The following is a 64,417-nucleotide window of genomic DNA, read 5'->3' as shown; positions in this document are numbered from 1 at the left end:
ACAATCTTGAAGACTTATTTACAAAGTCATTACCAACATCAACATTCGAGAAAATGGAACATAAGATCATAATGCGTAGATTAAATGATCTTCAAAAGCGTCGAAATGAGGGGGAGTAAATATACACTGAACTTTTTCCCCTTAGCCGAGTTTTTGTCCTACTGGGTTTTTCTAGCAAGGATTTTAATGAGGCAGTTTTTATGGACATCCAAGGGAGAATGTTATAAATATGAATGTCCATAATAATGAAGAATTCTTGATTGTATTCAGAGTAGTTATCTGATTTCCTTAGGGCTTATTTTTCTGTATAAATATGAGTCTTACCCCTATTGAAATAAAATATACAAGAGTTTAACTCTACCTTTACATCTCTCTTTATTACTCTTCTGTCTATTTCTTTATACTTTATATTTCAGTATTTTTATTAGTTTTATAATATATTTATATATATGAAAAATAATATATATATATATATATGGAAGACTTCTCTATGGTTACTACCCACAGATGAGTACTAACAATTATGATGATGTGGCAACATAGTGACTTGGTATAGCAAGTCACCAACAGGTAAATATTTTTTATTAACATTAATTTCGAATTTAGTTATTATTTTTTTGCCATAATTAATGTTGTTTCCAACCAATAAGAGACACTAGCTATATTTACAAATTGACATGCATTTAAAAAATGAAAAGTTTACAATATTATATTTTCATAATAAATACACGTTTTTCATCAGGTAATCCTTCCAAAAATTTGAATAAATTAAAATTTAATTTTAGAAATATCAATTAACAACTATAAATATGGATCATTGATCTTAATCCAATGATTAATATTAAAGTAATCATCTATGGGTAGTAACCATTAAAAGTGCACCTATGTATATGTAAAAAAATTATTGAGTTGTAATTTATAAAAAGTTAATACTAAGAGTTTTAAAGAAAAATAATTACCAAAACAATTCAAACAAAAGTTATATATTTATGAAAGAGTAATGATACATGAACTCAAATAATCCACTCAAACATTACACGTCATTATTTTTTAAAGCAGGTTTCAGACCGAGCCTGCTCGAGTTTTTTTTTTCGAATTCTACCTCGAACATTCAACAACTCATAGTCAATTTTGAGTAAAGTTTTTAAACACTTGGAATTTTCATCCATATGTATACAGCTGGCATTCTACTAATAGCACATTTTCTATGTTTACTTTGCATTCGACCCAAGTAGATTTAAATTAATCGTTATGATATATTGGGTGCATGAGATTGCATTTGAAGTTGTAGTGAGTTGCATAAGGGTGAAATAACATATGAGTTTGTAAGTTGTCATGAGTTGTATGGGAACCTCTTTGGTAACATGAGCAAACTTCTTTGGCAACCTTGCAACATCTGCAACATTTATTATAACATTTGTAACCTAAAGTGCAACCTCATTGACAATATCTGCAATCTTTACTGTAACATTTGCAATCACTATTGCAACTGTTGCAACTATTGACAACATCTGCAACCTCTATTATAGCAATTTGTGGTGCAACCTCTACAACCATTGTTGCAGCATTTGCAACCTGATATGAAACCTCAAAATCCTCATAAACTTCAACAACCTACAACCTTATTTGACAACACCTAATAACAACAACTTAATTATTATTAAAAAAAGAAGTGTGAACAACTACTTATCCATATATGCCAAAGGTATGATCAAGTAATCTTCTTGATAGTAGCAAATAATTTTTAATAAAACCTTCCTTAAATAGAGAATTATGTGATGGCATAAAAGACTTATGTTATTGATAAAGAAAATATTTTTATCAAATTAAGTTTTTATCAAACCTTTGTTAAAAAAAGATTTATATACCATAATCTCACATGGTCAGACACTATTCCAATAAAATTAAATTAAATAAAAACTCTACACATAGCAGTGCATGACTTTTAGTGTAGAATCTCTCAATTATTTTGACCCATCAAATGAGCATATTCTCGTATGGGATTAGTATTGCATTTTGCCCATATATGTCCTCCTTTGCAATTACTTGTGAAGAAATATATAGATATATCTTCCACGTTTGTCTTCCTCTGTAATAACTAAAAGTGAAAAATAAAAAAAGATCAAATGACTTATTTTATGCGGTCAAGAAGTTAGAGCTGAATTAAGTAATAGAAAACTAATCTTGCAGTTTTGTTTAATCTAAATCTTCATTCTTCAAATGTCAAAATGAATTGTTCCGCACTTCATCTATGAGCAAGTTATAGTCAAAGCTTCTTTATCATAGAATAAAATGGATAAATAAATCAAATTGTAAGAGAAAGTTGTTGAATAAATTGAGGGTAGTCAAAACGACAATTGAGTCACAATATTTGAGAACGAAAGAGAGACTGAGAGAGTTGGCATGGTGGGTTAGTGTGAAAAAAGAGGAAAAAATCCGATCCTCTGAAAAAACTAATAAACAAAACATAAAACTGAAAATATAAAATTAAGTAGTATTAATGATAAAAATTCTTTATAAAAGTGATAAGTTTTTTTAGAGATAGTAAAAATAAAAATAAAATGCAAAATATAGTGACTGTGGTAAATTCCCTCAAAAAAAAGAGTGCTAAGGAGATTATATTTCACTCTCTTTTGCACTCTTTTATTAGTTTAATGATATGGGTCAATTTTTGTAATAATATTTATTTTAATAAAATAATTAGTCATAATATTATACTTTATTACAATTATACTACTATAATTATATATGTTTTGTTTCTACTATATATTATATGTATTTATATTTATATAACGCGAATGCTTATTTTTTTTATTTGTTTATCCTTATGTATATACTAGATATAAACAACGTATAATATGCACGTTTATTTAGTTTTATTTATAAAATTTATTAATTATTTTTATTAAATTTATATTAATGTCATATAAATTTGAAAATAAATATTTTATTTTAATTAAATAATTTATTTATTTTTGTTTAAGTTTATGTTTGTTGTAGTTTTTTAATTTGGCGGTGACAACAAGAGATTATATATTATATGTTTAATGTAATATGAAATATTATACGTGGATTTTAAATTTAAGTTTCTTCCTAGTTTTTTTAAAAAAAAAAAATAATTTGTTGTTAATTCACAGTAGATTATATTATATGTTTAATATGATATTATTCTAATAAGTGAGTTTAAATTTAATTAAAATTTTATTTAAGTTATAAAACGTATAGTTTTATTATTTTTAAATAATTATTATTAAAATATCTCAAAAATATCATATTTTAATTTATTTAATTATTTATTATTTAATAATAATTATCATTCTAAAATATCTAAAAAATATTCTATTTTAATTTGTTTAATTATTTATTATTTTTAAATAATTATCATTGTAAAATATCTAAAAAATATCATATTTTAATTTTTTTAATTATTTATTTTATTTTATTTTATTTTAAGAGTTTACAAACTACCCTTAAATATAAGAATATTCTGTTAAATATAAGAATATTTCGTTAAGGTTAACATTAAAAAAATAAAAAAACCGTTAAAACCAAAAATTTCTGTTATCTACACACTTATTATATAGAAGAGATATAGATAGATTTATATAAATAACTCCCGGACTTATTTATATTTTGTTATTTCTATATGTATACTTTGAGTTGTTGAGGCGTCAACCCATTTTTCTTTTTGTTATATGTTTAAAATTATATATATAATAATTAAGATCTATCCTGTAAAACTATCTATAATTTGAGATAAAATAAATAAAAACTAATAATATTGACTGTTTTTTCAACTCAGAAAATCATATAATGTTTTATTACTAGGGTAATAAATAAATTATAGATTAAAAAATTATGATAATTTTTTTAAATAGTTATTTTCAATTGACATTCCTCTTATATATAGAAATGTAAAATAATAATTTAAATAGTTTTCATAATCCTAATTTTGTCTCTATAAATAAAAAAGTGGGTTGAGTGAATTAATTATAATAACATTCTTGTAATAAAGTTAAAATATTACGACTAATTGTTTTATAAGAATATGCATACTTTAAAAATGAGACATATCATCAGATTAAAAAGAAAGTGCAAAAAGAGTGACGTAAAATTAAAAAGATATGTTTTTATAATGTTACAAAATAAGTGCAAGATAAAAATTGTTACAATTTGTTTAATGGAAAGCAATTCGTGTTGCAACATTAAAATGAGACACAAGGTTTTTACACACTTCGGTTACCTTACTCTACATAGGTTCACTTAGAAAAAAAATAAGGGCCTTGTAGCAAATTAGTCCCCAAATCAGACATTATTTTAATAAATGTCTCTCTTTAAAAAATAATCATTAAATGGCCCATTCCAACAAATTAATCCAGTGAAATTCCATATCTGCCCTTCCCTCCTTAACCTAGGGTAAGCCCTAACTTTTACCATTCATCTCGTCTCCTACCCTAAAGTTTGAATCTCTGCTCCAACGCTATTGAATCTCTGCTCAACGCTGTTGAATCTCTGCTCCAACCACCATCATTGCCGAAAACGAAGCTAGGCTCTCACGTAGCCATTGTCGAAGACTGAAGCTAAACCACTCACCTCCACCTTTGCTGAATTATCTAAGCTCTCTGTAAGTTCTCTCTCTCAATGTCTCTTTATCTCTTCATTTATCATTTTCTTTAGATTTTCTTTGTTGACCATTAGTTGAGCTATTTGGCATGTTCTTTGTCTTTTTCATGGTATGACTGAGTCATTGGCATGGCCATGGCTGGGGCTAAGGGGTACCAAATCATGACTCTAACCCTTTTTACTATTTCTCTTATTCTTCAAAAACAATCAAAACTAAACTATACCACCCATAAATGGCCTATATTGACTATAAATATGATGAAGTAAAATAAACTTGATCAGTAAAGCTCTTTACTGGTATGCGTTGGCTTGTAATTCCCTTGCATTACAAAATGCTTAATATTCCTCTCATTTTCTTATCTCTTTCCTTGGATGGATGCCACCTGTAAGAAACGAAAGATATGTTGTGTCTTGTTGATTGATTTGAGATATCTAGTTCACTATGAGAATTTGAGATACTGAGGATGATTTGCCATAGATTATGCAACGTTATAAAAACAGTAAAAAGTTTCTACCAAACCAAAAAAGGACTAAAAAGATTATACACAAGTTGATGTTATTAAAATATAAACATATCATATATAATATAGGCAATAATTAAATCCAACTTGCATAGAGTTGTAATTTATTATAATACATACATATAACGATGAAGAAAGTTCATATATGTCAACTGTTCAAAGCTAAAGAGTATGCCTAGACATACTATAATTTCAGATACCAGTAAAACTTGCGTACAAAATAAATAGTTATTCTTATACACAGTTAGCTTCTTTTACTGTTATTTTCTTTTCTTGTAATTAGCTTAGGTTAGTTAATTTGTTAGTTGTTAGGCTCTTACCTTTCTTGCTTCTGTTCCTTCATTTGTAATCAACAATTTCAGATCAATACAATTTCATTTTGTTCTTCCATTTTCCTACACAATACTTTGGTTTGTGTTAAGGTAAAATATTTGACCTTGCTTATGTTACATGCAATTCTAGTCTTTTTTTGTTTTTCATATATAATAAATATATTGATATTCCAAGTAAACAGATTTTGCTCTGGTTAAAACAGAGAGCACATATAACATAATAGTGTATCAAGGCAGTAACAATCATGGTCAATAAACAAATTAAGATAAAATTTTGCATCATAAACTTACCTTATTGCAGTCCTCTTTTCCTTCTAGTTTCTCACCTGAAATTAAACCTCAATTGAATGAAACAAAACAACAGAATATCTTAACACAAAGGCTATAGATGCCTCTTTCAGAAGGTCCAGGGATGTTGATATTGATGGTGTATCTAGCTCTAGTACTAGAGAATTCAACAAAAGTGGGCTGACTGAATATATTGAATATTGAAAGGAGCAACTATGCAATTGGGTAATCATTGATATCTTTGTTTATAGATTAGACTTTGGTTCCCTAGCATGTTTTTCAGTGGTTCTTTTCTGTGTAAGTGGTGTTAAATGGCTAAAAATTAAAAAACAAATATCACCGGGTTATGTAGTTTTGTTTTGATTAATTAGTTTATGGTATTATTCTTAACTTTCCTTCTTTGTCACTTGAGATTTTGTTTATTTGCTTTGTCAACTGAACAGTCTTTCTACACAATATTTTTTAGTTTTGTTGGTTGTTTGGTTTTTCTTAGTTTCACCTCCTTGTTGCTGAAACTTGAATCTATTTTGTCACCAGACGCATAGCTGCTCTTAAGTATACCTATTTTCTACTCTTCTTGTTTTTCTCTTTGGTTTGATTTACATGCCATTGTTTGCATTTTACTGGTTTTGTTTTTTTTATTAACTTATGGTATGACATATGTATTCTATACAGGAGTACAAGAAAATGGAATATATTACATCGGTAAATCAATGGAACAAAAAGAAGCTTCAGTTTCTAGGAAAGTTGGGAGTTATAGAATTAATAAAAACAAAATTAGGTGCTAGGTTGATGAGTATTTTTAAGAAAGGCTCTCTAGGACATTTATTAGACTTAAAGATTACACCCATGAATGCACTAGTACACCATATGGTGCTTAGGACTCTAGAGAGTGGAGATGATGTGTTATACCCAGATTTCGAGCTATAGTAAATATGACCTCGAAAGCTGAGTTCGAAATAAATGGTCTCGTGGGGTTAGGGCATGCTCTAGGGTTGTAAATCGAGCCTGCAAAGTACGATACATGACCTCGAGTATCGTGACCTCGAAATGATCTCGATCTCGAAAGGTAGCTCTGAGAGCACCCTTATCTTTAGGAACAACTTCGGAGCAGGGGTCTTAAGCTCGATGTACTATCTCGAAAGCCACATTAGCTCGGGAGATGTCACTGGCTCGGGCAATGATGGGAAACTTGGGAGGCAAGAGCCTTAGAGATACGCGATCGCCGCTTTGAATATCAACAAGTATTATAAACATGAGATGTAATCCTCATTTATTAATGTAAATCCCCAAGAATCGTGGGATATTATTTAATCAGTTATGCGTTTCCTGGTCTTCAGGGACGTTTCCTTTTTTATCTGATTATAGGCATTTAAAGCCATTTATTTTTATTCACAAAAGAGTAACTACCCAAAATATGTGGGATAGTATTCTGCATCCTTCTCTATAAATAGAGAAGCCATGCACCATTGTAAAGGACCGAAATTCTGATCCTTGAGAGAAAACTCTGGAGAATTCATACTAAAGAATTTTTCAGAGATAATCTTTAGATTAATAACAGAGACTCGTGGACTAGGCAGATTTAACTGCTGAACCACGTAAAAAATCGTGTGTTTGATTTGTTTGTTTCGTTTGGTCATTGTCATTCATTGTTTTTGTGCTCTTCTTTTATCTGTTGACGAAAAACGGCGTCAACAGTTTGGTGCTTTCATTGAGAGCCTCAAGCATTCATCCCTGAGAGATTCATGGCTACAAACAATCAGAACACCCCTGACGAAAGCTACCCAAGGCGTCCTGGAAAACAACCAATGGAGAACCCGGAGTCTGAGGAGAGAAGTGGGTCCTCCGATTCCCAGGGACCACCGCCTCCACCGAGGGATGAGGATATGTACTACAATCCTGAACGTTACGTTCCTATTGTAGAACTGGAAAACCGGCAGTTGAAACAGCTGTTGGCAGAAGCCAACAAACGGAATGAGGAGTTGACTAGGATAGCCGCGGAGGCGCAGGTGGCTCAGCCCCCGCCTTCGCGCGAAAACCAAGTCCCTCCTCCAAGGGACGTGCATGTTCCTCCCCGGAGGCCCCGTGGATGACCACGAAAAGATGCTGCCACGAGGAGGCCGACTCAACCTCCAGCACCAGCAGAGCCATCTGCTCCTCCTAGGCCCCAGAGGAGTACCCGAGCTCGGGTCCCGCCTAATCCACCTGCGGAAGCGCCTGCAGGAACTGAGAATAACTGAGCTTCTACCGAGGCTCGGACTCAGGTTCCTGGTAGCGCACCGAACGCGACTGACCCATCTTGGGCAAATTCTGGACCCTCTAGGCCGAGGCAAGGGAGGCAGCCACCATCGCCTATACGGTTCCCTCCATCTCCCATAAGATATCCTTCACCTCCCCGCAGAAACGCTCAACCTGTTCAGAATCAGGATCAAGGGCGTACGGGGGATAAACAAGGACACAGGGAGACTTTCCAGGAGCGGAGAGGCGCACAATCTGAGAGAAGTCAGACGTCCCGGTCTCGCACTGCGGAGACAAGGCGACATGGGAAGAACCCATCTCGAAACGACCGATCAATGAGTTTCACCAGTGACGAGTCCGGAGAGACCAGGTCCGTCAGTAAACGCGACCGAGGTCGTAAAAATACTGGAAGCCGCAAGACCCGTCCTGACCTGCGGAATCATCTGAATCAGAGCAGGGGGAAGGGAGATCAGACAAATCCGGACCTAAGGAATCATCTAAATGGGCGTAGAGATCCCTCACAGAGGCGCGAGCCTGGGATCATGATCAATGACTGTCAATTCCAGACACCACCTAAGGACCCAGTCCAAGAAAGGATTGATCAGCTCGAAAAAGCCTTAGGCTTTTAAAGAATGAACGAGGGAATGGTCGATACGAGGACTCTGATGAGGAGCTCGAGCCGTTTGCTCCCAATATTTCTAACACTCAGTTTCCTCAAGGGTTCCGAATTCCTCACGTCCCAGCATTTGAAAGAAAAACTGACCCATGCAGTCACCTGAGTACATTCAACACTATTATGAGAGCTAGTAACGTGGGTTACGAGCTCAGGTGTATGTTGTTTCCAACATCATTGGCTGGACCTGCTAAGAGTTGGTTCAAAAAGTACAAGAGGCACTCGATAACTTCATGGGATCAGTTGTCTAGAGACTTCAAGAAGCAGCTCCGAGCTATGATGGGAGTCAGACTAGAGGCATCCACTTTGACTAACGTCCGACAACAGCCGGGCGAAACACTGAAAAGCTATCTGACAAGATTTAATCTAGAGGTCGACCGAGCTCGAGATGTGGATGACAGTGGGCACCTGATGGCTATCCGAGCTGGTGTTTTACCCGGAAGTGCCCTTTGGGATGACATGCAAGGGAAACCGGTGAGGTCAATAACCGAGTTTAACATACGGGCGCAGAGATTTGTCAATGTAGAGGAGGCGAGGTCAACGCTGAAGGCGACCTCGTAGACCGAAACTACAACGATAAACATTAACTCCGCCTCAACCTCGGCTGACCAAGCAGCTCCACAGCCTACCTCGGAGAATCCCTCCAAGAGGAAAAAGAGCCAGGGAAATAACCCCGAGGCTGAAGGAGGAAAGAAAAAGAAAGGAGAAAGGTATTTCTCCGTATATAAAGTACACACCGAACTCAACGAGTCTCGGGAAAACATATACCTGGCTAATGAAAACCAGGTCCCCTTCAGGCGTCCGGACCCAATGAGAAATCAAAAGTCAAAAAGGGATTCCAGTAAGTATTGCCGGTTCCATAGAGACACCGGACACACCACTGATGAATGTCGACAGCTGAAGGACGAGATCGAGGGGTTGATCTCGAGAGGTTATTTCCGGCAGTATGTCAAAAACCAGAGTACTGGACAGACTACTGCGAGTCAGAGAGTAGCCACGCCTTCGACGGCACAAAATAATAACTCCCGATCTCAGGAAGAAGACAGGCCCCCGCCGATTGATGGAGAGGATGTAATAACCATCTCGGGAGGGCCTCATCTCGCGGGAGGGGGCAGAAATGCTCAAAAGCGATACGTTAACGAGTTGAAGACAGGGGACGGGTCTCCTTATGAACCCGAACCTAGGGCACCAAAAAGCCAAAGGGTTGAAACGCAACCGATAACATTCACTGAGGAGGACGTATCTCATGTTCAGTTCCATCATCATGACCCATTGGTTATTACCCTTCAGCTTGCCAACAAGAGAGTCCGCCGAGTTCTCATAGATAATGGGAGCTCGGTCAACATTCTTTATAAGGCGACCCTCGAGAAAATGGGACTCTCCCTTCGCGACCTGAAGGCATGTGCAACTACTTTGTACGGCTTTTCAGGAGAAGGGACTGCTTGTATGGGATCCATTGAACTCCCTGTGACCTTAGGAGACTATCCAGTCTCGGTGACCAAGATAATGGAGTTCGTGGTGGTAGATTTAACATCTGCCTACAATGTACTGCTCGGGAGACCCGCCCTGGTCGGGCTAGGGGCAGTGTCATCTGTGAGGCACCTGGCCCTTAAGTTCCCAACCCCAAGCGGGGTCGGGACTTTAAAAGGAGATCAATTGGCAGGAAGGGAGTGCTATAGCATTTCTTTGAGGGGAAAGAAACAAACGAGCGCTCAGGCACTCGTTATCATACAAAATAAAGATGGGACGGTTTTAGAAATTGATGAGGAGATCGATCCGAGGATCGAGGAAAAAGTTGACCTCCAACCTTTGGAGGAACTCGAAGAAGTTCAGCTCGAGGCAGCTGATCCCTCGAAGAAGGTGAAGGTCAGAAAACACCTCCAAGACGAGGAAAAATAGCAATTAATCTGCTTTCTGAAGAAAAACCAGGATGTCTTCGCATGGTCACACTCAGACATGGTGGGGAGAAGCCCGAATGTAGCGAGCCACGCATTGAATATAGACAAAAGCTTTCCCCCGAAGCAACAAAAGCGAAGACAGCTGGACGAAGACAGAAAGAAAGCACTAAAGGAGGAAGTTGACAGGCTGAAAGCAAACAATTTCATTAGGGACGCTTTTTACCCTGACTGGGTAGCCAATCCAGTGTTGGTCCCGAAGCCCAATGGGACGTGGAGAACCTGCATTGACTACTCAGACCTCAACAAGGCCTGCCCAAAAGACTGTTTTCCGCTGCCAAGAATTGACCAGCTCGTGGATGCCACGGCGGGGCATGGCCTGATGTCGTTCATGGATGCCTATTCTGGATATAACCAGATTCCCATGCATGCCCCCGACCAAGAACATACGAGCTTCATTACAGATAAAGGGCTATACTGTTATAATGTTATGCCATTCGGACTCAAGAATGCTGGAGCCACGTACCAGCGGCTCGTAAACATGATGTTTTCAGAGCAAATAGGGAACAACATGGAAGTTTATGTTGATGACATGCTTGTAAAGTCTCAACTTAACAAGAACCATGTTGATGATCTCGAAGAGTGCTTTGGCGTACTCAGGAAATACAACATGAAGCTAAATCCTCAGAAGTGCACTTTTGGGGTATCTTCGGGAAAATTTCTGGGCTTTATTGTCAACTCTCGAGGGATCGAGGCTAATCCCGACAAAATAAAGGCCCTGATTGATATGCCTTCACCTCGGAAGCATAAAGATGTCCAAAGCTTGACAGGCAGGATGGCCGCCTTGAGCAGATTCATCTCGAAGTCAACGGATCGAGGCCTTCCATTCTTCAACTTATTGAAAGGAAGTAAGAATTTTGAATGGACAGAGGAGTGCGAGCTGGCCTTTCAGGAGCTCAAAAAGCACTTAGCTGAACCGCCCATCCTATCGAAGCCTGAGACGGGAGAAGTATTGTTCTTATACCTCTCGACTACCGAACACGCGATAAGCGCGGTGCTTGTTCGAGAAGAAGAAAAATTGTAGAAACCCGTCTATTACATTAGCAAAAGATTACTGGGGGCAGAGTCAAGATATCCATTGATGGAAAAGCTTGCCCTCAGCCTAATCCACTCATCTCGCATGCTCCGCCCCTACTTTCAAGCACATCCCATCCATGTACTGACAGATCAACCACTTAGGCAAGTCCTGTCTAAACCAGAGGCGTCAGGTCGGCTCCTTAAATGGGCTGTTGAGCTCGGACAGTTTGAGATCACTTACCATCCAAGAACGACCATTAAGGCACAAGCCTTGGCAGACTTCATAGTGGAGTGCACTGGTATAGCCGACGACGAGGTAATAACCACGGCCCACGAGCTGTGGAAACTTTACGTCGACGGCTCGTCAAATGAAAATGGAGCGAGGGCAGGAGTTATTCTGATCACTCCTGCAGGGAGCAAATGTCACTCTGCTTTAAGATTTGGTTTCAAAGCATCTAATAATGAAGCTGAATACGAGGCTCTACTTGCGGGACTACGAATAACAAAAGAGCTCAAGGCCAAAGCTATACATTGCTACAGCGACTCCCAGCTCGTGGTTAATCAAATCTTGGGGGAATACCAGGCTCGTGGCACAAGAATGGCAGCTTATCTGGCGAAGGCAAAATCTGCATTAGAGTATTTCGAGTTTTATGCAATCGAACAGGTTCCCCGAGAACAAAACTCAAATGCAGATGCCTTAGCTCGGCTCGCCACTTCCGCCGAAAATGAAGAGCTGAATGTTATACCCGTAGAACACCTATCAGCACCAAGCATTACTGAGCCAGACAAGGAAGATGTGTGTATGATTGAAACAGAACCAACCTGGATAAGTCCAATAGTTGATTATCTCGAAAATGGAATTCTTCCAAGAGATCGAAATCAAGCTCGAAGGTTGATGTATCAACTTCCTCGTTACACCATTCTGGATGGAAAGTTATACAGAAAAGGGTACTCCATGCCGCTGCTTAGATGTGTAACTCCTCCCGAAGCTAAAAAGATCATTGAAGAAATTCATGAAGGGTTCTGCGGAGATCATACCGGGGGGCATAGCCTGTCCAAGAAGATTATACGCCAAGGATATTTTTGGCCAACCATTAAAACGGACTCTTTCGAGTACGTGAAAAAGTGCAAAAAATGCCAGAGATTCGCAACAATACCCCGAGCTCCACCTTCCGAACTGACCATGTTGACATCCCCATGGCCTTTCGCGGTATGGGGCATCGACCTCATAGGATCACTCCCAACTGGCAAAGGCGGAGTAAAATATGATGTGGTCGTCGTTGATTACTTCACAAAATGGACAGAGGCTGAACCATTGGCGACCATAACTTCGAAAAAGATCCTTGATTTCGTGGTAAAGAACATCGTATGCCGATATGGAGTACCAAGAAAGATTGTATCTGATAACGGAACCCAGTTCGATTGCGACTTATTCACCAACTTTTGTGACAAGAACGATATAATAAAGAGTTTTTCATCAGTGGCTCACCCTCAAGCGAATGGTCAGGTCGAAGCCGTTAACAAAACCCTCAAGAGTTCTCTAAAGAAGAAGTTGGAGGAGGCAAAGGGACGATGGCCCGAGGAATTACCTCAAGTCCTTTGGGGATATAGAACTACAGCTCGGACATCAACGGGACATACCCCGTTCTCTCTAGCGTACAGATGCGAGGCAATGTTGCCCATCGAGGTCGAAATCCCAACGATTCGAACTCAAATTTACGATCAGGATTCAAATCACACTCGGCTCGAAGAAACCCTAGACTTGATCGAAGAAAAAAGGGAAGAGGCTCAGCTGAGAAATGCTGCTTACCAGCAACGAACCACAAGATATTTCAATAAAAGGGTTCGAGATCGAAAGTTCGGAGTGGGAGACCTGATTTTGAGACGCGTATTCTTAGCAACCCGAGATCCAGCAGCTGGAGTGCTCGGGCCAAACTGGGAAGGACCATACCAGATAGAATCAGTCATCCGACCTGGCGTATAAAAACTTGCGAGATTAGATGGGAGCCTGATACCACGAGCATGGAATGGCGAACACCTTAGACCATATTATCAATAGTGTAGGAAGTGTTGCCTGTAACCATGAATTTCTATCTGTACTAGTTTGTTTGTTTGTTTCTGAATTTCATCAAATAAAAGGTCTGCTTTGTTTCACATGTAATGTATTTTTATTTTTGCAATCTCCCTTAATTTAATAACCTATGGTCACACTCATAGGATATTAAGGGGGCATCATTGGTATACATACCACCAGCTTAAAAAATAAAAAATATATATAAAGTATTTGGATGTAACCAAGTACGCGATTTAGATAGTTCGGACATAACCGAATTATCAAAAACATAAAGTATTTGGATGTAACCAAATACGCGATCTTAGATAGTTCCGACATAACCGAATTATCAAAAACAAAGTGTTTGGATATGACCAAATACGCGAGCTTAGATAGATCGGATATAACCGACCATCAAGAACCTAAAACATTTGGAGTTAACCAGATGTGCAAACACAACAGGTTTGGAACAAACCAGCCAAATTATCGATCGATGATAAATGGGAGCCTAAACCTATTGAAAAATATGTCGAGATCGAGGCTGGAATATCTTAAAGAAAAATAGTTTCGAACTCATAACCTCGGAGGCAAAATACTGAGGATGAGGAAAAGTGACTAAAGGGATAACCAAATCATTCATATTACATACCATATAAGTACTTTTGAGTTCGTGGTTAAAGTAATATCCGACCTTGATAAGTAACGAGGTCGGAAGCGGATAATTCGAATAAACTATGCATGAATGCATCGAATTTCGAGCCCAAGGCCAAACTATGTTTGTATGAATAAATAAACATAACCGGTTCATCCATTTAAAAATATGCAAAATATTTTGAGCAATGTAAAGCATATAAAAGAATGGTAAAAGAAATTGTATCAGCCCCGTGGGCATATATTAAAATAGTTACAGAAATAAGGGGATGCAGCCCCGATAACTGATCTCCCCGAGGTCAGATTCAAGAGAGAGGAGTCTCCTTGGCCTTCTTAGCATCAGTGGCACCAGACCCCTCAGGACGAATAGCATGGCTATCCTCCTGAGCTTCCTCCGAAACGGTGCCCGGAGCAGCCTTTTCCTTCTCGAGCTGCTCAGCCTTCTCCTTCTCAAGCCGTTCAGCCTCTTCCTTCTCGAGCCGGGCATTCCATCGTTCAAGAAGCGGCGCCTCGTGGGGACCCAAGAAGCTGGTGTCCAGCTCTTCGTTATAAGCCCACATCCGGTACATGGCTGAGTCGACCGCCTTTTCCTTCTTTTCTTTGTACTCGGCAGTAAGGCGAGCTTTGACATCCTCTATGAAGTCGAGGGTGGCGGCCTTGTCCTCTTCGAGCTTTTTGTTGGACTCCCGAAGCTGGATGTTATCTTTCTTTTGCTCCTCGAGTTCAGTTTTCAGCTTTCCGAGCTCCTTGGCCATTTCCTCACGCTCCTTAACCACTGCCTCGAGCTTAGTATTCGCCGCCTTCAGATCATCGTTCGCTCTAAGGTGGAGGTCCCTCTCCTCTTGAGCATGAGTCTTGCTCGAATGGATCTCGTTGTTCAGCTCGTAATTGAGCTGGGCAGTGAAGGCAAGAGCCTGAAAAAAGGAAGAAACCACCATTAGCCTCAGGACAGTATGAATGTAAGCAAAAGGAATATAGAAGGATACTTACCGCGGAAGTGTGCTCAATACTCTTCTCGTACAGGATAGTACGGTCTCGGGTGCCAGTTAGGCACTGCCACTGAGGAGCCTCGAAACTGCCGTAGCTCTGGCCGATCCGGGACATGACATCCGAAATCAGCGTAGATCCATGAGGTCCGGCAGCGTTATCCACCACATATGAGTCCATATGGGTGGAGATGGTTAACTTCTGAGCTAGAGAAGCAGGTCTCTTGGCGAGCTGAGCAGAAGACGTTTGACCCGCCACAGGAGGTCGGGATTCGACCACGACAAGGATACCAGCCTGCGAGGCCGGTGCCACCGCAGAGACGACAGCCTGCGAGGTCGTGGGGGCGCTGATCTGGCCAGTCGACGTAGCAGCAGAGCTCGAAGCCGGCAGGGGAGGAGGAGGCATTTTCTTAGATCTCTTGGAGCCTTTCCCCGGCTGGCTGGTCTTCACCGACCCTGCCCTGGGGCGTTTGCTCCTCTTGGCGCCTGCATTGTCAATAAGGGCGTCGAGGTCGGAGTCCATCTCGCCTACACAAGTCACAACACTGAGTCAGTAAAAGAGAAATTTACAGCAAGTAATTTCGGTATCAGACACATAGAGTGATATGGAGGAAACCTAACTGGAACTCTCCCCCGAGCTCGAGCTTGGGGACCATGAAATTCCCCCGTCTTCAGAGGAGGCGGGGGGAGTGCCTTCCCTATAAGTAGGGGATAACCTCGAGAGGTCCCTATAGTCATTGGTCCCGTACTGCACTGCTATCCCATTCCACACCTCGTCCGTGGTGTACATGGTATCATATTTCCCGAGCCCACTATCGAACCTATGGACACAGTCGTCTACCCAACTCCATATGTAGAAGTGGTATCTATCCTGTGGGCACGAGACTAACCTATTGGGCCTGTGTTCTAGTAGTGTGGGGGACCACATCCTCGAGGTAGGGAGGACTTTACCTTCATCTGAGTCCGAGCTCGAGGCTTCATCATTGGCCTCATTCCCGGACCGCGGACTCCTCAGACGAACTAGGAGTGTTGGCCTCCTCTCTCTCCTCGGAGGAAGGGCGCCTGTAGGCAGGGGCGCCTCCTCCCAACGTTCGTATTTTTTATTAGACCAGTCAGAGGTTGACTGGCCTTCTCCCAACAACCCACAGGCTCGGAGCTTGCCCTCTTGAAGAAGATACGAAAGAGACCTCCTGCCATAAGGAAGTCGGAGCAAGACCTCTCTGTGCTCCCCCATTGCCTTGGTGGGGGAGGGACGCTTAAAATTAGCTGAAAAGCGAAACACATTTCAGCTAAGTACGGTCTTAAGGGCTAAAATTCCGAGCTAAAAAATAATAATAATAAAAGTAACAAGAGTACTTACGAATCCGCCTGAACGATCGATGTCGAGACAGGGACAAACCGTCTGTCCAGAAAAAAGCCTTTTTGGAGTCAGGAGGGTGGTTTGGAAGATCTTCAAAAATCTTCATCTCTTTGGGGTAGCTCGAAAGATAATAAAAACCATCTCCTCCCCGAGCTCGGGAGGGGTTACTTTTCAAACAAAAGAGATATAAGATCTCTTGAGGTGAAGGTCCTTCCCACCTCAGCTCGTGGAACAAGGACCTCAGGGCAGACAGCACCCTGTATGAATTGGTGTTGAGTTGGAATGGAGCCAACCCAACGAAATCAGTGAAGTCTCTGAAAAAGGACTTCAAGGGCAGCAGAGCTCCTGCCCTTATATGTTCCTGGCTCCAGGCCGAATATTTCACACTGATGTCGCGGCCCCCAGGGGCGAAACAGCTCCATTCATGACTAGCCGGAGCTCAACACTTCAGGGTGTCCAACGAACTAAGGCCATGGAGGGCCAAAATGTCAGTTATTTGGTCGGTGGTGGTAACCGAGCTCTGGTAGAGCTCGGCTTCGAACATCTCTCTCTGAGGCTGCGAGGACGAAGGTTCCGCCATTAAAGAAAATTGGAGTTCCCCTGGATGATATGCAACCGTGACTTTTAACGCAGGGTCGAGGGGAATTAGCCTAGGTCCTGGGTTGGGCTCCAGATAGATGGCCTCCCGAAGAACTCTTCTCTTCTTTTCAATGACCTCGTCTATCTGACGGCGATAATGGGCTCGAGTGTCCTCTTGCTCGCGCGCAAGCTTGTATTCTTGTATCCGACGCTGATTCCGGACGAACAGTGATTCTGGGCTCGGAGATTTAGACTCGTAAGGGATGGCTCGCAATGACCCCCACCGTCTTTCCAGATTCTGTGACATCTAATGAGAAAGAAAAAATGGTGAGGGCCATGCATGCAAGAATCACGAGCTCGATGGTATGAGCTCGGGGATTTAGGAACAAGAAATTAAATATTGAGACCCTTACTAAAGAGTCAGAGCGTGTGTTCCACGGGAGAGAAAAGGAGCGTGGAAGATTTTTTGAAAATCCCGAAATTCAAGGGAAAGAAAGTTGGCGGTTAGCCAGGAAGGGCATTCTCGGTTTTCGTGCATTTTTCAAGGACAAGGGTTTTTACCCGAAAACTTATTAGACAATAAACATGGCCTAAAATTTTCAAAACCCAGAAAATTGAAACTTTGCTCAAACGTTAAAACTGGATATAAACCAGTGATACGAAATCCAGCAGGGGAAGTCTAGGAAACTTGAAAGCCTATCGAAACGAAACCCCCTATCTTATTATGCTAAGAACGTAAACTAGTATACACAGCAAAAACAGTATAAAAAAAAAACAACAGAAATGGCATACTTACACAGTGATGGTGATTGCAGAGAAATCGTCGACTGAAGAAGAGGTTGCAAGAAAGAACTCACTGACTCGAACAGACCAGGATTTCTTTGTTTCTTGGGTCGAGAAAACATGCGCATGACAGAAGCTTCTTAGGAGAGTCTGGTTTTCTGGTTGTTTTTCTTTTCTTGCTTACGATGAACAAACGTGAAGAAGAAGATGAAGAGGGGGGGTCTTGTATATATAGGTGGAAAGATGAAATTAATCAGGAGTGTCGAATGAAATCCTCACTAGATCGAATGGATGGGGATCAATGACAAGAAGGCGCCGAAAAGTTGTCAGACGGACGATCGTGGGCATGTTTCCAAGGTACTCAAGTGCCTAAAGTGAGCAATACCCGGCTGACGCGTGTCCATTTTCAAGAGTGTGACGGTACGGTCTCCCAGAGGAAGTAGTTCAAAAGTTTCCTTCTCTTAGGATTCGAACAAATACTTTTGAGGGGGCAAGATGTTATACCCAGATTTCGAGCTATAGTAAATATGACCTCGAAAGCTGAGTTCGAAATAAATGGTCTCGTGAGGGTTAGGGCATGCTCTAGGGTTGTAAATCGAGCCTGCAAAGTACGATACATGACCTCGAGTATCGTGACCTCGAAATGATCTCGATCTCGAAAGGTAGCTCTGAGAGCACCCTTATCTTCAGGAACAACTTCGGAGCAGGGGTCTTGAGCTCGATGTACTATCTCGAAAGCCACGTTAGCTCGGGAGATGTCACTGGCTCGGGCAATGATGGGAAACTTGGGAGGCAAGAGCCTTAGAGATACGCGATCGCCGCTTTGAATATCAACAAGTATTATAAACATGAGATGTAATCCTCATTTATTAATGTAAATCCCCAAGAATCGTGGGATATTATTTAATCAGTTATGCGTTTCCTGGTCTTCAGGGACGTTTCCTTTTTTATCTGATTATAGGCATTTAAAGCCATTTATTTTTATTCACAAAAGAGTAACTACCCAAAATATGTGGGATAGTATTCTGCATCCTTCTCTATAAATAAAGAAGCCATGCACCATTGTAAAGGACCGAAATTCTGATCCTTGAGAGAAAACTCTGGAGAATTCATACTAAAGAATTTTTCAGAGATAATCTTTAGATTAATAACAGAGACTCGTGGACTAGGCAGATTTAACTGCTGAACCACGTAAAAAATCGTGTGTTTGATTTGTTTGTTTCGTTTGGTCATTGTCATTCATTGTTTTTGTGCTCTTCTTTTATCTGTTGACGAAAAACGGCGTCAACATGATGAATTAAAATACATGGTGAATGACCATGTATTTAGTTTTGGTTTGAAAGAGTTTAGTATTATCATGGGATTGAAAACAAAAATAGATCCTTCTATAGAAAGCATGACATTTAAGTGGGGTTCTATTTGGACAAACTTATTTCCTGAAAATAAATCGGTCACAAAAAAACAATTAGAAGAGACTTTTATAAAATATGATGGATGTGATGAGGATTTGTTGTTGAAGCTTGCTAGGTTACATTTAGTAGAAAATTTTCTTCTTGGCAGCCAACCAACAAAAGTTATTGAAAAAAAAACACATAGATATGGTGGATAATTATTTTGTTTTTGATGATTATCATTGGGGGAGAGTATCATTTGATCTCACCTTTAAAGGGCTCAAAAAGGCACCACATAGGACGAGTGATGGGGGGAATTATCCTGTTGATGGATGTGCAATTGCCTTACAAATTTTTGCATTTGAGATCATAGGAAATACCCATATCTATGCAAACAAAATAGGAGACCAAATCCCTAGAATAGAAAATTGGTCTTCTACTGAGCAACCTGAGCAATCGAATTTTGAGAACATTTCCACCAAGGTGTTTCAGGCTCCCAATGTAAGTAATCCAAACTTAAAACTCTTATGATGTTTCAAATAAATATGTGTATATTTAGTAGATTATGATATTTCTATTTTGGTATATAAAACTTCAACTTTGGTATATAGTTCGGTCTACTGTGTTGTGACTAATTGAAATATAATTTGTCATTTTCAGGTTTCTTTATTTCAAATGATACCAACTGATGAAGAGATGAGGAAAAGCTACATGGTTGAATTCAGGGATGCTGAATTCAATGAGGAAATTCAAGAGGAAGCTGGACAATCTTCTAAAGCTGAGTACAATTTCGACATCAGTGAGCTTCTCAAGCAAAATGAGAAGCTTCTCAGACAAAATGAGAAGCTTCTCAAACAAAATGAGAATATTTTGAGACAAAATGATCACTTGGAATCTGAAATAAATGACATGAAGAGGATCATTTGTGCCATCCACAAGAAATTTTTTGAAGACAACTTGGAAAAAAACAAAGGCAATACAATTGTGTCATCAGCAAGGAGAACAGCAGAGGCACAAACATATGATCAAGAAGAACCAATGGAGGTATATGAAGTATATATATATATATATCTAACATGCAATATAGAATATTTAAAGTTTTTTTTAATCTTTGACAGATATTTATAATTGTGTTTTTAGTATATGTGTTTTTACCTTAGGTATATCTAGTTTGGGTTAAGGTATATGTGTTTATATACTAATGTAAATTTTCTTCTAAAATACTAAAAATGAAAATCATTTTGTAGGATGAATCACCAATAATGACCAGCCCATCACCACTGCAACAAGAACCTGCTGAAGTACAAATTGAAGTTGAAATTGAGGTAATTAGTTCATAGTTTGCCTTTGATATATATATACATATATATATAATTTGATATTATACTTACTTTTATAACAAACAAAAGTGTTTGAAGGGAAAATTTCAGTTAAGGTATATGTGATATATACCTTTTTAATGGGGCATATTTATTTTCATTTAGTTTAATTATCTTTTTTGCTCTTATATCAATTGTAGCCTATGATATATATATTTATATACTTTCTTCTACAATACTAAATTTTACTATTGTTTCTAGGAACAAGCAACAACTGTTGAAGGAAAAGAACAAGAAAATATTGAACAACAAGTTGAAATTGAGGTATATGTTATACAATTATTTGGTAATTTGTCTATCGTTTCTCATTTGTTTTTGGTTATATATATATATATGCATAAATTTATATTTATATTTGTTTTGATATATTTGTTTTTCCTCTTGTATATCTATTATAGCCTGTGGTATATATATTTATATATATGCATTATTTTTTTTAATAATATTTAAACTTATCAATTGTTATTTAGGAACAATCAGCTGCAATTGTAGAAAAAGAACATCAACAAGAGCAAGAAAATATAGAAACACAATTTCAAATTCTGGTATAGATCAGTATATATTATATAATTATTTGGTTGTTGAAATATTTTAATGATATATTTAATTTTGCCTTTGCAATATTAATACCTATCTCTCTATTATATTAGTGCAAAAATAAGTTTTTTTTTCTTTTTGTTAATTTTGCAGAAAAGAAAAGAAAAGAAGCAAGGAGTGTACACAAGAAAAAAGAAAGTAGAAGAAAAAAAGGCAGGTCCCTTGAAGAAGAAGAGGAAGAGGAAGACTAATTATTGAATAATTTAATAATATCTGTTGTTTAACTTTATGTCAATATATATTGTTGTTTAATTTCAAAAAAACTTCAGATCATTTGTTGTTTAACTTCAGTAGCTGCACTAGACTTTTTATAACATTATGTAAATCTATAAACTTCATTTCATATTTATAATATATGAAATATGATGATTATTAAAATATTCTAATGTCTTAAGCTATCAATATATATATATATATACATGATATTTTTATGATGTAAATATAAGAATGGTATATCAAATGATATACTAGCTAATATGAAAATATGTATATTGATTTTCTTTTATTGCTATAGGTTTTTGAAGAACCCAAGGAGCTTGGAAAAAGGACAATAAAACCTGGAATTGCTCAAAAGTCACCATACACTACGAAGTTTGGGTCAGCTGAAGGAGAGAGTACACGTATAAAGAGAGTAAAGCCAGACACTCCCACAACACCAAAACACTCTCAACCTTCTTTTGATTTAGGGATATCACATTTGGAAGCTCCATTGCTTGTCTCCCCACTTCAAGCAGTCCAACAACTTGAAGAAATCTCACCATTTCAACAAGTTCCATTGCTTGTCTACCCACTTCAAGCAGCTCCACCACTGAAACAAGCCTCGCCATTTCAGCAAGCCTCAACTTTAGAAGATGAACAAAACATAATAAATCACCCATTTACAGATGAGATCGACAAACCACCAGCACTAACATTATGTAAGGATTTTGCAAAGTGGCTAGAAGAAGGTTTCGATGAACGAAAAGGGTAAAATTATTCACTATTTTAATTTAAGAAATATTAAAAATTTAATTACATATAATGATCATTTTATCTGTTCTTTTATAGGACATATGTAGAAAAGGAAGCGATTGATCCACCATTTAACTTTGTGGAAGATGTTGTGAAGCACAAAATGTGGTTCTATGATATATGGTCGCCGATAAAATGTATCAGTGATTATGTAAGTTTCTTTTCTTCTGTGTTTTGCCTCATATAATGTATATTTTTATTTGCAAAACTTATCCTTTGGACTGGAGTATTTGTTATTGCTGTTGCATTAGTTTATTTATTTTATTTGCTGGTATATGTATTTTGAATAATAGTATATTTGTCTTGTGCTCTTTTTTGTTTTCTGGTATATGTACTTTGAATAATGGTATATTTGTCTTGCTCTTTTGTATTTTTTGGTATATGTATTTTCAATAATGATATATTTATCTTATTCTCTTTTTTTATTTTCTAGTATATGAATTTTGAAGGATGGTATATTTTTCTTGTGCTATTTTTATTTTCTGGTATATGCATTTTGAATAATGGTATATATATTTTGAGTAATGGTATATGTATTTTCTAGTATACGAATTTTGAAGGATGATATATTTGTCTTGTGATCTTTTTATTTGCTGGTATATGTATTTTGAATAATAGTATATTTGTCTTGTGCTCTTTTTTGTTTTATGGTATGTGTACTTTGAATAATGGTATATTTGTCTTGCTCTTTTGTATTTTTTGGTATATGTATTTTCAATAATGATATATTTATCTTATTCTCTTTTTTTATTTTCTAGTATATGAATTTTGAAGGATGGTATATTTTTCTTGTGCTATTTTTATTTTCTGGTATATGCATTTTGAATAATGGTATATATATTTTGAGTAATGGTATATGTATTTTCTAGTATATGAATTTCGAAGGATGGTATATTTGTCTTGTGATCTTTTTATTTGCTGGTATATGTATTTTGAATAATAGTATATTTGTCTTGTGCTCTTTTTTGTTTTCTGGTATGTGTACTTTGAATAATGGTATATTTGTCTTGCTCTTTTGTATTTTTTGGTATATGTATTTTCAATAATGATATATTTATCTTATTCTCTTTTTTTATTTTCTAGTATATGAATTTTGAAGGATGGTATAGTTTTCTTGTGCTATTTTTATTTTCTGGTATATGCATTTTGAATAATGGTATATATATTTTGAGTAATGGTATATGTATTTTCTAGTATATGAATTTTGAAGGATGGTATATTTGTCTTGTGATCTTTTTATTTGCTGGTATATGTATTTTCAATAATGATATATTTATCTTAATTCTCTTTTTTTATTTTCTAGTATATGAATTTTGAAGGATGGTATATTTTTCTAGTGCTATTTTTATTTTCTGGTATATGCATTTTGAATAATGGTATATATATTTTGAGTAATGGTATATGTATTTTCTAGTATATGAATTTTGAAGGATGGTATATTTGTCTTGTGATCTTTTTATTTTCTAGTATATGCATTTTGAAAGATAGTATATTTTACTTGTGCTCTTTTTTATTTATGTCTTTTGATGAATGATATATTTGTCTTGCTCCTTTTTATTTTCTTGTATATGTTTTTTGAAGAATGGTATATTTGTCATGTTTTCTTCCATGCTTCTATCTTAATAGATGCATTTAATAATATTAACTTATTGTTCTTTCAGCATATGGATGTTGTGTTCTATTATTTGCGTAAAAAATTTAGACATAATAACACAAGGTGCACAACAATGGATGCCATATGTGATCGCTACATCAACAAAGCTTGGGAGACATATATCAACAATCCAAGCGAACAGTTCTCTTGGGAAAAAAAGCCTTATGCTTACCTACTGAATTGTGCAAATGGGAAGAAAATGAGAATTCCTACACCATGGATTAATGTGGACTTTATCTACAACCCTGTTTACATACGCGATATGTACCATTGGGTGCTTGTTGAAATCGTCTTGAAGAGCAAAAAGATTAAAATATATGATAGCATGGCTGGGAAAGGGCACAAGAAGAATGTCATGACAGTTGTAACTGCATACTCAATGATGATACCCATGCTTCTACAATCTATAAATTTTTACAAGGAAATGAAAAATATTGAAGAAGGAGATTTTGATATGGAATTTGTGGAAGACTTGGAAGTTCAACAAAATGGGTAAGTTTAAATATTTTTTTGCAAACTTTGAATAAAAATGAATCTTATTGGATGTATGCCAGACTTTTTAGTATATATCTTTACATTTTAGCTTTGTTAAAATGATGGGGATGTTTGTCTCTAGTACAAAAGCTCTGGTATATCACTTTTGTTTGTTGTATATATGCTTTGTCATCTGTTATATCTTGTTTTTTTAGAAAAAAATATGACTTTTTTTGTGTCTTTTGTCTAATGCAGATTTGATTGTGGAATGTTTGTCATCAAGAGAGCTGAAGCTTTGATGTCGAACAATAGTTTAAAAGATATCACAAACCAAAAAATGCGATTCTTTCGTGAAAAGTTAGCTATGGAGCTTTATGCTTGGGGAAAGGAAAAACAGAGGAGAAATACTGATAGCGATACAGAAATGGTTTTGTAAACTTACCACATACGAACAACTTTTTTTTTTAATATTTCTGTACAAAAAGTTGGATATTCATATGTAATTAAAAGATATCTTAGTTAAAAGATGTTATTCAATTATACTAACATACTGGTGTTCACTATAGATATACTATTTTTAATAAACTCGTATAACACAACAAATATAGACAAACCACAGATATACTAAAGTTGTAAACTTATATACCATTAGACAAACCAAAGATATACCAAAGTTGTAAACTTATATACTATAATATATGCAAAGACAAGCTATTGATAATTATGATATACTGTCACTATTAAACATGTATGCCAAAAGTTTTTACTTTTTATTTTTAACAAAATTAATTAATATGGTATACTACAAGTCAAATAACATATATACCATACAAATAAAATCATAGTTAAAAAAAATGTTTCTCCATAACATAAAGAAATTACCATTCATAAGTTCTAATATACCATAGAAAAAAACATTCTTATAATCATTTTAAAACTATATACGAATGAAATTATTTAACTTATATTTGACATAAGCTAATTTTTTTAATTTACGAGAAGCAATAGAAACAATGATATACCGTTATACAAAAAACATATATACCATACTTTTAAACTTATATACCCCAAATATATATACCATATTTTTATTTTTATAGCTAAATAAAATTAACCTCAACTAATATACCAGTTTTCAAAACAAATATACTATAATATTAAACTCATATACCACAATATATATATATATATATACAAAGTGATATACTTTAAGAAATAAATAATAGTGTTATTATTATTGGAAGTTGCCAGAAACAAGTTTCCTTTCTGAACTTTTATTTTAACATAATGTAATTTTAATTCTAATATACAATAAAACAAACAATTAATATGTAATAGAGGCAGTGATATACCATTATAAAAATATCAGAAATACTACACTTTTAAACTTATATACCACAAATAAATATACCATTTTTTTTCTCTCTATATAACATAGCTAATTAAAATTAGCCTAAATTAATATACTTGTGTTCACTATAGATATACTATTTTAATAAACTCCTACACCACAACATACATATATATATAGAGGTATTGTAAGAAAACAATAACAGTGGTATACTGTAAAGCAACCAATAGATATACCGATCTTGTAAACTTATGTGCCATACCAGATTTTTTTCGATTGCAAGTTATACATACAAAATACATATACCGTAATACAAATAGAAGATAGACCATGCTAATGAAATTATGTACAAAAAAAACAAAATCTCTTCAGATATTTCTATATCTGATATACTGTAACACAAATAACATATATACCGTTATGATAAACTTATATACCATAATTTTTTTTATATGTAATCAAAAGCAACAGGTGTTGTGATATACTACAATAAATAATAATACATGTACCCTATTTTTTTTTAATAAACCATAAGCAATAGCCACTGTCATATACCATAATTCAAATAACAAATATACTTTTAAACTTATATACCATTTTAAATTTGATTACAGAAGATACCATAATGTATTTGAAACATCAAATCTAATTGAGATATAACACTTTCAAAGATAAATGTCATCAATTAATTGAACACACTCATATTTCTAACATGACCTACAACCAATTGAATGTAGCCAAATTATTAGTGGAAAACATCCTGATGTTCCAAATCCAACAAATAGTAAACTAAAGTGAATGTTTAATGAGGATGAACACAAGATTTCAGCCTCTTCATAGATTTCATCTTCACATGAATAGCATTTCTACATCTTTTACGATTGTGTCCATTTTCATTGCACCTACCACACTTGATTTGCCTCCTTTTTTCACCAGCTGAAGGAATCCTCTTCTTTTTTGGTCTGCCAGCTCTTCTCCTTACAATGGGTGGCAGCACAACATGATCTTTGACAATATCAGGAATATCCCAAAACTTTTGACTTCCCACTGGATGGATTATTCCATTATATGTGCTCACAAAAACATCCTTCATGTAAAAGTCAGAGACATAAGTATAATGGCACAAGTTTGCTTTTCTTATGGCAGCACATGCATGCGAGCAAGGGATTTCATCTAAGTCCCACTTGCGACAAGTGCAACTGCGCTTTAGAATTTCAACAACAAATTCTAAGTTACCATCAACAACTTGGTAAATTTGATGACCAACAGAGTATACCTGAGTATGAAAAACATTAATCAATATTGAAACATGTGCACTAAGGGTACTATATATATATACTGTCATTGGTAAAAAAATATACACATAGGTAAATAAAAGATATAGCTAAAGTTGACTGACATTCATAGTTCTACCTAGACGATTTTGCTCAACAAGCTGGTCTTCTGCCCATTTTGACAACCTTGTAAATGTGCTTGCTGCTTCCAAACGACGTGTATCAAACCAATTTTGAACCTTTTGCCTTAAATTTTCCAATAAAGCTACAACTGATAGTTAAGAAACAACATTAGATCAATATGTAAAAACAATATATATATATATTACATACATATACATGCTACTGGAAATCATATACCATAAACTTTATAATTTTTTTTTCTAGTTTAACAAATAAAATAAGCAACACTTTTTGCTGCATCTTGTATATTTCTCAATATACCAGTTACAAAATACAATATACCATAATAGAAAATGAATATACCAAACAATAGATAACAAAAAAAAAATGAAAACCAGAAAAAAAAAATCTGAATCAAACATATACCAGGAAAGTCTCTAGCTTCTTTCCAAACAGAATTTAAGCTTTCAGATATATTTGAGGTCATAATGGTGTATCTTCTTCTAGTAGAATATGATCTAGCCCATTTCTCGTATCCAACTTGAAGAAGATATTCACGAATTCTTGGTTTGATTGACTCCATTTGGCGCATATAAAACTCAAAGTCAATCTTCAAATAAGCTCTTGAACAATTCTCAAATAGCACATCATGGCCCTTGAACTTCAATGCAGATTTTAGGTTGTTCAACAAATGATAGGTGCATAAGACATGTTCTGCATCTGGATACACAGTAGATATTGCATTCTCAATACTCATGTGTCTGTCTGAAACAATAACCAGATTATCTCGAGATCCTAATGCACCTCTTAATCTTTGGAAAAACCAAGTCCAAGAAGAATCATTCTCAGAATCTCCGATGCCAAAACCTATTGGGAATATATGATTATTGGCATCCATGGCACATGCCATGAACAATGTTCCTACAAATTTAGCTGTTAAAAATGTTCCGTCAACTGATATGACTGGCCTACAATACTTCCATCCTTCAAGGGAAGCTCCAAATGCCATGAACATATACAAGAATCTGCCTTCATCATCAGTTTGATAATCAACCACTGAGCCTACAAATGGAAATGATTGTACAAATCATAAACACAATTTATATAAAAAGATGGCTTGTTTTTCCCACTCAATACAGGAAACACATATACTATAGGTGAAAAAATATATATACTGATGACAAAAACTGATATACTAAACATGATAAACAATAAATAACAAAAAAACTACATAGAAATATGTGTTATTTATTGAAATATGTGCTGAGTACATCATAAACATATTTTATTAAAGAAAAATATATAGATATATCAATAAAAAAAAACTACACAATAAAGACATACACAAAAACAAAACAAAAAATTACAAACCAAACAATCACATACCAGGATTAGAAGACTTTAGAGCATGGAGATATGATGGCAATAGAGCATATGACTCATCAGCAGATCCTTGTAATGCCTCCAATGCTTTTTCCTTTGCCATACGAGCTTTGAAGTAACTAATATGGACCCCATAATCTCTCAACATATGAGCTACTATCTTTTTAGGACATGTTGTTGCATCATCTCTTAGCAAGTTAGTTACACAATCACTCACTAATTTGCTAGTAGCTTGACGATGATCATTTAACGCAACATCAATTGGACAAGTATGATCCTTGACATACTTCCTTACCATCCAAAAATCTCCATTTCCATACTTTGAAGCCCTCATGTACCATTCACAATTTGGAACTACACATCTGACAACCAATCTAGTTTGGTTAGACTTAATAGTCACAAATTCAAAAAATTTCTTAATTGAGATCAACCCTAATGCAGTCTTCAACTTTTCTTTATTTTCAAAGAAGTATTTGACTTTCAGATCTTCCAATCCAATGGGATCTACAAATATAGAGTCTACGTTTTCTGAAGTTGGAGAATTGTTCGTGTTGGTACTTAGAACAGTTGAACTACCACTGCTCCCACCATGAGAATTTGACGATGAACCTACTTCAAAGTTTGTGCCAAACTTTGAAGATAAATCTGAATCCATTATAGAGGAGTGATCAGTAACAGACTCCAACAACAAACGACTATTCTCAATGGACTTTTGAATTAGTTCAACCATTGGACGCTCCTCAAAACTTACAATGAGTGGGTATTTCATTTCTTTATCAGATTTTTCCATATGTAGGTACCAACTCATACCACTATCACCCATAACCTCTAAAATATTATTTCCATTCTCTCCAAGGTTCATATCAACAAAAATCCTAATGTAGTGGCGATGACAATCCAACTTTAGAGGCAACTCTTTATACAATAGTTGTAAAGCATCTCAAAATGTGGCATTGTCGTTAAGCAACATAGCTGTCAACCTATAACCCACGAATTTTTTGTTGTAATTCCAATGTCCATCATACAATATTGTAATAGGAACCTTTCCCATAACTGAAAAAAAAAATTATAAGAAAGAAGGAAGATTAGAAAACACAACTTAGTATACCACAACATTATTACACATGCTAGAAAGTAAAATAACATAAGATATTAAAATAAATATACCAAAATTATGAAACCATATACAACATAAAAAGGAGAAAAAATTTGGAATAATATTGGCAAACCAAGTGTGGTATATGACACCACACAAAACAGATATATCAATCAAATACATTTCAACAAACCCATTTAATACATTTCAACAAGCACATTTAATAATTTATATTGCAACTAAACTTCATGGGCACCTTCCAATGGTTAAATAGCCTATTTAATTCAGAATTTTGATCAAATATATGATGACAAAACCAACTTAAAAGAGACTTTCATTGATGGAAGAGTTGAGTTGTGGAAAAGAAACTCAAATTGGCATGTCTCATTATATTTGCTTCAAAAAACTATTTGACCACTCTAGCATTTAGAACACCACCATGTATTTTTGCACTTTATGAACTCAGAAATAAACCATATAAGCAAAGCAAAGATTCTCAAAAATAAATAAACCCTTCCAAGGAAATCATTAAAATATAATCATAAACAATTGTGAGGCAAAATTAATAGTCTTGTATTTAGAAGCAAATCAGTAAAAAATGGACAGCTGGGAGTGCAAAAGACTTCAAGCCAAGTGACTTAAATTGCCAATTTGTAATGAAGACCCCATTAATATTTAACACATAAAACTTTTAAAATTAATAATAATAACAAAAAAGCTAATGGTGGCACAAGAAATCAGTCCATTTATATTAGATGCTAGGATATAAAATTTATATGCTGACATAGATGCAGAGGGAACAAAAAAAATAATCAGAAATCATTCATTAGTATATCTCAATACAGATTCCAAGAGAAAATTATAAGAATCCTAAATAGTAACTCCAAATGACAAAATATTAAAATTGCACATAAATTAAAGCCTTATTCATTTAGCTTTGAGATGCAAACTAAATGCTTGAAGAGCTATAAGAACTTCTTTTAAACTCTCCTTGGAGGGTTCATTGCAAACACATCTAAGTCTTTGGCTATAACAATAATACAAAGTTAAAACCAAATTTGTTGAACCTCATCAAAATTGCTATCCATAATGGGTTGTATGCTATCACTTATTGTCTACATACAACATGTGTAGAGATAAATTAAAAATATACAATTCTGAAAATGCATTTAGTTCTAGGCCACAATGGTTTCACAGAAACAATACCAGAGACAAAATCAATCAATGTTAGATTGATGGCCACCTAAAACAGAAATGTTCCTGAACCGTACAAAGAATATATTGAAGAAAAATAATTGTTCATTTCAATTTTTGTAATATCGCATGAATGAGAATAAGCAATTCAATATAATATCTCATGAATGTCATTAAGCAATTCAGTATAATATTGCAAATAGTCTCTAACCCATTTACACAGGAAAATGAGTATACTAATCAGAAAGAAAAACAAAAAATAATGAAAAGGAAGAGAAATACCTCTAGATTTGTGGGAAAATGGAAGAATGATTCGAAATATTGGATGATGGCCTAAAGAAAGCAAATATACTTACATTTTTGTTTCAAAACACTGAAAAGAAAATGGAAAATGCTGGAAAGATGGAGAAGAAAATGGAAAATGCTGGAAAGATGGAGATGGCAATATGAAACAAGTGAAAGATAACCAAAATTCTTCTTTACCGGAAAAAATGGAGGAATAAATGCTGTAAATCGACTTCTCCCTCTCCTTCTCGTTGTCTCTTTTTTTGTTTTGCTGAGAATTTTTTTTGGTTGTATCACTCTCATCTTTCACGTGTTCTTGCTGAGAATGATGATATAAATGATACACTAGGGTTAATTTAGTAAATTAATCATCTAAAAAGGCCATTTTTCTACCATTTTAAAAATAGGGACATTGGGCTTCAAATGCAATTAATTTGGGCCATTTGCTATAAATTCTCAAAAAATAAAGTTGAACAGTAAGGTTAAACAATAAAAGACTCACTATTTTCAATTGTAGAGATGGGCCGCAGGAGATGGATTGGGATCTTTTGGGCAGGTTCTTACTGGGCTATAGATCTCAAAAATTTCATTTTTTTCTTATTTTCTTCAATTTTAATTATTTCTTTATTCTTTCTTTCTAGGGATATTTACAATTATATATAACATAAAATAATTACAAGAGTCACCTACAAAATATTATTTACAAAAATACCTTACCATATCATCAAAAAATACTTGATTCTAAAAATAATATACCTCAATTGCAAATATTTCCGAAATCCCGAATTTCCTGTTTTTCTGGGTCTTCAAAAGTAACATTTTGGTTACTTATAATGGTGTAAGTTACCAATTAGTCACATTTTTTATTGAAAGTTTTATTTCTAGATCATACTATTTCATCACCTTTTGGTTACCTCCAAAACTCATTTGTAGACATCTTAATATATCAATAAATTATTTTTAGGTTATATTATGGTATCTTATTATTTGAGCATTTTGGTAACTTTCAAGCTTATTTCAGAAACTAATGAGTTGTCATATAGTATAATAAGTTACCATATAGTTTATTAATAAAAATTAATTTAGTATACTACACGTTAATTTTTAATAAACTTTTTTAATCACTCATGTAATTTGCATGTCTTATTATTTAAGATACTTTTACATTACCTTCAAATCTATTTTAGAAACTAATTAGTCATTATATAGTATAAAAGTTACTCTATTTACAAGTTACCATGAATAACTTATTAGAAAATAATATCAATTGATTATTTTTTTCATTACATAAACTTGGAGTTACTCCTAAAATGTTACTTTTCATACATGACATAAACCAATTAACCAAATTTTGAAAATAAGCTTAAAGTTAATTAGCTAAAATAATTTTTTTTTTAAAAGTAACTAATCAGTTTCTAATTGGTATTTATATTCAACCAAATGGTTATTTTAGATTCCGATGACGGCGAGAAAACATATGCTTCCAACATATCAAAATGATCACATTGAAGAGTACCACTCTTGAGCCAAAATGATCAACGGTGTCGCCATAATTTTTTAAAAGTTATGGAGAAGAGAGAGAATTAAATGATTATTTTAGTGTTGGCAATTTTTATATGAGGTATGTATTATTTTTATACGTGGTATAAAAAAATGTTATTTTTGTAGTTAAAATTTTTGAGGTTAAATTTGTAAATAAAATTAATTATGGGTTGTGAGATGTAATTTTCTCTTCTTTTTATTTATGTCCAAATGTATTTTATTCCTGAAAATTAATATTTTCAATTATAAAATATACTACAATAAATATATGAAAATATTAATTTATTTTAAAATTTAAAACTAATAAAATGACATTTTTGAGCATTAATCAATCTCCTTGGCACTCTTCTTTTTTTTTTATAAAAAAAGGGGTTAATGGCACATGATAGGCAGTCAGCATTTGATAGAAGAATATGGATGCCCTTATTTGTTTCACAAATCTGTCATTAAAGAGAATGAGAATCAGCCAAAAAAGAAATTACCCTAACCTTTAAAAAAAGAAAAAAAGGAAAACTATGGTTACCATTAAAAAAAAAAAGGTTACCCATTTATATTTTGGGTAACAAAAGGTTTCCCTGATAAAAAATAATAAAAAGGTGAATATTGAATGTTTATTACCAAAATTGCGTGCATTACTAAAGTAATGAATGAGTTAACATTTATTTAATAGAATTTGGCTACATGTATGTTGTAATAATTTTAAAAGGTTTAAAGATAATTATCGTAGGATGACAATTTAAGAATGAGTGTGATTATTGGCACTACCATTTTCTTGCAGGCCAAAATTAATTAAAAAAACTTCCTTTCTTTGGAGGTAGCATCATGTGGGGTATGGTCAAGCGTACGTTAACCTCTTCTGGACCATCTCCTTTGGTGGAAGAATATATATCCCTCCAAACATCAAGATTTTTCTATGAAAGCCTTCCCTGAATTGGTTCCTTACCTTGGTGAATCTTGCTGCTATGAGAGTCCCCACTCTTACTCATGCGTTGGAATCTATTTTCCACACCCGTAGAGCATTTCCATTGGCATTGCTAAAATTTAGCGGGTCAAATTTCGCACACAATATAGTATGATCGGTCTATTATATGACAAGAATTACAGGGCTCCTTCTAAAAACTAATTGTGAATAGTGGAGTTACACGTACATGTTCTTATTAATGGTTCAATATTCTTACTTTTATTTCATGTTCTATGTGGGACACCATACTCTAATATCCTCCCTCAAGATGCTTGGCTCACTCTTTGGATTAGTGTGGATCGAACATCGCTAGGGAATTGACTCATGATACTATGACAAGAATCATGAGACTTCATCTAAAAATCAATTAATGTTTAGATAAAGTTACAAATTTTCTTATTAATGTTTTAATATTTTTACTCTTATTTTATACGAGACACTATACTTTTTAAGGAGGAGATGTGAAAGCTTGCTATTCTCTTATGGATGATCTAGTTTGGGCGAAATAATTTGCTACATGAGAAAGTATAGGTAAATGATTTGCTACAGTGTGGTGAACTGGTCTTCTCAAAGCACTCACTACAACCCAAATAATCGCATAACCACCCAAATAAGATAGTTATTTAGAGCTAGTTGCTTATTTCTTAGCCAGCGGTACCGAGCAGGTGATTCTATGTCAGCGTATACTAACCTCATATTATTTGCCAATATGTTTTTGTATAATAGGTACAACTCAATAGTTATTTTTCTAGAGATTCGATACAATTATTTGTACAACTCAATAGAGGACCTGGTATCTCCCACAAAAATAAGTAGTTACACATTTGAGCTGATTTCTTTCGTAATTTTTGAGCTAAATATCTTGCTCGAAATTAGGGTACAACGCTTCCACTATGGATGTGCATGTTGCAGAGGTCTCTGTTGTGCTTCAAGGTCTCCTAAGGTGCAGTCGGCTGGGGTGTTCTTCCACTTGTATGGATTCCAATTGACTTTGCGTGTGACAGACCATTAATAGTAAAAACATTTATCAAATTTCTAAAACTTTCTCTATCTCTTACTTCATTTAGCTACTATCATTTACATATCTAATGTTATTGCTCATTTCTTTCCTTAGCCAAGTTAGCCTTGTCTGTGGAATAGGCAAAGTTTGGTGGTCGGAACTGTTTATGTCTCTGGCCAAGTTAACAGCGATGGTGGTGACTGTAATGCCCCAAATTTTCTAATAAGGTTTAGGACCTTGATTAGGAGGTCGGGAGGGCCATAAATGATTTATTATTATATTTAATGATTATATGCATGTTTATGTGAATTATATTATTATATGATGGTAAATGGCTCATATTTATAATGCAAGAGCATTTTGGTAATTTGGCCACAGTGGGCGTAAATGTATATTTTGGGTGCATGGTTGAGATTAATTAATATAGCCACATTATAGGGTAGATTGGTTTGAGCTTTTCGACATGAGACGATCATGAGATGTAAGTGTTCGGTCTAGTCATAACGGATTTAAGTTCGGGGCTCGGGGTGAGTCTCGGGGTGAATTTATTGATTAGAGCATTACCGGGAATTAAAGGGTAATGGGATGTGATTTATTGGTAATTGAAAATATGGAGATTAGTGGGAATTGTGAAGTGTTAATTATGATTAACGGGATAGGTGGAAAGTACCAATTTTACCCTTGAAATGGTTTAGAGGCTTTTATTGGCTTAAGGGTATTTTGGTCATTTTGGGTTTTGGATATATATGGTTTAAAGGCTGCTGGCTGTGGAAAGTGGTAGATTAAAACAGAGTCTAAAACAGAGCATCATCCTCATCTCTTTCTCTCCCTCCCGTACATGTTCTTCTCTCCATCTTCCTTTCAGTTTTTGAGAGCCAACTTGAGGTAACATGCTAGGAGATCAAAGGTGGGGGCTTAGGACTTTGGTTCAATCATTGAAGGGGGTCTAAATCCAACTTGAGGTAAGGTTTCATCCAAGAACTTAAGCTTTACTCTGTTTTTCAAGTTAGTTTTCAGTTGGGAATTTGAGAGGTTAGTTATGAGAATTAATGGAAGTTCTTGAATGTGGTTGCTTGGGTTTTGTTGAGGGTGTGATGTAGATGAGGTTTGGGGGTTGAGTTTGATGTTTTGATGATGTTTGGGGTTGATTTGGAGGTTTGTTTTTCAAGGGAAATCGCAGGGGAGAAGACCAGAAAAGTTTATGGTCTGCTGATGGCGCCCCAGCGCTAGGCAGAGCTGTTTCTGGAGCTCTCTAATTTTGGGGCAGCGCCCCAACGCCATTAGGCAGCGCCCCAGCGCTAGTGCACTTTCCAGCAAGCATATTTTAGGGCTCGGGAGGACTTCTAAGGCTCGGGGGTTGGTTCCTTGACCCCGTTTGGGTGGATTGAGAGTCCCGAGAGTGTGGGATGGATCCCGGAGTGAGGTTTTAGATTATAAACCTTTCTATGATTTATTTTATTGATGGGATTCCATATTTGGTTATGACTAAGTGACCGCTAAAGGACCAAAGGATTGATCGTTCTCAAGGGTCGTTCTTTTACTAATTCTTGCTCGAACCCGAGGTAAGAAAACTGCACCCTGTGTATATGTGACATGCATGGCTATTATGGATGCATGTTGGTTGATTATTGAGCATGACATGCATGGCTATTATGATGCATGTTGGTTGGCTATTGAGTATGACATGCATGGCTATGATTGATGCATGTTGGATGTTTAAATGTAAACATTGATAGCATAATGAATGCTTGGCAAGCTTTCCCATTTGCATATGACTATTATTGAGGCATGCTGGATGATTAAGCGTGATGCATGAGATGCACGAGAAACATGTGATTAGGGCATGCCATGAGTGATGAATATGAGATTGGCCAGAGCTTGAGTCTGTGAGTTTGTGCATGATCATGATTATGCTAGCAACTGTTTAGTAAGCGTGCTGAATGCCCTATTCTTGGATAACTGGCATATGATACATATTGATAGCATTGCTTACTTGTGCATGGTACTGACTAATTAGTCAGATTTGGCAAAGGTGCTAGTATCAACTGTGAAGCTGCGACTTATTAGTCAGGTTCGGCAGTGGTACTAGGCATTGGTCACGTTGCACTGACTCGTTAGTCAGAATTGGCAAAGGTGTTAGTATCAGCTGTGAAGCTGTGACTTATTAGTCAAGTTCGGCGGTGATACTGGACACTGGTCACATAGCGCTGACTGATTAGTCAGAACGGTTTTAGCGTGGTTCACGCAAGCCAACGGAGATTAGATCTAATCGACCATCAGCATTGAATGACTTAAAGAGCATTAATGCAAGACCGACCCCGAGGGTCGATGAATGTAATAAGCACTTGGAGGCTAGTGGCTTACCTAGCAACCACTCTCCCTCTTGAATCATATGATGTTCACTCATTGGTTTGGAAGCTTTATGCTCCGTGTGATTATAATGATAATCATTTGATAATGCTTATGTTTAGTGTTATGTTTTCTTGCTGGGCTTCGGCTCACGGGTGCTGTGTGGTGCAGGTAAAGGCAAGAGGAAGCTAGACCATCCTTGAGTTGGAGGGCTTAGGTGATGACGTGTACATATGCAGCTGCTCGTCTGTCACGGCCTAGGTTTAAAGTGGAACTAGGGTTGTACCCTGTTTTGCCGCTTAGAACGGCCTGTTGTAAATATTTTCCGTAATAAACTCTGAAATGATATTTTCGGGATCCCAATGTATATATTAAACGTTCTAGTGAAACGTTACATCTTAACCAAAATGTTTAATCCCTAAACCGCTAATCATACTTAGTTGCACGATTTTGGCCAAATGACTCGATTAGCGAGTTTAGCACTGTTTACAAGGCACACCGTAACGGTCCCAGGAGTTGGGGCGTTACAGTGACGGCTGCAAGAAAAATGTAACATTGGTTGTTTTTATCGTAAAAAACAATTTGAGTATATAAGTCTATAAACACGAAAATTTTGGATATTTATATCGCAAATATACCAATTAATTAATTTATTATTTTTAAGAATTTTTTTACATACTTTAAAATTTTATAAATATGAAAATTGAATATTGTGATTATACCCTAATAATTTTGATTATAATGAGATAATTTTTTAATAAAAAAATAAATTATTTATATTTATATTGTTCTTATTATGAGTGAAAAATATAAATCAAATTTGTGATTAAGTTATTTTTAATTAAGGCCCATAATGTTTTAACTTTTTTTTAAAAAATAATAATTTATAAAGAGGAAAAAATTAAAAGAAAATTATTAACTAATGGGTAATTTTGTAAAAATTCAATTTATGGTGGATTTAAATAGATAGTAGTGTGGAAAGAAAAAAAAGGGTATTTATATAATCACCCTTTTAACAATTTACATAATTACTTGAAAAAAAAATATAAAACATTGTCAGTTAAAGGGTAAAAAATTAATTAAAAAAGGTTTGGATGGATATGCTAACTAATGACTATATTTCCATTTAATTATATTATTACTTTTGTTTTCGAATAAATGAAAATTTTAGTTAAAAAAATTAATCTAATTTTGGTTTGGAAGTGAATTAGCACGATAATTGCACATATGATCCAATGAGCAGAGGCCACGTGTCAAATAGTACATAATTAAAAAGGTTTCCTTGTTTCCCCATCTCTCTTCCGAGCCCCAAAATCCCAATTAAAACCTCCAAAAAGTTCCACTCTACACTCAAAACCTTCCTTCCCTCCCTCCCTCCCTCTCTTTTCTACTTCAAATTGCCCTAAGCAGTATCTCTCCCAGTCATTCTCGCGAACACATTGAGTGCAATGGAGTGGAACCCTCAAACCCTTCAGTTCCTCTCCGAGTGCTTCCTCCACACCCTTTCTCCGACACCTGAGCCCCGCCGCCGTGCCGAGGCCTCGCTCCTTGAGGCCTCCGATCGCCCCAACTATGGCCTCGCTGTGCTCCGCCTTGTCGCCGAGCCCAGCGTCGACGAACAGATCCGAATGGCCGCCGCTGTCAACTTTAAGAATCATCTCAGAGGTCGATGGGCCCCTTCCGCCTCTCCCGACGAGCCCAACGCCGTAGCGTCCCCATCCCCTATACCTGACTCCGAGAAGGACCAGATCAAAGCCCTAATCGTCTCACTCATGCTCTCCGCTAACCCTAAAATCCAGAGCCAGCTCAGTGAAGCCCTTGCCGTCATTGGCAAGCACGATTTTCCGAAATCGTGGCCTGCTTTGCTCCCGGAGCTAATTTCTAGCCTCCAGAAAGCTTCGCAGGCATCGGACTATGCCTCCATCAATGGTATTCTAGGTACCGCTAACTCTATATTTAAGAAATTTCGATACCAGTATAAGACCAATGATCTTTTGCTTGATTTGAAGTATTGTTTGGACAATTTTGCTGCACCGTTATTGGAAATTTTTCTTAAAACTGCCACATTGATCGACTCTACCGCTAATTCGGGTGGTGGGTCTGTGGCCACTCTTCGACCCCTTTTCGAATCCCAGAGGTTATGCTGTAGGATATTTTATTCTTTAAACTTCCAAGAGTTGCCAGAGTTTTTTGAGGATCATATGAAAGAATGGATGACTGAGTTTAGGAAATATTTAACTACTAGTTATCCCGCACTTGAGAACAGTGGTGCTGATGGGCTTGCACTCGTGGATGAGCTTCGGGCTGCGGTGTGTGAGAATATTAATCTTTATATGGAAAAGAATGAGGAGGAATTTCAAGGTTACTTGAATGATTTTGCGCTTGCTGTGTGGAGCTTGCTAGGGAATGTGTCGCAAGCATCTAGCCGTGATCAGCTTGCTGTTACAGCGATTAAGTTTCTGACCACAGTTAGCACCAGTGTGCACCATAAGTTGTTTGAGGGCGAGGGTGTGATACCACAGATATGTCAGAGCATTGTGATCCCTAATGTTAGGTTGAGGGACGAGGATGAAGAACTGTTTGAGATGAACTATGTTGAATTCATTAGGAGGGATATGGAGGGTAGTGATCTTGATACAAGGAGGAGAATTGCATGCGAACTTCTTAAAGGGATTGCCACCAATTACAAGAAACAGGTTACGGATTTGGTTTCTGCACAGATACAGAATTTGCTGACCTCATTTGCAGCAAACACAGTTGCAAACTGGAAGGACAAAGATTGCGCCATATACTTAGTTGTCTCCCTTGCAACTAAGAAAGCTGGTGGTGCTTCTGTCACAACTGATCTTGTTGATGTCCACAGTTTCTTTGGATCTGTTATTGTTCCAGAACTGCAGAGTCAGGATGTGAATGCGTTTCCAATGCTTAAGGCTGGGGCTCTTAAGTTTTTCACAATGTTTCGGAATCATATATCAAAGCAATGTGCTGTGCAATGCTTTCCGGACTTGATTCGATTCCTTGGTGCAGAGTCAAATGTGGTTCATTCTTATGCAGCAAGTTGTATTGAAAAACTATTGCTGGTTAAGGATGGGGGGCAGGCAAGATACAACTCAGCTGATATTTCTCCATTTTTAGGAGTGTTGATGAATAACCTCTTTAATGCCTTGAAGCTTCCAGAATCTGAGGAAAATCAATACATAATGAAATGTATCATGCGTGTTCTTGGTGTTGCTGAAATAACTCCTGATATTGCTGGACCTTGCATAACAGGGTTGACATCTGTACTTGGTGAGGTTTGCAAAAACCCAAGAAATCCAGTTTTTAACCACTATTTATTTGAGGCTGTGGCTATTCTCGTAAAGCGAGCCTGTGAGAAAGATCCTTCTCTTACATCAGCTTTTGAAGCAAATCTTTTCCCTAGCATTGAAATCATATTGTCCAATGATGTAAGTGAGTTCTTTCCTTATGCATTTCAGTTGCTTGCTCAGCTTTTGGAGTTAAATAGACCACCCATTCCCCCAAGCTACAGGGCCATTTTTGAGATTCTTTTGTCACCTGATTCATGGAAGAGAGCTTCCAATGTCCCGGCACTTGTGCGTCTGCTTCAGGCCTTCCTTCAGAAGGCACCTCATGAGCTCAATCAAGAAGGGAGGCTAAGCCAGGTTCTTGGGATATTTAAGAAGCTTTTGTCATCACCAAGCTCATATGAGCAGGGTTTCTTTGTGCTAAATACTGTTATTGAGAATCTTGAATACGGTGTTATTGCACCCTATGTGACACACATTTGGGCTGCCCTTTTCACCGAACTCTTGAATAGGAGAACCATAAAGCTTATCAAGTCCTTGTTGATATTTATGTCTCTCTTTCTGGTCAAACATGGTTCCGCAAACCTTGTGGAGACAATGAATGCTGTTCAACCCAACATATTCAAAGAAATCTTGGTTCAGTTCTGGGTACCTAATCTTAAACATATAACAGGGCCTATTGAGACAAAATTGACTGCTGTTGCATCAACCAGGCTTATATGTGAATCTCCAATCCTTTTGGATGCTATGGCTAATGAATTATGGGGAAAGATGCTGGATAGCGTTGTTACCCTTATTTCACGGCCTGAGGAGGATAGGGTTGAGGAAGAACCAGAAATGCCTGATCTTGCCGAGAATGTTGGATATACTGCTTCCTTTGTTCGACTTTTCAATGCTGGAAAGAAAGAGGAGGACCCTTTGAAAGAAATAAAGGATCCGAAGGAATTTTTGGTTGCTTCTTTGGCAAAGCTTTCTGTCGTTTATCCTCGGAGGTTTCCACAGGCCATCAGCCAGTATCTTGATCCAGCCAATCAGGCTGCATTGCTTCATCTCTGCAATACTTATAACTGCCGAATTGCTTGAATGAGTAAGTTACCCTAATCTTATTTCTAGTGAGAGAGAGAGAGAGATTCCTTTCTCTTTAGTGGTGTTATTGCTATTGTGTGTGTGTTTAATATAGAATGAGACATATTTTATAACTACCTGGAATCCTTTTCTGAATTCTGATGAATAAAACTGCTCGTGTCTGAACCATTAAGATGTTTTGAGAACACATGTGCAGAAGACGTCAAATGGTAGAAAATATTGATATCTCATTATTATATTGTCACGTATGTATTATTATTTTTTTGAAATTCTCGTATGTATTATTTTGAGTGATATGCAGTTGTGCACTTCAGTTTTTATGCTTGTTGCTATGTTTACGTATGTGTTTTCTTCGCTATGTAGCAACACATTTTATCATTAGTTTCTAAGCTATATACCATATATGTTGCCTGTAAAAGTTTAGTTTTTGCGTGGAGTTTATAATTTTGAGTCATCATATATGTTCCTTGCTGGAGCTTTGCATTCTCCCTTTATAATCTTGACCTGCAATTGAAATTTCGTTGTTGAAATTTAAGTGTATACATACACACACTAGGGGCTCTTCATATCATATTATGTCGTTTAAATTGACTGTCATTGCTATTGGTTTCATCCTTTGAATAGGTCTCCGTCGCTATTATGTCATTTTTAGTTAAAACTCCGGACTAGCATTTCATATTTATTATATTTTATGCCCACAAGTAAATAGTACGACAAATATTCCGTGTTTAAAAAACTATTATATCTAATCATCATTTCTTTGATTCTGTATTTGAAGACATGGCTTCTTTTGGAATCAAAGTTTGAACTAGTCTCCGATCAGAAAGAGTCATTATGAGCCAGCAGTAGTTTTGCACAGCCTGTCAACACAACTGGTTTACCAGGTCATCATACATGTATTTTATTTCCAAAATCTTATGCTGTGTTGGTGTGAGATTGTTGGTCACGGTTCTCCAAGTTAATCTAGCCGAGCGGCCGACCTGGTGGTTTGACAAAGGTTTCTCAAGTTTTGGCAGGGTATTTTGGTCTTGTTTCTCTCCTTTCTCGGCTTGCGTCTGTCAACAAATGTAGATTCGTTTCTGTTGGTTTTCTTCAGCTGTTCTTTGTTCATTTTCTCTCCAACATTTCTGCATGTATGCTCTGTTGTTGTGTCGAATTTTCAGTCTCAGCTAAATTTTACCGTAATGCAAGGTTGAGGTAAACTTTAAGTTAATCGCTCAGTAATATGTGAACATTTTATCTGTTGAAAAGAAAGAGTCCTGCCAACAACTTTTTGGGTCATTAAGAGTACACGACACAATTTCATAAAGAACCCCTTTCTTAGCTGTGCCTCAAATTCATTGCAATTTATTTCACTGGATTTTCTTAAATAAAAAAGTTCAAGCTAAATCTTTGTTCCTGACGACACCTTAAGCAAATCGAAACTGGTGGTGATTTTATTGTATGCGGTTTCTTCACGTCTACATAGTCTTAAAGGGGGAACTGTGAGCCATAGGTGCATTTATTAAGCGTAAGGTTTGTTGTGAAACATTTTTTATTTTTGTAAATCGTTTTTTGAAGTAATAAAATAATATAGGTTGGGATTTTTCCTAACATATTTTCCATTTAATGCTTTTTGAAAAAGTTGCCGTGCCATTTTAATTTCCTGAACTTAAAGTGAAAATATGATATGTGAGATCTTGTATATGGTGTTTGTTTGGGTGGCAACTCTTGAGTCAAGCAAAGTTTCATAATGAACAATGTCATATCCAACAGTGTAGCTCAAATGATTGTCATGTGTTTGTTCTGACAAAGTTTATCTCGAGTCTCTCCTAGACATCAAAAATCCTCAAATTAAAAAAGAAAAATTATAATAATGAACATGTCTTGATGCCACTACTATATATTTGAAAAATAATAAGGGATTGAAAATTGAGGTGATAGAAAAGAAACTATATTTCGTGGTATGAAAGACTGAAATTAAATAAAGACAAAATTAAAATTAAAATTTAACAATTTCATATAAATTGTTTTGAAATAAATATAAAGGTAAAAAAGTCATTTTAATTTAGATGCATATTATAAGTAAATTCTATCAATTTTTCTTTTCAAAATTGGCTTGAAGAAAAAAATGGTGGGACTTACTAGTCTTTTTTCCTCTCATTTTTCTTTTCAACCAAACAATTATTTTTTCTTCTTCTCTTCACTTTTCTCTCCAAATTTTTCTTTACACTCACTTTTCTCCTCCACCGAACATAGGATAAATTATAATACATAAATCATTCTTTGGAAAAATATCATATGAACAATCGTGTAGACACCTTATAGAGTGAAAATGAGAAAACAACAACACTTCAATAAATGACAGATTTTTCTTGGACAAACAGTATTTATTTGAAATACATATTTTTAACTTTTGACATTCTGACCATTTATTTATTTTTATATGACATAAATACCAAAGAGCTTTCATAGTTGGCAATGGCCCATGTACTTGCACTTGGCTATGGGCCAGACAGAGCACTGGAATCGAATTGAATTACAGAGTTGATCAAGTCAAATTTTGTTTTCTCAATGGGTTTGAGAGCAATGTATAGCGTCGTATTCGACGAAATCAGATCCCGGTGGATGCACAAGACAAAATGTCAATAATATTAAAACACCGAGTGATAAACATAAATGGTTTAGCGACAAAAAAATTATAAAAAAAAAAGTTGGTGCTTACTACGTAGCAAATTGTACAAAAGTAGTTTAAGACTATAGGTCAAATATAAGGTTTTTTTTTTCTTCCTTGATAAAAAGCTTCATTGGCATCTCTTTTGTATGGTTTCAATGTTTAATACTTGTTAAGCTAATTGCTTACCACCCATCATAACTTTATGTATTAAATTCAAGAGAGACTTCATCATGAACACTAGCTTTTTGAATGCCTCCAAAAACAGGTCCAAACCAGTTAATTAATTGAACATATAACATATGTAAATGTATAATGTCTTAAAAATAATAACAGTGAATGGCAAAATACCCCACTTCTCCATTATATGGCATATGGAATGATGTGGTGTTACACAAATCAACCACAATCGCATTGGGCAGAAGAAAAAACCAATTAAAAGGGTTGAAGTGATTATATTATCAAAATAACAATTTAATTATTATTATGTTTCTAATTGATATTTTATGAAGCAAGAGAGAGAGTAAAACTTCACACAATATTGATCCATATGCACTTCCTATCCCAATACTCGTCGTATTGTGAATTCGAGTAGATAACAATATAGTCATTTTTTGTTGAAAGGAAAAGTACAGAATTTTGATGGACTGCCCTCCACTGAAATATTGTTTAATTAATCTCTTTGGGTGATTAATTAATAAATTGAGTTTTTGTATTAATGCATATTTTCTAATGTGTACGATGTTCCCATACCAACGAGCCTTCTCCAATCCAAAGCATTGGTACCAAAAATTCATGATTCTTTTGTCCCTTTGGACCCCACCACATAGTTTTAGGCAAGGGTTAAGGTCCATATGGTCCCCCATCTATTTTGATAACCTACCTGCTACACCAAATTCTATTCTGAAGACTCTAAAAATGACCAATTAGAAATGTTATCAAAAATTTCTAGTGGGGGCACTTTACCTAATTTGATCAATCCCTAGCTATAAACAAGTCATAACTTGGGTTCTGTCAAGTATACTAGAATGTTAGATGGTAGGTATCATTTTTTATTATTATTATTATTATTATTGGTGGGGGATAATGTGAGAAATTAGAAATGTTAGGTATCAAACTTGTTCCCCAATAAATGTCACCGAAGGGCTAACAAATGAAATTATTCAATTGACTTCCTTGTTTCCATATGCAACCATTTTGGTCTGCATAGATTCAAAACATGGAGCTTAAAACTTAAAAAATATCCAACCTTCAATTTACATATTTCTATGGGCAAATTGGGCATGTTAAAAAAAATAAAAAATAAACATTTCTCTTTTGTTCTAGTGTAAAGGAAACATCACAATTGGGCCACTCTTGCTAAAAAAGAATAGAAAGTTGGAAAGAATGGAGAGGAATTGAAGAGAAGGTTGAAGAGACCACAGATTGGAGAGCTACGAGTGGATCTTATAGATTCTAAGCCTAAGAAGTGGATGCAACGGCTTGTGAAAGTGTAAAACTAAGTCAAAAGTAAGTCATTATTTGTACGGACAAAGGGGACCAACAATCCCCACTCCACTCAGCCCCTCTCTTATTACAGTTTTTAATATTATGAAAATACCATTGAGATTAGGAGAACCCTCCTTTGTGGCTTAGTATTGCACTAACCACACAAGTGTCCGCAGCCAATTTTGAATATTAGTAAGAAAGATTTTACTCCAATACTCTGGTTTCCAATTTAGTTGAATAGTACTAGATTTGTATCACAAATACTCAATCAACTCCTTTGGTAAGAAAATGACACTGATTTTACTCCAATACTCTGGTTTCCAATTTAGTTGAATAGTACTAGATTTCTATCACAAATACTCAATCAACTCCTTTAGTAATAACTTCTAACAATAAGATCATGTTTAGAAAATAAATAATGATACGTGCACTAAAACATTACAACAACTGACGTGATACTGATTTTAAAATAATGGGTCTTGCCTGAAATAAATTTGATTGGTTGAATAAATCTGTTACGTCACTTGGTGTAATATTTTGATGTATAATTTTAGTGCACATATCATTACTCGTCAGCTTTCATGCACCCTAAACCGTTCTCTAGCCACTAGCATGAGGTTCACAATAGTGTATCGTTGCTTTCCTGTTACTCTGATGTGGCAATGTGGCGGAGTGCCACAGAACCTTGCTTTCATTGTTGTCGTTTGGAGGTGGTATGTCAAAACTCCTTTATGAAGAAAATTTGATATTCATCCACACAACAAAAGATCTTGAATGTTATTAGATTTTTAGTTAGATATTCTATAATATCTTTTTGAAAAAATAATATTTTTTTCCTCTGAACTTTTGATACTAGTAGATTGTGCTCCATAAAATATATGATCTATTAAAATTTTCTCTGAACTATTGATACTATAAGATCGTACCCATATACAATTTGCATAAAATAATTAGCATTTTTGCCCACCGAATTTTAACAATTACCAAATTGTGCTCCCCTTAATTATAAAATTTTTAAAATTTATTTTTCTATTAGTTCTTAAAAAATTACAAACAAATTATTAAAAAATTCAATAAAATACTAAAATTATTTAAAATTCCTGTTAAATGCATTTAAATTTTAAAATATTTTTTAAAAGAAAAAGTAAATTGTTACCATTACAAAAAACATATTCCATTCTTCTTCTTTATTGATTTTTCTAATTACTTTCCATTCTTTCATTTTTGCCTCCTAAAATCATTTTAAAAATTAAATATATGTAAAATATTATAAATTTTAAATGTACTAATTTTAAAAGAAATATACAAAACTTAATTAAACAAAAACTTTGGGAAAAAATAATTAATAGAAAGTAATTAGAAAAATATATTAAAAAGGAATAAAGAAGAGGGAGTGAATATGTTTTTTTTATTTGTAACAATTTAGTTTTTCTTTTAAAAAATATTTTTAAACTTAAGTGTATTTAAAAGGAATTTTAAATAATTAAACAATTAAAATTTTATAATTAAAGATGGTACAATTTAATAGTTGTCAAAGTTCAAGAGAAGATGATAAAAATATTATTTATTTTATGTAAATCGTAATGGGGGGCACAATCTGATAGTATCAATAGTTCAGGGGTAAATTTGAACAGAATGTATATCTTAAAATATACAATCTAGTAATGTTAAAAATTTAGGGACAAAAATGTTATTTATTCTATTTTTTTAAAAGTTTTTATTATTATCATTATTTTGTAAACAACTTTATATGTCTATATTGATCATATTTTCTAAATATATATATATATATATATTTACTCTTTGATCAATTATAACTTACAACAGATTATGTCTTAGTGACCATTCAATAGAAATTTCTTTATCCTTAAAAAAATCATTACAAAATGGTACGGTGGTTTTCGCGGTTGTGTAGTGGAGGCCTTGGTGGCACTTGGTCTTCTTCAGTGGTTGCAACTCTGGTGTTGGTAATCCTCCGATCTTTGGATGCCAAGCCCATATTTTAGTTTTGATGTTATTTCTGTAGTTCTTGTTATGGACTTTTATGTTTTCTCTTGTGTGGGATTTGGTAGAAAGTTCCTTAGGTACTTTTTATTATTTACTATCTGGGATAGTAGTGTAGTGTTTAATTGCGATCATGACTCTAGCCAGTTATATTGACTTTTGTCGCTGTGATTGCTCGCCAACCCTGATTTACCATATTAAATTTAGTCCTTACTTTTACTTAATGAATTATTTGGTTCTTTCTTTAAAAGTAAAAAATAAAAAATAAATTATACAGCACACACATAAATTAACCTAGAAGAATTAAAAGCCCTAGGCAAGAGATAGGGCTTAGGGTAGCCTAGAAGCACAAACGGAATTGGTCTCCACATGGGGGTACCCATTCAAGTCACTGTTATAATAAAAATAACTAATATTTTAATTCACCAAAGAGGGCCTCTCTGTCTCAGATTTCAACTTTTAATACGACCCACGTGGAAAAAAAGATAGACCTATTTTATACTAAGTTGATAAGTTTTAACAAACCCAAGTAATGGGAACAATTAGGAAGATTCTGTTAAGATACTAGATTCTTTTACACAAAATAAAATAAATAATATAATCAGGTCAAGAAGACCAGAACAAAAAATAACTTCCTAACAGTTTTCATCAAAATGATTCATACACGTAAAAAAAATTAATGACAGTTTTAGGGATCTAATCTTCAAGGAATCTACAAATTAGAATAAGATTATGCGATAAGGTAAATTCAACTTTATTTTTTTTTTTTATTATGATTGATTGATGATAACAAATTGGCCTTAAGGGGTGGCAAAAGTCACTTTTTAATCATAAATTATTTACAGCCATTCATCAAGAATTAGTATTATATAACCCTTAGATGCCTAATAATTAGGCTTAGCTTTGCTCAATAAATAATTAAGATTACTTTATACAATAATGTGTGTAATTATGCTTTTGAATGTATAACTGCACACGTCACATTCTTATATGATTGGTCTATTCTCCACCCAACAAAATGTCCCATGTGAATTCTCAAGTACAGTTTTCTTCCTTTCATATTTCTTACAAACTTTTCTACATGCCTACTATTAATTAATTAATAAATTAGAGTAAGTTTCATTTAATTATTGTCAACTTCATCTCTCATTTTAATGATGTACTTAAAAAATAATCTTCATTTCCTCTCAACAAAATAAATAAAAGCAAAGAAGAGAACCCACATTATACAATTCCCACCAAATAAATTTCACTACTTAAAACACAAAAACTTTTTTTTTTTTTAATAACATAAATTTATGTGCATGATGCATATAAAATATTAATGTCAAAGAGCTCGGCCACAAATTTCACGAATGACTTATTAGATTTATTTTTCAATCCAATATAGCTAACTTGGAGAGATTAGTTGGGTTAGTGCAAAATGACTTTTAATAGTGTATAAAAGTAAGTAAATGTCTATATTTTTAATTTTGTAGTAAAATAGTCTAATCACTATTTTAATATTATATATTACTAAATATATATTTTATCAAATTACTATTTTATTCTAAATATTTTAATATTATGGTATATGTATATTGGTTTTGTTTAATTAGTTTTTATTTTAAAGTTATTTTGATTTTTTTTCATTTTTTATGGGTTGTTGAATGATATATCATACCACAAAATATATATACTGAGTTGACAAATAATATATCAACAAAACTTACAAAATTATTACTAAAGTATATATATTATACTAGCAAATTTATATACTAACAATAAAATATATACACCATGATACAATAAAAAAAATGATATATACTACCATTGAATATAATAAGATAGAAATTAAATGCAATAAAAAAATAATATATTATAACACAAAAAACATATACACTAATTGGAAAATAATATGTCAATAACTCATAAAAAACTTAAAACAATCAATATAACTTTAAAGTAAAAACTAATTAAACAAAACTAATATACATATATCACTATATTAAAGTCATACGTTTCTAAATAAATAAATAAAATTATAGAAAATGACAATTTAGGTACTAAAGAATGTAAAATGTTCATTTCTCTACAATTTTAAAAATAAGAACATTAACTTCTTAATGTTATTGTTTTGAGTCATCTACTATAATTTCTCATTATGGAATGAGTACAAAGAACATTCTAATCTCAATATTTTTAATAACCAATCAAACTCATCAAGGGTTGTTCGACTAAGTTTATGCTTTTAGTTTTAGTCTCTTAAAAATATATTTATCAATAAGCTACAAAAATTAGTTTCCCCTTAAAGAGCTTCTTAACACTCACACTAGCATATTTACTCTATTCTTCAAAATAAATCATCAAAACCCTACTTTTTTCTATTTCACCTCAAATTTTACACTACACCATACATTAACTTTTCTATATTTTTTTTATATCATTTAAATAATATATTTTTTAATATATACATATAACATACAAATAAAATATTATTTTTATTAGGGGTGCACGGCGGGAGGGTTTTGGGCAATTTGCGTAGTTTTTTTATTAGGCGGTTTTAGAAAAATGCAACTCATAACTGCCCAACAAGTGTGCGGTTTGGAAGATTTTTTTTATGGGTGGATTTGTGCAGTTTTATGGACAGGTTGTGTTGATTTAAAGTTTAAAATTATCGACTTATGATATTTAAAAAATAATAAATTGTAGACTATAAAGTTCAAACTTATACATTCTTTACTCATCAATGTTATCATGAATAATAACTTGATAAAATATTATCATATCTTAAACCTAAATTTAAAACTTCGTAACAAAATTATAATAATTAGTATAATAATTATCTAAATTATACAAATTATAAATGATATTAAACTTATCAATCCACACATTGATAATTTCAACAATTTGAGTTTTATTATGAAAAGTTTCACTAATATTTAAATTATTAATACAAGTAACATTATTTAATTTATCGTCGATTTTTCCTAAATAAGTTTTTATATACAATTCTTAAGTTATTACAATTAATCTCATAGCAACGAAAACTTTCCGTAAAAAAAAGTTCAATATTTTGACTAATATAAATGTGTATATATACATGTATAAATATAAATAATACAATGATTCACATCTCAAAATCCAATATTAAAAGGGTCACAATCTTTATAATTTTAAATGAACCATTTAAGGGTTGTATTTTTAAGTTTAGATTATTATTATATAAAAAAAAAAAAAGCGGGTACGAGTTGGACCCATCTTATATTATTGCAACATGTTCCCAACTCATCTAGTGACGAGTTGGATTCAACCCAACCCAATTTCAACGAGTTTTTTAATTGGCGGGTTCAAAGCGTGCAGATTTTGATGGGTTGGGCGGATTAACGGTTTTTTTTGTACACTCCTAACTTTTATATTATTAAAATATTCATGAAAGAACAAAATATTATTTATATATTATTAGAATATTTTTAAAGGATGAACAGTGCTTCTCTACAGCACTGTAGGAATCTTTATTTGGCTCTTTAAAATAAAGCAACTGATGTACTACCATTTTCTTACTTTTTTAGTACGTTCTCTAAAATAGAGAAAAGAGCCATTTACACCAGAAGTGAGTGCTCTTAGAGTCAAAAGCTAAAATGTATTGAAAATCCAATTAAACTCTTAAAGTGCTTAACAGTAGATTTTAAAAGCCTAATTAAAAGCACTTTCAATGGGTGTTCTACTCCATCTTTTAAAATACATATCTAAAAAACACATTTTTCTATTTTACCTTTAAGTTTTACATTATACCATATATCTGTTTTTCTATATCATTTAAATATTATATTTTCAAACATTTTTTATTCATTTCAAATATTTTCTATAACTATTAATCTATATATTTTTCAATACCAATTTATATTTTTGTATTCTAATTATTAATATTATAAAATATATGATCAATTTACAAATATGTCATATTTTATATTAAGTATATGTAATGTTGTGCTAAAATAAAAATAAAATATATTAAAAGATTAAATATAATAATATTATAAAATATAAATAAAACTCTTTTAATAGGTATATAAATATATATATATATATAATACATATAGAAAGAAAAAAAAAGAAGATGATGAAATCTATAAATATATAAGTTTTATTTATGTTTATATATATATATATAAAGAAAAAGAGAGATAATAATATAATAAGTTTACACAATGAATAGTGTAACATAAATCTAACTAAACACTATAAACAAATGTAAAAAATAAAGCATCTATTGTATGACTTTTTTTATAAATATAGCAACTCCATTGGGAGTGTTCTAAGCAAAATATATAAAAAAATTATCTTCTTAATTTTCATAAATAACAAAAGTGCCATCTTGAATTATAAATGGAAAGAATAAAGTATATGTTTCATTAAGATTACTCATCATTTTTTCCTATCTTCAACTTATTTTTAGTCAAACTTGTTTTTTTAAAGGCCAAAAATTCCTTTTATTGTCGTAATTTTAGATAATGATTTTGTTAAAAAAAAATTATTTTGTATGAAGTGTTTAAATTATTTTGAACCTCATGTTTTGTCCTATTATTTGTTTGGATCTTGTATTTTAATAAATTAATTTTTTTGACTTTATATTTTATAAAATTATTCAATTAAACCCAATTTCGATGAAAAAAGTGAATATAACAACATAGTTGTTAGGAAAAATAGTTGTACTTTGTTCTAAATTGTTAGTTTGGTAAATTATTTGTAATTTTAGCTCAAAAAATTGATTAAAATCAGGTTTAGGGATTCATTTGAACCATTTTATAAATCACAATGCCCTGAAAGTAATTTTTCAAAATACAGAGTCCAAAAAAATATAAATTGTTGTATGAATAATAAAAATTCTATAAATATATTTTAAATATTTATAAATTAAAACATAAATGTTAAATATGGGGTCTAATGAATCAAATATTCTCCAATTTATTCACAATCTAATTTACTTAATAATGTGATTGATTTTTTTAAAAGAGTGATTGGAGACTAGGCTTTGTTGGTATAATGGTAGTTCAATGTTGTGAGTTTAAAAATTATTTTTGCCCCCTGAAAAAAAAACTTATCTTTGTAAAATTGATTAATTTAAATTAATTATTTGCATATAGCTCTACCTGTTTCCTCATTCAATCCAATTTAATTATAATAAACAATTTAAATTAATTCAATTCAATTCAATTCAATCCAATTTAATTTTTTATTTTTTAATAATTTTAAAAAAAATTAAGAGAAAAATAATAATAAAAATTAAATATTTTCTTTTATGTGGTATATTTGAACATAGTATTAGATATTGATCACTATTTATATATATAGATTATATTCATGAGACTTTTCTTTGGTAGGGGCTAAAAAAGAGGTGCTCTGTTGCATTTTTTTTGTGTTCCCCTATCGTGAACAATTTTCGGTGCAATTATTTTATGATCGTATTTATTCTAGTTATTTAGAGCATCTTACAAATTTTTAAAAAAATTTGAATAATTTACAGTGCCGAAAATAATGTTCAAATAAGTTGTTACACGCCTGACTATTTTTTGAAAACAATATTTTTTAACCTAATTTTCTAAAATTTTGCCGGATGTTCTAATAATTAAAATATACACAGTCATAAAAAAAAATCGGGTCGAAACTTTTTGTGTGTTACACCATATAATCATGTATGATTAGATGTTTCATAATGTCTTTTATTAGCCAACACATATAACTTTTGCCAATTACCTTTGGATCATGTGGTTGGGCGATGGATTTTCAGCCCTAGGTTCAAGTAGAACCCCCACCTTATATATATATATTGTGCCTCTTGAAATTCTTTGGTGCTCCAAATGTTGGTGGATTATTGTTGTACCCTAAAAGCTAGTGGTTGTGCGCTTATCCTCATATTGTGACGAGGTTCGATACTTCTTTTTTTTTGAGGATATGTTGAATATGTGCTACCAGGAGCTGTTGTCGGGATAATAATTTATGTATTAGGATTTATCATTGACATATTTTGTGCTATGAAGTGTATATCGTCAATGTAACATGGTTTATTTATTTAAAAAAATATATACCTTTTGATTTTTATATATTTTATATTAAATTTAATATTTGTATATGTTTGATAGTATTAGATTGGTTATAATTAAACTTTTGATAAAGTCATCAATCAAATCTAATTAGATTAAAATTTTGACATCAAATTATAATTGCATATCCAATTTTTATTAATTAAATTAAATCAATTCAAATAGGTAAGTTTTGATTAGATTTCGAGCATCTCTACTTATCCCGTTTCTCCTTCAATTCTCCTATAAATAAATTGCTATCTTTAGTATATTGTGTTGAAAATTTGCAAAGAATAATATCCTCCTACATAAAATATAGGAAGAATTTACCCAAAGATGCACAAACATTAATTAATTTATCATTGTTGCAAAAATTCAGTCAAGCAACTTTTGAATTTAATAAGTACATAATTTTAAACCAAACTTCTTCTATAGAAATATTAATAGTAATAATCAAAAAAAAAATTGTGAGAAACATATTATTCTTATAAAGAATTGACTGTATGATTTTTTTTTATAAAATATGACATAATTAATGCTTAAGTTCCATTATAGAACATTTTTAGTGAATTAAAATATTTGCTTAATTGAGGGGCATTTGATGTTTTAATTAATCATAAGTAAGACTATATGATTTGGATCCCACTCCACCACTAAGCTTTTCTTAATTAATGCAAAATAATAGTTAATTAATTATTAAAAAAAAGTTATTCTCATCCGTGCAAACATATGAATATAAATATATTTTTTTATGTACATATGAATGGTTGCTTCGAAAGCAACGGTCGACATTAGACTTCAAATTTGCACTTCATTAATTAAATAAATAAATAATCAAACTTTCATAAATTAATATGAAATGAAACAAATAAATATTTATTTACAGTGATTCCCTCCCAACCCTCATGTTTGGCACTTTGTTGGTTCCAGTCAAGGGGAAGCATATATGGCACGTGTGTACGGAAAGATTCATAAAGTAACAAAGTTTAATTTAAGAGCATAATATGATTTTATTTATTTATTTTAAGAAAAAATATCACTTCTTAGGGGCCTTTTGGTAAAAATTTTGTTTTTAAACACAAAAATAGAAATATTATTTTATTTTTGTTTCTTTATTTTTAAAAAAATAAAAATATGTTGGTAAATATTTTTGTTTTTTATTTTTAAAAACAAAAAATAATAAATGCGTTTGATAACTTTTATTTTTATTTTTTGTTTAACAATATAAGATGTTAATTTGAAGAAGAGAAAAAAAAATTGAAAACTGTTTAAAAAAAATTTGAAAGTGAAAAAATTCTATTTTCAAAATTTAATAAATTTTAATTAAAATTTAAAAAAATAATAAATAAAAATAGATTTACCAAACACATTTTATGTTTAATTTTCAAAATTTTAATTAATTAAATAAAAAACTATTTTTTTAAATGTTACTAAGCAACACTTATATTTTTCTCGAATACACAATTGATTTTATGTTTTGTTAAACGACAAATCAGACTATGTATTTTATATAATTAATTAAAATAATACATTATATATAATTTTGATTAAAATATTTTTAATTAAAATATTAATTATTGAGTCGTTAAGAATAATTAATATTCTAATTAAAAATATTATTACCAAAATAAGATCTAGGTATTATTTTGATCTATTTTATAAAATACATAATCTGAATTGTCGACACATATAATTTGATCGTATAAAGAAAAAATACAAAATAGTTTGATTTTTTTTTTAATTTTATTCTTGTTAGCACAAAAATGAGATACCAATACTCATCTTTTACTCCCATTTATTTATTATTATTTTGTTTTAAATGTTAGGCCATTGTTTTATGTGTATCTTTGTTCGATTAGTCATGATCCGATTTCGAACAAAATATACTTATAACTAGTTGACCTTTAAATATTACAATTACCATCTTTCCTATTATGCCATTACAAAATTATATTCGATATCAGCTTAAAACAAGTTTTTATTCTTTTTTTTACTCGGTGCATTATCAACAAAGACCAGCACTAAATAGTTGGTATATTCCAATATTGATAATAATAACAACATAAAAGCTCTTACAGTTTTTTTTTTTAATAAAATCTATTTTTCGAAAATGTCAAAACCCTCCTTTTGAATTAAGTTTGTATTCATAAACTATCTCACGTTAAAAAATTTCATTGATGTGGGTGCTTTTGCTATCATTGAAAAATTTCATTAAGGAATATATTTATGTTATCATTATTCATTTTTTATCGGGGGTGGAAAAAATAACCCAAAGTTGAGTGTGGAATTGATTATAACAGTATAACATAAAGATATATATATATATATATTATCTTATATATAAATAAATGCTTTTCTCTATAGTAAAATAGATGTAGTTGTAATTAAGTGTTATTCCTTACCCTAAAATAACCAAGAATTTGACTAGATTCCACAAAGATAAAAAGGTTCTCGCAAATAGCTCAAGATGGAAGTATCATTACCAATTCATGAATTTCTGCTTGGGCAATTTTCTCATTTTTTTCTAAGCCTTTGCATGGTATATTTTCTTTTACTTTACTTTCGCTTTCAGAGATAAGATATTCTGCTATGCATTATCATTTAACATTAATCCCTTAAAGATTCCTTTTGTGCATTAATACGTTTATATAATTATTAAAAGTGGCCACTACTTAATATATATATGGAAGACTTTTTGATGATTTTGCAACATAGTCACTTGGTATAGGAAGTCACCAATAAGTAAATATTTTTTTTTTACATTAATTTTGAATTTAATTAATTTTTTTTTGCTATAACTAATGGTGTTTCAAACTAATGAGAAATAATAACTATATTTAGAAATTGACATGCATTTGAAAAATGAAAAGCTTACAATATTATATTTTCCTAATAAATACATATTTTTCATCAGGTAATTTCTCAAAAAATTTGAAAAAAATCAAAATTTACTTTTAAAAATATTAATTAACAACTATAAATATAGACAATTGATCTTAATTCAATAATTAACATTAAAGTAACCATCCACGTAGAAACCATTCAAAATGTACTCATATATATATATATATATATAGACACAAAATTACAGAACATAAACAAATGAAACGTTATCATAATGTGGTCCACCATAAGGGACGATTGAGGTTTTAGTACTATTCAGTATATCAACTTAATGATCAACTTATATACATGATAGGCTTTCTTTTCTGTCTTTGGTCACAGATAAGGTAATGAAAGCAAAACTTGAACTGTCTGATGGTTTTGGGCAACATAATTGACCATTTTTTGGCACGATAATTGCATTTGTCAACCTCAAATTGTTGTCACTATTAATTTCAAATATCAACTACTAATTGAGCTATAGCTAGCTAGCTACAGCCACGGGTGGTCATGAGATGACATGGTGTCAAATAATGAATCTATATTATGTTATACCTTTTTTGTTGGTCATCGATCCAAAGATCAAATCCCACCCGCTCTTGTGAGAATGAAATATTATCTCTCGAGGTTGATTAGCCTATATATATATATATATATATATATATAGTGTTCGACTTAGTGAACTCCTTGAATACTCATTAAAAAATGTGGGACAGCTTTCTCTTCCATACTACTTGATTTCTGAAATGACATTGGAATGGGAGCGTGAAGACATCATCTATCCCCTTCATTCTTATATAAATATTACATTAATAATATCAATGGATGTTATAAGTGTTTTACACTACATTAATATATACGGACAAAATGTTTTTTTTTTTCCAGAATTATAACATTTGTAGACTTTTATCCCCGAATTATTTTGTTTGGCGAAAATATCCCCCAAATTATAGCACTTTTAGGCTTTTGCTTCTTTCGTCCAAAATAGTAACAGTTTGCTGACGTGGCAGTTAAAAAAATATTTATAAATAATTTTTTTATTAATTAATTGACCTTAAATTAGAAAATTTTAATAAAAATCATTTTTAAAAAATTAATGAAAACTTATTTTTAAATTTATGAAATTATATATAATCCTATAAATAAAAAATCAATAAACATAATTTTCTTTTAATCCAAATATGATTTTACAAAAACTAAAATCAATATTTCTAAATTGAATTAAAATAAAAACTCGACCAGATCTATATTTCAAATGTAGATAATCAAACAAATTTAGAAAATAATCAAGCAAAAAATTAAAGATTTTAATTTAGTTTAATTCAAAGTATTAGTTTAGAAATATTAATTTTTTTTAATTATATTTGGGTTAAAAACTATTTATGTTTATTGCTGTTATATTTATTAGACTTTATATAATTTAATAAATTTAAAAATCAATTTTAATAAATTTTTATAAATTATTTTTATTTATTTTTTAATTTAAAATCAATTAATTAATAAAAAAATTATTTTTAAATATTTTTTAACTGCCACGTTACCCAACCGTTATTATTTTGGACGGAATTGACAAAAGTCTACGAATGTTATAGTTTGGGAGTTAATGGGCAAAAATCTATTAATATAATTGTAAGTGTGATATTACTTATAAATTCATTGTTATATAATTATATCGCACCACACATGCTCCATAATAATACTCTAAATATTATGTACAATTTTAATATAGAATGAAATGTATTTAAAACTAATATGTTATTTTGTGATGGGATGTTAAGATAAGAAATTGAATATTAAAAAAACAAAATTAATATTATACAAATTAATCCATATTGTATTAAAATTTGTAACGTAATCTAATACTTTTTGTAATTAGATCTCCTGCCTCAAAATGTTGGTATTTAAATACTTAACATCCCAAATAGTGTCTATATGTTATTCCTTATCAAATTTTAAAGGGTAAATACATATTTGGTCTCTTGTATTTTATAGAAATACAGACTTGATATTCTGTATTTTTGATGATATCATCGGGTACCTTGTAATTTGATACCGTACATACTTTTGGTACTCTGGGCCCAAACTTGGTCGATAAATGTTATCAATATGATCAAGCTGCATGCAGTTACATGTAATTAAGTAATTAAATTAGTCTACTCGGGCTCCCAAGTGGTCTTATCTTGTGTTGGCCGAAGGGTACCGTTTGTACGTTGTACGATCACGTCTTGGGAAATAGCATAAAGTGTTAGGCAGCGCACCTCCTCTTCTCGTGAGTGATCATATCTTTTGACTTCCAAATTGTCGGTTGCATATAGCCGACAACCACTATTCTCATGCAACCACCAAACTATCAATGGTAAGTGTAACGCTCCACGTCACTATGGATGCTTCCTAGAATGACGACTGACCCTACCAACCAACACGAGTCTTTCCAGCGTGTTTTGTCCTCACTCTCACGTTTTCTTGGAAAACTTCCTAGGAGGTCACCCATCATGAGACTACTTCAGGTCAAGTACGCTTAACTTTGGAGTTCTCGAGTGATGGTCTACCGAAAAGAAGATGCATCTTGTTGGCATAGGTAGTATTCATCAATCCATTTAAGTCTTCTTCAACTGAGTAGTCTCATACCTACACAGTCTTAAAATCATCACAGTTGACCTTCCTCAGGTGATGTGGGATTGCACAGCTTTTACCCGGTCTTTCTCCCTGCAGATCATAGAATTCTGACTGTCACTATAAATGGGCATGCTTGCTTTATGGTCGGGTCGTGGTCCCCATGCCCTTTTTGTATTTATTCCTCTAGTTGTGACTTCTTTAGCAAGTCTTACAGAAATCGAAGTAGCTATTCTCTTTGAGGGATTCAGGGTCTAGCCACTTAGGCAAATATCTCAGACGTAATTCATTGTAGCCCGAGAAAGTGGTCGGACTTCATTCTAACTTGGTCACGAGTAGCACGAGTCATCCACTCAGGGATTTGGAAATAGTTGCGTGATGGGCCACTCGACGAAGCTCAAATCAATCGTTCCAAGTGTGACATATGTTTGAGTAACTATTTTTATTTAATTATAAAGTAATCATTTTTTAAAATTTTACGTTTTATTTTAATTACCATTCACTAATTATTTTTAAAAAAATCAATTAAATGATTAGACAAAAAAATAATTAAAGTTTTGTTTAATTTTTGTAAATAGTTATTATTATTTCAATTATTAATAACCCTAGAAAGGAAAGAAAAAAAGTAACAATTTGTTTCTTTTAATTTTAGATTTCTAATTAATTAATATTATTTACCTTTTTATATTTTAATTTTTAGAAAATTGGTATTAGTATTTAACTTTTAAATATATTAAGCAATTAAATTAGTGATATTATGATAATATTAAAAATAAATTTGACTAAAATTATATTTAGGATGTATATTTTGTGTACTAATTTGTAAAATACATAATAATTATAATATTTGGGTATTAACTAGATGCTAATACTAAAGTAACTTAATAATACTAAAGTAAAAAAGGAAAATAATAAAGTAGTACGGACCAAGTTTTTGTTGGAAAATTAATTATTGGGTTATTCTTTTTATACATTAGAAAACATAGTAAAGTTTTGCTTGTAAGTTTTTTCTTTGAGATGTTACAGATTTTATTTTCATTTTTTTCTTAAGTCCAAATTCCTAATTTGCACCTATTCTAATAATGAATTGCTCAATTAAATAAATTAGGCTTATAAAGGGAAAACAAAGCAAGTTTCTGTTGACTTTTAAAGCACTAAATTTGCCCTTAATTACACACCACATGAAAATGAAATGACCGTTTAACAAAGTTATAAAATTAAAACGTTTTCGTGTTACTTCAAGTAATATTAATGAAGTTATTTAAGTGTTAAAATAATAACAATTCTTAGTGTTACTTCAAGTGTTATAGTTTCGTTTTTGTTTACGCTTAAATGGCAATGGAATTTTTGAAAGATGGAGAGAAATGGATATAAGAAAGTTAAGAAGAATTTTTTTTTTGGAAGTTAAGAAGAAATTAAATATATATATATATATAATATTTTGGCTAGAGAAAAAGTGGAAATGACTAGAGTGTTATAAGGAATAAAATCTCCCCTGACCTAAAATATAACATGAGAAAAATTATATCAAAATGCAATGATCTATTCGAGAGAATTACTATCTTTCATTTTTTAGGCTATGTTTGAAGCTTGAATTTTGATAGATAAAGTAAAATGTGTAGAAAATAGAAAGAAAAAACAAATCATTTTCTTATATATTTGGTAAACAATTGGACCTGTTATAAACATTGTATGATAAACCCTATTAATAAAAAATTTCTATTATCTTCAAAACAAAAAAAAAACCGTAATATGTCCAAAATTTGTTGAATTTTTTTTCCTAACAGTTGGGTTGATCAAGATAATATATATTTATTATTTTAATTTATAAATATAAAATATTTATTAAAAATTATAATTTTTTAGGTGGATTGAATTAAGAGAGACTTATTTAAATCAATATTTAATTTGATTGTCATTTTAGTTGTAAATACAATATTAATCTCTCAAATATCTCGATCAACCAACACTAAAGAGAGTAGGCTAACAAAGTTTCTTAAGAGAAAAATAATTGTCTTGTTTGTAACACTTAAAAAAATAATTTTTTATATATCAGTATACCATCATTTATAAAACGTATCAAAACTACATCTAAACTCTATTAATAGAAAGTTTACTATATTAGTAAATTCAATTGATGAGAGAATACTCTTATTTCAAAGGAAAAAAATAATTTCATTTATATTCAAGAGAAAACGTGAAACAATTTTATATATATATATACATAAATGCAACATCAAAAGTAACATCTTAAGTAAGAGCACTCCCAATAGAGTACCTATATTTATTATATAGCGAAATTATAATTTAAGATTACTAAAAAAGTCATACAATAGATACTTTATATTTGAAATTTTTTTACTTTTGTTTATAGTGTTTAACTAGATTTATGTTACACTATTTATTATGTAAACATACAATGGAGTAGTGTTTGAAAATATAATATTTAAATAATATAGTGAAATTGATGTATAGAATAATATAAAACTTAAAAGTAAAATAGAAAAATATATATTTTGAGAAAATATTTTAAATAATAATGATGTACAACACTCATTAAAATTACTATGAGAAGATATTTGATAGAGGTATCGAAAAAAATGTAACATATAGACAATAAATAATACTTTTAAAAATTATCAAATATTTCCAATCTAAAATTACAAGTGGTAAATCTAAAGAAAACAACTATACAAATTAATTAAAAAAATAAGAAAAAAAAGGATCAAAACTAAAATAAAATTGATTGAAAAGTGAAAAAAAAATAAGAGCATCAAGAAAAGTACAAAAATTCTACCAGAAAAGCAAAATGATAACTTCCCCTGACATGGGTAATAAAAGCATACTAGGTTTTCTTAATTATGCTCCCTTTTTAATTGAGAAAATATATAAATTAAATGAATTTAATTTTTTTTAAATTAATAAATATTAAAATTTATTGGTGTCTAATACTAAAAATAACTAACGTATAGCTAGTAGTAAAATTTGATTTTGAATCTCATATATTTAAATTTAATAAGTATTGATAATACTTAAAATGATAAATAAAAACACTATAATCTATTGCATTGTATTTTCTTTCATCCTAATAAGAAAGAAAGATATATAAAGAAGGGTTGAAAGTTGATATCACATGAGGTCATTGGAAACAGTGTTAGATTAATGTAATGAGAAATCTTATATGTTCTGCATTGTTCAAGGAGGTGGGAACAGAATGTACTGAAATAAGGAGAAGAGAAGAGGAGAGAAGAGAAGAGAAGAGAAAGCAGTGGGCTCATGCCACGTGGGTACGGAATCGACCAAACCACGTGGCTGAAGCTTAATGAGCTTTGATAATGACGTGTACCATAGGACCACACACTCCACATTTTGATTTTATTTTCTACCACAAAACACCGCGGAGTGGTCATCTATATATTTGCAAAGCTCCACCCACACACATCCCACGCGCCCCCATGTTTCCACTGTCACTGCGCCCATACAACTTAATTATTATTTTTTTAATTTTCTTATTTTAAAATTTTAATGCAAAACTTTCTCACTCTCAAATAAAAAAAACTTAATCACAAAATTTATTTGTAAATTATAATATTCAATTTTAATACTTGTAAAACTTAAAGTGGGTTAATAAAATTATTTTAAAAAATAATAAATTAGTTAATATTTAATTTATACTAAATAATAAATTATATTTCATAGTATTTATATTAATTTATTCAAATAATATATTTAATAATAATTAATTATTTTGCAAAGTAATGATTAGGGAAAAAAATGTGTATAGACCCACCCATAGAAAAAATCTTGATTTTTATTTGTGTTGTACTATAAATCATAATAAAATTAAATAAATTTGACTAGTTCGAAACACGTGTAAAGTGTTATTTGTTTTCCACGATGAAATAAAAAAAATCAATAATTGAATGGTTTTTCACTCCTAGAATAACTCTGTATTAAAAAAACAAATTTTATTTTAGAACAAAAAAAAAACTATTTATATTTATGTGTAAGACTTATGATTTACTTTTGTAACAACCAACAATCGATGACCAAAATAATCTCACAACATACAAAAAAAGAGTAATAATAAGTGAAGAAAAAATATGAAACCAAGCATTACACAAATTAATTTAGTAGATTTTTAACTAATTATATTTTTTAAACTGAAACTCATTATTTAAAAAAAAAAAAAAGTTTAGGTGAAGGTTTATAATGAGTTACCAAATATAATCATCAATCTTCTATTTCTAGTGGATATCTAATAAAATATATTTTATCTGCAATGTGAGGAAGTATATTCAAATTGATAAATATAATTAAATATATTAATTTAATAGTGAATATCTAAACAACTCTTTAGGAATTGAAAATATTCCTGGTACAATTCAAATCATATATTTTACAAAATGAATCAAAATAGTACATTATATCAAATTTTAATAAAAAAATCATGAGTGGATCATCAATTCTAAACATATATAAAGAAAAAAAATTATATAAGTTTTACAGTAGTGTTCAAATGTTAAGATATTCACATAATTTAATGATGAAAGAACTTTTTATTTAGTATTTAATTATAAATTAATAATTAGATTACGAAAAAAAATTAATATTGAAAATTTTTGTATTATTTAAGATTTATTTTTCAATAAACGTGACTTTAGGAGTTTTACCCTCTCTTTGGTGAGGGAGAAAAATGAGAAGAGAGAAGAGAAAAGTAGAGAGAATTATAAAAGTGAGTAGTTTGGTAGGAGGGAAGAGAGAAAGGGAAAGAAAAATTGATAGAAAAATGTGGTGGAACTCACTTAAAATATTTTCTCTTCAAAATGGAAAGAAAACCAAAAAGAAAAAGTGTGGTTTAATTATTTAAAGTTTAATGACTAAAATGTCATTTAAATGGTGAGACTCATATATTATATCTATACTAGAAATAAGTAAACTGCAATAAGCACGTTTGCTTAGTTTTATATATAGAATTTATTAATTATTTTTATTAAATTTATATTAATGTCATATAAATTTTAAGTAAATATTTTATTTTAATTAAATAATTTATTTATTTTTGTTTAAGTTTATATTTGTTATAGTTTTTAAATTTGAGAGTGACAACAAAAGATTATATATTATATGTTTAATGTAATATTAAATATTATACGTGGATTTTAAATTTAAGTTTATTGCTGGTTTAAAAAAAATTGTT

General features: G+C 32.5%; 4 protein-coding genes across 5 annotated transcripts; 3 read left to right on the top strand and 1 right to left on the bottom strand.

Annotated features, from left to right (window-relative positions):
• Nucleotides 1-16,701: 16,701 nt before the first annotated feature.
• On the top strand, nt 16,702-21,730 carry LOC133797484 (uncharacterized). Of its 2 annotated transcripts, XM_062235397.1 has the most exons (6): nt 16,702-19,951; nt 20,111-20,494; nt 20,698-20,775; nt 21,031-21,093; nt 21,300-21,374; nt 21,520-21,730. In XM_062235397.1, exons 1-6 carry the CDS (start codon nt 19,658-19,660, stop codon nt 21,622-21,624), a joined length of 999 nt encoding a protein of 332 aa, XP_062091381.1. In that variant the 5' UTR covers nt 16,702-19,657; the 3' UTR covers nt 21,625-21,730. The 2 variants fall into 2 exon arrangements, with proteins under 2 accessions (XP_062091381.1, XP_062091382.1); XM_062235398.1 differs by lacking the exon at nt 21,300-21,374.
• LOC133795493 (uncharacterized) lies at nt 21,655-25,030 on the top strand. The gene is made up of 5 exons (XM_062232942.1): nt 21,655-21,669; nt 21,941-22,392; nt 22,474-22,588; nt 24,099-24,583; nt 24,821-25,030. Exons 1-5 carry the CDS (start codon nt 21,655-21,657, stop codon nt 24,999-25,001), a joined length of 1,248 nt encoding a protein of 415 aa, XP_062088926.1. The 3' UTR covers nt 25,002-25,030.
• Nucleotides 25,031-26,718: 1,688 nt separating this feature from the next.
• Nucleotides 26,719-29,519, bottom strand: LOC133795492 (protein FAR1-RELATED SEQUENCE 5-like). The gene is made up of 4 exons (XM_062232940.1): nt 28,700-29,519; nt 27,740-28,375; nt 27,316-27,461; nt 26,719-27,192 (listed from the first exon to the last, which is right to left on the bottom strand). The coding sequence occupies exons 1-4, from the start codon at nt 29,517-29,519 to the stop codon at nt 26,719-26,721; spliced, it is 2,076 nt and encodes a 691-aa protein (XP_062088924.1).
• An 8,951-nt stretch (nt 29,520-38,470) lies between these two features.
• On the top strand, nt 38,471-42,850 carry LOC133797483 (exportin-2). The gene is made up of 2 exons (XM_062235396.1): nt 38,471-41,515; nt 42,293-42,850. Exon 1 carries the CDS (start codon nt 38,572-38,574, stop codon nt 41,509-41,511), a length of 2,940 nt encoding a protein of 979 aa, XP_062091380.1. The 5' UTR covers nt 38,471-38,571; the 3' UTR covers nt 41,512-41,515; nt 42,293-42,850.
• The last annotated feature ends 21,567 nt before the right edge of the window (nt 42,851-64,417 follow it).

Source organism: Humulus lupulus, chromosome 8 (assembly GCF_963169125.1).
Source record: "Humulus lupulus chromosome 8, drHumLupu1.1, whole genome shotgun sequence".
Taxonomy (NCBI): Eukaryota; Viridiplantae; Streptophyta; class Magnoliopsida; order Rosales; family Cannabaceae; genus Humulus; species Humulus lupulus.
The sequence above is the reverse complement of the archived record's forward strand: the minus strand, read 5'-3'. Positions and strand labels throughout refer to the sequence as shown.

What these genes read in the sequence shown, in the direction of transcription:
- LOC133795493 (XM_062232942.1), top strand. An exon ending in TAAAATGTATCAGTGATTAT is followed by an intron (nt 22,589 to 24,098) that starts GTAAGTTTCTTT and finishes TTGTTCTTTCAG; the next exon opens with CATATGGATGTTGTGTTCTA. An exon ending in TTGGAAGTTCAACAAAATGG is followed by an intron (nt 24,584 to 24,820) that starts GTAAGTTTAAAT and finishes TGTCTAATGCAG; the next exon opens with ATTTGATTGTGGAATGTTTG.
- LOC133795492 (XM_062232940.1), bottom strand. Translation starts at nt 29,519, where the DNA reads ATGGGTGATAGTGGTATGAGTTGGTACCTACATATGGAAAAATCTGAT. An exon ending in AGAAGCTAGAGACTTTCCTG is followed by an intron (nt 27,462 to 27,739) that starts GTATATGTTTGA and finishes CTTAACTATCAG; the next exon opens with TTGTAGCTTTATTGGAAAAT. An exon ending in GTCTAGGTAGAACTATGAAT is followed by an intron (nt 27,193 to 27,315) that starts GTCAGTCAACTT and finishes TTTCATACTCAG; the next exon opens with GTATACTCTGTTGGTCATCA.
- LOC133797483 (XM_062235396.1), top strand. Translation starts at nt 38,572, where the DNA reads ATGGAGTGGAACCCTCAAACCCTTCAGTTCCTCTCCGAGTGCTTCCTC.
- LOC133797484 (XM_062235397.1), top strand. Translation starts at nt 19,658, where the DNA reads ATGGTGGATAATTATTTTGTTTTTGATGATTATCATTGGGGGAGAGTA. An exon ending in AGGTGTTTCAGGCTCCCAAT is followed by an intron (nt 19,952 to 20,110) that starts GTAAGTAATCCA and finishes TGTCATTTTCAG; the next exon opens with GTTTCTTTATTTCAAATGAT. An exon ending in ATCAAGAAGAACCAATGGAG is followed by an intron (nt 20,495 to 20,697) that starts GTATATGAAGTA and finishes ATCATTTTGTAG; the next exon opens with GATGAATCACCAATAATGAC.